Genomic DNA, 72,089 nt, shown 5'->3' on the forward strand with positions numbered 1-72,089 from the left:
TTATTTAAACTAGCTAAACAAGCCGAACCATAACGAGTGGAGCCAGCTCGTTATCCAGTCCTACTCCTATTGATCCACTTATGACAGTACACGTTAGGCTACTCCTGTCGATCCACTGATGACAGTACACGTTACCTTGGTGATAATGGCCTGCACAGAGCCTACACTCGAAACTCGAAGGTAATGTATGAATGAATCATGGGTTGGGCCAATCTTCACAGAGTGATAAGTCGTTGAGGCTTACCATCAAACCCCACTTAATAGAATGATTTGACTTTTGACGCATCCTTCATACCTGCAGTGCAGGGACGACGACAATAATGCTAGGGCGAGATTCCCCTTCCTTCATGCCTCCCACGCTTTTTGGCGCTAGGATATGTTATGCGCAGGAATTATGGTTCACACGTATTGTTCACAGCAACCGATGAACTGTACCACGATATCAGATTGGTTGGAGGTAAGATTAGTTAGATTAGTTTGAATTAGATTTAGTTAAAATAAGATTAAAGATATATTAGTTTAAATCAGATAAAAGTTAAAGATAAGCTATAGTTAAAATTGAATTAGAAATTTGTAGGCCAATTAGGTTATCTCTTGGTCTGCTATATATACACGGCAACAACTATAATTAGATACCAATCAAACAAGAAAAATCAAACTAATTCATCCTTCCCTTCTCTTACACCTTACATATAGTTCCAAGTCTTTCCTGCCCTTAGTTTTAAAAGAAAAGGTCTCCAACACGTCTAGGTTTGCCAAACAATTTTGCCTTCTTCATGACGCGGCGAATCATAATTCATGCATACATGACTGGCTATGAGTATGTCACCATAATTCTTTGGCGATATTTCGCCAGGCTTTGGCTCGGTGGCAACATCACTCCAGCCTGTGTCTGACCCAAGCAGGAGCATGCAATCAGGCATCTATTTCTGCATCAACCGGTCACTTTCATGACTCAGACTCGACTCCTGTCTTTAGCAACCGTATCATCCTCGTTTCTTTTGGTCATCAAATTGGTTGGTGCAGGCACACGTCAAAATGTGCAGGATCAAACACGGCTTGCGAAGAAAGCAGGGCCTTTCCAACAGATTATATCATCAGCTCCATTACCTTGGACCAAAAAGATGAGTCTATGATTCAGATATGAAAGCTATAGACCAAATTGACTGATGCCCAATGACACAGGCACGGGTGCAAACCACTGCAAAAATGTCTGCCAATGGGACAGATGCACCTAGAATAAGAAAAAAGTTCGAACATACTAATAAATGAAACCGATGTCCCGGTTTATAGCTCAAAGATACTGCATTCCAACTTACGAAAGACAGTCTTTGATCAGCACACCAAAAAATAGCAAGCGTGATAGAATTCGAATCGGCAGACATGGCATATATCAAAAGCAAACTGCATCTTTGCCAGCTATATCAAAAGACAACTCTCGCTTTTTATCAGACCCAAATTTGAAGGTTGGGTCTGTTCCATCTGCACCAACAGAACCGCTAGTGGAGTCAAAGGAGAAAACAGGGTTGTTGGTCGTACTGGATGAGTCGAAGGAGAAAACAAGGTTGTTGGTCATACTGGATGAGCCGAAGGTAAACATGGGAAACTCTTCGGTATCAACTGGCAGGCTCCTTGCTGGTGGTGAAGCCAAAGTTGGTGTGGGTGGCGGTTCAAGGAGAGAACTTGGAGCTTTAGCAACAGGAAATGTGAAGGTAAAACCTTTGCTAGTATTTTTATCCAAGACCTCAGCAGCTGATGTGGATGGCAAGTCTGATTTCAAAGGATAATGAGAAGTTTGTGTTTCAGGAACTTCTGAGTTAGCTCCACAGCCCTGAATCTTTTGACTTGATTCTGGAGCATTGGGACTGCTTGGAGGTACCTGAACCTACAGAAAGTAAAACACAACTAACTGATTAGTGGAGTAGCTATAGCTTGATGCAACCAGGCGTTTCTAAATTGATTAACAAATCCAGACCGCTGTGAACAACTGACATATCAGGAGAAAACGTCAACAAAAGAGAACATTGTTTTCAATTGCACTACCAATTCAAAGTGATTCAGTATAATTGCATACAACAAATTTCCAGTGATTCAGTAGTGTTCAAACAAGATTCAGAGTAGCTATTCACCGGAGATAACATGTACATTTAGCAAACAGTAGTTGCAGCAGATTATGCTAGAAAAAACAAACGGGAGCATACCTTCTTTGCATCTGCGATCTCCAGGTAAGCATTACCACTCGCTTTAACACTGCTCTGCCTATAACCATTGCTAATATTGGAATCGGACCCTTTAAACTGGTTATTGGTGACAACAGAAGAAGCATTTCTCTTTGCTAAAGTCTGTCTTAGCTCCAGTGGCTTTGATGTAGGGGAAGGAATGGTTTTCTCAAGATGCTGAAGTATTTTGTAAGCTGTTTCACTTGACTTGGGATGAACAGATACTGAACCACCTCTGGAGATATTGTCTATTGCTGAAATGCATCCAGGTGTTGAGCTGCTTTCTACGGTGCCTTTGCCATGGGGCCCTAGGAGGTTGAATGTAATATTCTTCATAGCAGAAGAACCTTCTATTGGAAAGAAGGAAGTAGTAGGACCAAAAGTATCTCTCTGTCCTCTAGAAGATGATGATGGTTGCACTCTACCACCACTGGTCGACACCAGTTTATCCTCTGGTATTGTCTACAGATTGAATAAGGAGATTAGAACAAAGGACATAGATGGACGTACAACATCAACATCTTCAATTCTTTCAAAACAACATCAACATCTTCAAATTGTTAGAAAAAAGTTCACATGACAGCACTTTAGGCTCTAAATATAGCAACAATGTTATAACTCATTTTCAGTTGCGGATCAGTGTTCAAAGTTTTTGGCGAAGCAGTTCATGAATTACAGGAATTATTTATATCAAAACGGACTCAGGTTTCACAACCTTTCAAAACGGAGGACAATATCATCCAATCCCATACAACGACAGAATTTGATTAGCAATTATAATACAGCTATGTGGGTTTCAATCTGCCCAGGCTTATTGATTTCATGAAGCAAAAGAGACAAGTGTGTTTCATCGTAACAGTGAAATACATCAAGCTTCAGTAAGCGATACCTTACTTCCAACGGAAAAAGGAGTTGAAAGTTGTGACTGTCCAGATGGGTTATTGTAGGTATCACCATGCCTGCTGTTCTGTAGTAACAGACCAAATAAACATTAAATATTATAGCCCCCAAAGATGAAATTTGACTGCTCGTACTTAGTGATAGACACATAGCAGAGCCTCGTGTAGAAATTAAAATAAGAAAGTCAATATACAACCTTAATAGATCTCCGAAAAACTGAGCCACTGTAAGGTGTCCGGGAGAAGGGCTGAGGCAGAGTCCTTCCTTTAGTACTTTGTGGTGTAAGATAATTCGGATAATCTTGGACAACTGAACCAGGCCAGCATACAGAAGAATCAGTAGCTATTTTAGGGAAAAAATTTGACGTGGAATTCTCAATCTCAACTCCATGACTCAAAGCTCTGAATTTTCGCTTTTGATACTCATGTACAGATGCCGCGGTCTGTGCTTCCATAAAAGCTTTTGCAATTTCAATTGGCGAAGAACCAACCTCATGCACCTGGAACGCCAATAAAAAGCATAGGATCAAATAAAACAACAAATCAAGCAGGATAGGAAGGAATAAATTGGTATTTCTTAAGCAGTGTGCATAAATTATGCTCCTGCGCACTCTTGCAATCTGTTACGCAGAAGAAGAAATTAAAATGTTTGTATCACAATGATTTTTGCGATAGCAGCATAATTCAGAAAACCTTTACTCAGCTACCAACATATTTGAAGTTCAAAAGCATATAGCCAGAATTCGTATCGCATAGAAATAATGAAGGCAATAACATCAGTATGTGTCTCCAAACATTCTGTACAGATATATAATCAAGAGTTGATATTGCACAGGTGTGACATTCTTACATTTGATGGTGGAAAGATATCAGTCCCCAAGGATGACTGAGGATCAATCAGTTTTGCAGGTGTTGAAAATGGTGTGGCTTCAAAACCTTTTGCAGTACACCCTGGAGCTCTCTGGTCTTCAACACTAAGATCAGGAGTCCTTGACCACATGATCTCTATTAGACGTTCTGTCTCATCCCTGTGGGGCAAAAAGGATAATAGACATCTGAAATTCCTAACTTAAATGAACAATACACTCTCAAGATAAAAACCAGACACCAAACTGTTATCTGCTACGGGCCAGCACACAGCTCCAGAGATAAGTACTTCTTCAAATGACGTGTGATCACTACAGTTAAGGAAGTCAATGGAAAGGAAAAAGTAATATGAAAAGGCAATGGCAAGATGTAGCACTCACACAGAACATAAAATTCATTGTTGCAACATCCTTTGCCAACACTTTCCGTATCAAGTATCTTTTTTTTCTTAATCGCTAAATTCAGATCCCACTTACCCACTACATCCTCCTTTTTTCCCCAGAAATTTTCCTCTTCAAAAAGGTAAGCACTGCTACCAAAATATGTGGATGATCGATTAAGCAAACAACTCGTGTAGTGAAGCAGTCCAAAAATATGGCGTATTTCTTTTTTGGATGATAATAACCCCACCCTCCACTCCCCAAAAAATGTGTAAGCAACCCACTCATAGGCATGGACCTGATTCCAGTTTCTAATGCTTCTCCATCTTACAAATATAGAGGCACTCACTGTTACACAAAGAAAAATTATAAAGTTTGCTACTTTACCTTCCAAAATTTAGAATCATTTCAGCTAACTCAGAAAAGTATTACACAAAGGTCAAAATTCAGAAGGTACAAAAAAACTTGCCTAGAAAAATGCCTCTGGTTGATTATCTTCTCAATTTCAGCAAGCTCATTGCCATCACTTTGATTTCTGTAATCACCTTCCAGAAGCAGGTTGAATTTATTGCTCACAGATGTTGGTTGTCCAATGGCTGCAGCAGTGGTGTTAGGTTCTGCGGAGTGTCTCTGCAGTTTAAGTTACACACTAAGAAACCAAAGGCAAGATTCAACCAACAGATATCTCTTGATGGGAAATGAAATGGAAAATATGTAGCCAAACATAACCTTGGATCAAAAACTGAACTACTGAAGTCAACACGGTGATGTAATTAACTGATAACTGATCTTCCAGTTCTCAAGTTATGCACGAAACTCAAAAAAGAGCATGGCCATCAATCATTATCCTTCTAGCTCCACCAGTATATGAACTTGAAAAGATTAAAGCACTGAGGATCTGAGGTGATGAAATCAAAAGTGCAGCATGTGGAGTAGCAAACTTAGGCACCATTGCAACTACATCTAAAGTACGCTTTCTAAGCACTCAGCCAATATAGATCGGAAATATGATCTAGTTTTTCAACGTCCAGATAAAGGAGGGAGTTTAATAGGGTATCTTCTTGTTGTGCTACCTGTTTTTAAGTTCCAAAAGCCGCAAAATAACTGACCATGAACTAAATGAACAGAAGTTATAAGGTACACGATAGCATAATACACCGAACTCTGTGACCTTTCATTATCTTGGACCAATGGTCAGTGGGTCGCACAAGCTAAACGATAGAATACTTACAAGTTTGTTGATTTTTGAAACATAAGTGCAGGGTCAACAGTTTTTTTTCCCTAGCATTCCCCATAACAGGACATATAGTCAAGAAAAACCATACTTTTACAAGTACATAACAGTAAATAGCAAAACCATACTTTTACAAGTCAAGAAAAAGCAACAAATATTCTCAAGAAAAGGAACTTTGCTTACTTCAGGAATAACTTCCAGTGATTCACGATGAACCTCTTGATTATTGTCTGCAAACATCGAACACCAATAAGAGATCCACATGAAAGATTGTGAATGTTTACAGGCTAAATGGAACTGGTTTTGCACTAACTCATCCCCATGGATAGTTGTATATGCTAACTGACAAGCATATCACATGATCAGAACTACATAGTTGCATCAAAAATTATAACAAGGGTACAGATATGAGTGCTAGTAAACAAACAACTGAAACATCGAATGAGTTCATATATAAATATAATACTATAATAGTAGTTAATCATTAAAACTACTCCTCTTACTCCAACGATCCTACAATAACAGTTGGACATCAGTACGGCCTTACACCTACAACGAGGATTGGGAACCCCAAATTGACTAGACATCAACCATTATGACCATTCCAAAGAGCAAAACCGATAAACCACACAATCCCAAGCCACCTCAAGCAACCCGAAATCCAAATCAATAGTAGCTATCAGGAACAACAATTTGTCACACTTGATCATGAGTCCGATAGAGGATTCATCAAAGCAGGCATTAGGTAACTTGTCACTACAAGCCCACCACAGTAAACCCTAGGTTGGAGCATTGTTACGAGGCGACAGAGGAATTGGTATGATTCGCAAGGGAGCATAACCCTAAACCCTAGATAGATTAACGCCAATCTCAGAAACAAAGCGCGAGCCACGGTGATCCCACTCCACTAATGGAGACAAACTAGCCAACAAAACGGGCAAAAAAAAATCGTAGATTTCCTCTTCTACAAACGGGCATCAGCCACTAGCAGCGACGCCAGACAACGGGGGTGGCGAGGGGGAATCACCGGAGGCGTCGCGGTCGCGGGGCATGGAGGGGAAGATCCTGGAAGCCACAGGGAGCTTGGGGAGCCACCGGCGGGGCCCCAGCCCGTAGGGTGACGCGCGGTGCAGCCCGCGGCGTGGGGGCCGCCTCGAAGGGCCCCCGGCACCGGTCTCCTCCACAGCCTCCGCGGCAGCAGCAGCAGCAGCCGCCGGTGATTGCCACCGCCCCGCCTCCATCATCCTCGCCTCCCGCTTCGGCGAAGCAGCAGTCTGCTCCCCTCTTTGGTCTCGCTCTCGCTGGGGTTTTGTGCGGCGACGGAGGTATTTTTAATAATATTATTTTATTGTAAAATTGCAAAAATAATAATTGTATTCATAAAGATGTAAAAATAGGTACTGTCGGTATGTATAATATCGACAAGTGACTTTTTACGTGCTATTGGGTCCAAAGACTTATCGGCATGCGGGTACTGAGTCTGGGAATTGTCAGTATTTCGCGTGGTGATATATCATATTTAAAGAAAAATTCATAATTTTTTATATAATCTTGGATGGATATGATCGTTATATGAATTATAGCTCTTAACGAGATTTACAACTTTCTACTTGACCAATTTTCTATTTGAATATGTTTAGATGAAAAAAATGATTATAAATTTTAATCTGAAAAACTAGATCTAAAACTTCTGCCCACCTTTTAGACATCTAAATAGATTCAAATAGAAAAATGATTGAGGGGAAGATTAGGTAGATGAGTACCGAGCGGAAGAAGAAACCGGATTGATCCATCTCGAGTAATTTGTATCAATACCTATTTGATAGATCCACACTCTTGACTTGAAGGCTTATAGCCATCACCCGTTGCATAAACTAAAAAATTGTAGATTTCGTTGAGAGTATAATTTTTATATAAGATTATTTTCATCCGAGATAATATCAAAAAGTTATGAATTTTTCTTTAAATATTTTCTGTGGGACATACCGCGTAGGATGTTGGCACGTGGAGTGCAGACAGGTCTTAGTCGGCATTTCGCGTGTGACATATACCTATTCTTGTAATTTTGTAATTTGACTATTATTTTTGTAATTTTCCAAAAATACTATTATTGAAAAAAAAGTACGACGACCGAGATTAGAGTGACAACGGCGCAATAGGTCTACTAGTCTAGCAGAGTAGCAGAGCTCTTATTGCTCTTTTTTCTTACAAACAAAAATAAACAAACTAGTGAAAAACATATTACTGAAAACACATCGAAAAATGTGTAATGTGGATCATGAACCACTCACGTATAATTTTAGGATTTTAGTTGGATTTGTATATGCATCTAGATTTATGGGCAAGGATATGTGCTTGGGAGACTTATTTTTGCGTTGCTCTATAGATTAAGTATCATTTGTGGTTGTTGCATAGATCTCAATTTTTAATGTTGCCTTTCATCACATATTAAGAATTCTTTTGTGGTTGTTGTGGTATATTATACTTTATTTCTCAAATATTGTGTGTAACATTAGCTTTGGAGAAGCTACAATATGGACTTTGCAAATAGGATCTTTCAGGTAACCGCGACCAAAGGAAGATGCAACATACCTCATCACCAATCGCACTGCTTTTTTGTCTATGTGTGAGGCCACTTATGCCGGTTTAGAAGTTCTCACCTGTTATTCGAAGCCATGCAACAATCGAGGGTGTAGTGGCTATAAGAGCGGTCTTGAAAACACAACTCATGTAACTTTGTTTCTCTTTTGGACTAGTGGTGGGACCGAGAGCATGATGAACACAATAAGGCATGATGAACACAACAAGGTACAAATGTAAAGCTGGGCTAAAGCTCAAATAGGCGTTGCGACAGAGCCAAGGGGCATGGTGTAGGCCAAGATCAATGAATGTGAATTAATATGAAGGGGGAATGATACTTTTATACTTAGAAAGGTATCAACATTTAGCTTGTATTTGCTAAATATACATAAAGTTGCAAGAAAAAAATTTGCGGCTTGCGAGACATCATCAATTATGATGATGTTATAACATGTGGCAAAATCTTTCTCTAAATCGTAGTTTTCAACGCCTCCCAACTTTCTACGGGTTTATAGTGGTAAGAGGTGAGCTATTAAATTCTCAACCTGTTACACCGAATTTCTAATCCACTAACCAAATTATGTGCAATAGCAAATTGTGGAATTTTGTCTTTGGGATTATGGTGTATTTTGTCTAGGAAAGAGTAAGGACGCTTAAACTTTGGCGCGTATTGGTTGCGGTAAATTGATTTTAATTCATATACCCCATATTAAACTTGCTTCGCTTCAAAGTTGGTACTTCACCTCCAAACTTACAAATTGGGCAAATAAAAATTAACGTGGTTTCTTTAAAGGTATCCACTATGGTGGTGTTATGTTGATGATGATGAGATATATTTCAAAATAGCTTTTACAGTCTTAGTTGAAATAGAAAGAAAGAGTAAAGAAAATGTTGAATTCATCAATAAGGTGTCCTAGGTTATCTATCCTTGGCAATGAAAACTGAAGACGTGGATAGATACTAAAAGCCATTATGAGTTGATCCTCGTAGACAAAAACTACTATTTCAACCTACTCTTAAGGCGTAAGTTGATTCAATTTCAAGGTTCATTAATCACTATACCTAATTTTGGATTTCATGAATTAGGCAAGATGCTATGCATAATTGATTTGGAGGAGCGAGAGAGTGTGTTGATAAATTGAAAAACAAAATATATTCTTTGTTGGTTTTCCTTGGAGCTTATTGATTACGCAGAACACATTGATGCCTTGTATTGTTTATATAGGTTATACAATTTAAGAAAATAAAATAACCTTGTCAAAAGAAAAAAGTGGATTTTATGAGAATTCATCCTCAAAAATGTTTTTTCTTTTAAACTAACATCCTCAAAAATATTCGTGAAACTAAGAAAAACATGCAAAAATGAACCAATACAACTTTAAACAACTTAATACATAACTTCTTTCTCACAGGAGCTATCGCAGCTAGACGTAAATTTAACATCCTTGCTACCAAAACTTGCATCACAATAGATTTGTGCTAAATGGCTCTCCCTCACGCTCACACTTGCACTCTCGCTCTCGCGACTACCCTTGTCCTCCACATCATGATCCCCTCCACCTTCCTCCTCCTCCTCTGCACTCTCCCCCATGCCACTCACTTCCCCTATTAGGTCTACTAAGCTCGAGTGTTGCTATGATGGAAGGAGATCAGCCTCCTTCCTCGTCGGACTGGGATTTGGAGCCCGTAAGGCGCTTTCAAGAAGAGGTGTTGGATCGCTTCAACTCATTGGTACATCATCCCTCCTCCTCGGTCTGTGGCATTTTCTTCCTACTTGTAGTGTTCAATTGCTTTACTATTCTTCTTTCTGAGGGTTATATGAGTCTCGCGTTGCATTCAGTTCTTGGTGGCTCTCTGGCTGGGTTTCATGTTCATTCTTGAGTCTGAAAGGCATTTCAGATTCTTGGTTGCTCCTAAGAAAGTGGGTTTTCTATTTGAGGAGAGTCGTCACTTAGCATTTTGACGTGTACTTTCATCTCTGGAGGGATGAGGGTGCTAATTGGAAGAGAGAATAACATCTTTGGTTGGCTGAAGAACAACAACAATGGACTCAGGTCTCTCATGTCAAAAGGAGGAGGAATCCCTCTTCTACAACCAAAAGAGTGTCTTTCGCCAGTCGTTTGATCTTGCCTTCTCCGATCAAGAAGTTTGCTCCTTTAATTTCTCCTTCTTCTATTAGGATTGTAACCTTCTCCTCACCTATTCCTTCGCATGCAAGCTCGGTCCTCGGTTCTTGGTCCAGGCCTGGCAACAAATTTTTTTCAAATCCTCAAAAGTTGTTGCCTTGGGACAACACTCCTCTCCATGGTCCTATTCCATCGCCAAAAGGCCTTTCTGGCTTACGGCATGACCTAGGACATAGCTTGCGACGGGGTTTCCATCAGGTTGGTAAACCATGCCTCGTCAAATCACCAAATCCTTCCCTCTCTCGGTTGGGTCTGTATCTCCACCAAATTTGTTGGCTTACCTGAGGAAGCCCGTGGAGGACATTGGGGAGGAAAGAACCATTGTTGGTGCCTTTCCACAGCGAGGGGATCAGGAGGTCAGCTTACCATGGGCTTTTCTTTCTTCAAACTGGTGTTTCAGATGCCTAGGGTGGGGCCACCATGTCAGAGACTGCCGAGAGGACATCATGTGCAAGTTTTATTTTTCCTATGGACATTTTGCTAAGAATTGTCCTAAAAAAATGTGTGATGAATGATTTTGATGGGTCCCCAAGAGAAGTTGTGCCCTAGCGGTTTCTGATCAAGGCGATTTTAGGACTCACTCCTCCTCACCTCCTTCCTACGCCCCTCACTCAACTGTGCAAGAAAAGAAAACCTCACTCCATCTCGCCTTGGAACCTCCTCCTACAACACCCCGTCGGCGTATTGTTCGCATTGCCTCCCCGCCCTTTGATGATCCTTCCGAAGCTTTGCAGTGGACCCGTTGCGGTTCATACCACTTGAAATGGTGGTCTAGGAAGGAGGTCCAGACAGACTGGCCAGGGCTTTTGTCTCTCTCACTGGTAACCCCTGCATAAACATGAGGAGTTCATGATTGTTGTTGCCTTGGATGATGATATAGATGTAGATGACTACAACGTGTTCATGCATCAAATCAAGCAATATCTTGTTGATCGGGACTTTCATTTTCAATTTTGTTGCCCCCACCCTCATGGAGTAGGCCTGTTTCATATGAGGGATGTGTTTTAGAGGGAGCACGTGATCATTGAGATTTTCCATGTGATAGATGGTTTCAGGATCAAGTTTATCAAGCATGATGTGGCTAGAAATTTCAGAAATTTGTCGTATGCTAGATTGGATTGGTTTCTTCTTTTGGGATTTCCCTTAGACTACATGAACCTCAATTTCCTTGATCAAGCATGTGCGGTGTTCGGCAAGCTGATCCACTAGCATTCCAACACCAGGAACAATGCCTAAGTTCTAGTGAAATGTTTGCTTGACTCTATTTACAGTATCCCAAGAAGTTTGGTGGTCATACAGGGCTTTGAGTGGGGTGGAACTGGGTGCTCCTGGACAATGCCAGTTTATGTTCTCAATAATGAGTTTACTGATCTCCAACAATAGGACGGGGATGAGGTCCCTCCTGAGAATGGCAATCCACACCCTTTCCACAACTCGATGCCCCCTGACGAACAGTAGGCGGTGGAGAACCAAGTGGACCAGCTGGTAGCCTCTTCAGGGGAACCCTATTTGGGATAATCATGCTCTGCAGACTAGCCAGAATGCCGGAGGTCCTATTTGGAAGGCTAACCCGGTGATTGTGCAGGCTCTTCAAGCCCCTTAACCTCACATGCAGCAGCATTCTCAGTCCCTGAGTTTTGGGGCTAAGAGTAATGAGATTGATTCCTCGTCTTCTTCAGTCAATCAAGTGATACAACAAGGCTTAGGCCCAGAAAAAGAAGTTGTTTCTTACCAGTTTGATTATGGTGTTGGCTTCACTTTGGAGCAAATGAATCAGTTCCAAAACTTGATGCTCCCCTTCATGAATGAGTCCTTTAAAAGAATCCTTGAGGTAGCCAGGCAGAACTACCCGTCTCAGGTATCTGAGGAGAAGATGCCTCAATCCATCCTTTTCGGCCAACATGGCTAGATAAGAGTGCATTTGGACCAGTTGACGGATCATGCTGTCATTTGCAGAAACTTTGCCTCCATGATGCAGCAAAACTGGCTTTCTGGTTTCTAGTGAAGCTTCTCTGTGCAGAACTTGGGCCAACCCTCTAAAGTTGTTCCCCCTCTGCCAAAAATTTCACTGACTGGTTCCTTTCCCCTCTAGGATATGGCCTCTAATAAGGTTCATGACTCTCTACCCATTATTTCCTTGCCAGATGATGACCATGTGGCCACGCTAGGTGAAGAGATGTCAAACCTGCCCACCAAAATGGATGTCAATATTGAGAATAGGCTGGCAGTTAACAGGGACATCACCATCACCTATGAGAGAAAGAAGAAATGACTAAAAGCTCCAGCTGTTTCCAAGGAAAACCCTTGCCTCAAGTTCTCCAAAAGGATGAGGGTGGACACCCTCATTGTGAACAGAGAGCTGAGAAGGAGTCAGAGAGCTAACAAGGGTGTGTCAGGTTTCAAGCCCTCTATGAAGTCCAAATTGGGCAAGTTTATCAAGAGGATCTTTCACCTTGACAGGAACCTCAATGATCTTGCGAAGATAGCGGGTAATGTCCCTCCTCTTAATGAATTCCATGGTCTCTCCAAATCCCCTTGCATAGATGACATTGAACTTTGCTAATCACATCCTGGCTATTTCTATCTCTGTGATCAAGAAGGTAGCAGTGGAGGAATGCAGTCTACCCCTAAGGAGGTGACTAAGGAGAAGTTGTTGTAAGCAAGAACATAATTGACTAATGAAGACCAACTTCTTCTTTCTTTGGTTTAAGTGTTTTATTATGGACAATGTTTGTAAGATAAGGGGGTTCAGCGAGGCGCTTGTGGCACCAAAAACTATGTGCTATGGACTTCTTTTGGTCTGACTGGTTTATGTACTTTGTTAGTATGTGATTTTATTATCTGTGTTTACTTTTCACTGAGTGGGATGATCGTTTATGTCTGGCTTTGGTTTGTTCTACTCCTCTTTGGGTTTTCTCCACTCTATCATGACTTGAATGCCCTGTGTTGGTCCCCTGATGTTCCTTCCTAGGTCAGATCTTTTGTTCATGTTTTTTAGGATCATGGTTCCTTTGGTTTGGCTTGCAGTAAAATTGAGTTTTGCTCAACCAGTCCTCTCCTCAATGAATAGCCATAGAAGGAATCGGAACTTCTTAAACTGGAACATCAGATGTTTGAATGCTGAATCAAAATGGCTTGCTCTTAGGTCCAAAATTGAGGAAAGCGCTAGCTTAATCTTCTGCATCTAGGAGACCAAAATGGAAATGATTGGTAACTCCACCCTAAGAAAATTTGCACCTAAAAGGTTCAATAAATTCACCTTTGTCCCCTTAGCTGGTGCTTCTGGGGGCATCCTTGTGGCTTGGATTGGTGCTCAGTTTATTGGAAACATTGTCTTCTCGGCCGCTTTTGCCCTGATAGTTGCTCTCACCTCAAACCTTAATGGTGATAATTGTTATCTCATGATGGTCTATGGTCTTTGCCATAGGCCTGAGCGTTTGGAATTTCTAACCTGTCTGAATGATCTGACCATTGAGGAAGAGTATAGTTGGCTTCTGATTGGGGACTTCAACTTTTGTAGATCATTGGAGGATACGAACAGGCCGAGAGGCAATCTTAATGACATAGAAATGTTCAATGAAGTGATTGGTAACCAAGGTATCCTAGAAATACCCTTGAAAGGAAGAAAGTTTACTTATAGCAACATGCAGCAGGAACTGAAAATAATCTGATGTCGTCTAGAGGGGGTGAATAGGCGAAACCTGAAAATTTTACAAACTAAACGCAGCAGATCAGCAAAATGTAGACTCTCCTCGGATTTTTTGGAACCTCCGCAAATATACGGAGTTTTCGCAAAAATCTGCGGATACTCTGGATATTTCTGGGAGAACTCAAATTGATGTCTATGCAACAATAACGTGAATCAAATCCATGAATTACCAAGCACTAGAGGATGTATTTCAACCTATTTCTCTAAGTACCTACAGCTCAAACCTCACAAAGAGATAGATCGGGTCGAAACCTTAAAATCAACGGGAACAAGAATATGCAACAAAACACAAGAGATTGGCAAATGAGACACAAGAACTTGTTCACCAAAGTTTGGCCACTCCACAAAGAAGTGCCTATGTCTCCGTTGAGGTACTCATAAAGAGTTGGGTTTCTTTCAACCCTTTCCTTACCCAAGTGACCACAAAGATCGAGTTAGGATTGCTTACTCAAATTTACAGGGGTGATACAAACGTCCCGGAGCTCACCACAAGATTGGGAACTCAACAGACGACGCCTAGCCATCTAGGTGGACAAACCACTAATAATAACAAACACGAAATCACCGACTTGACAAAGAAAACGAGTGCTCAAAGGATGGATTTGATTCTTACTAGCACTACTCTTTGCTCTCACTTAATCCTACACAAGATTTCACCTAGAATCACAAAGGGAGTGGAGAGAGGAGATTTGAATGCTCTTGAGCTGCTTGTCTCAAGTTAGGTCAAAATGAATGAGTTAGGTTGCTATTGGAGAGAGAGGGTATGGGGTATAAATACTCTACACTTAAAAACTAGCTATTACACCTATAAAAATACGGACACATCGCAAAAGTGTGGACCTTCTAAACATCCTTAGTTAACCCAAACTCTGCTAAAGTGTGTAATATCTGCAAAAATGCGAACACTCTGCATTTGCACATTTTAAAGATTAGGGCTAAGCTAGGTGCAAGTGTTGTGTTCGATGTGTCTTTTATAGGTTTGTTAGCTCTTTTGAGTACTGTTTCTATGCAAACAAGTAAATTTCGTATACCTCTTAATAGTACAGCATCCTAAACTCAATTTCAAAAGATAAATGAATTTAAAACTATAAGATCCATGTGCCGCTTTTCTTTTTTCTTTTTAGGGGGTCACTATGCATTAAATTCTCACTTGATCGAATTATACCTATCCATACTTCATAAAACTCATTAGTTCTTTAACTGTTTTATCATTATCATCAAAACCCACTTAGGTGTCTAGATGCACTTTCAATCTCCCCTTTTTGGTGATTGATGACAACCCAATTAAAGCTTACAAAAGATGTATATAATTAAAACTTTTGAATCCTTATGATACAGAGAGCTCCCACTAAAAATGTGCTTTTGAATGAACTTCAATTTTTTTTGCCTTAAATGTCAATTGCACAATTTTAGGATAGTGTGGAGACTCCCCCTATATCGTAGCATCCGTGGAGTGCAAAAACAACAGCTGTGTAAGATCATAAATAAACGTGATGCGCATGACATGATAAGCACGACAATAACCTAGATTTCTGTCCAAGTATGAACCCTCCGTAAAAATGTGCGGACACTACACAAAAATACGAATTCTCCAGACATTTTTGCAGACTCTCCGCACTCGACAGATTCTAAACTAAAAAACGCATTACAGCACAAGAACACATGATCTCACACTAGCATAATAAACTTAGTACTAACAAGAGTTAGCAGTTTAAGCACATCGCAATCATACAAGTTCATGTCTACCACCACACACAAAAGATAGAAAGAGTTATTAAAAAAATAAGTACATGAAAGATAAACTTTCACTCTCCCTTTGACTTCAAGCGCCAAAAAAGGAGAAAAGGAAAGATTATGAAGATCAGCATCTACTCGTCATCACCCTCATTCTCATCCTCGTCGCCATCATCATCATCATCATCTTCTTGATACTCACCCTCTTGTTCGCTTTCTTCTTCTTCTACCTCACCATAAGCAGAGTGAGTACGATGAGAGTGGGGAGACGGAGGAGGAACCTCTTCTTCTTCTTCTCGATCCGCTGTCTCCCACTCAGCAACGGATCACCAAATCAGGTACTTCTTGATGAGGGGAAGTAGGAAGATCTAAATGCCCTTTGATATCTTTTTCTTCTCTTCTTAGCTTATTTACTTCTGTGGCATTATACTTGCACATAGTGAAGATTGATTGAAGCACATTTTTTATGTACTTGCCATGACCATGAGAGCCACCACCATGAGATTTCGAAGAGGAGGGTGCACGAGATAGAGGTGGGACTGCACGGGATGAGCTTGCGCCACGAGATAGCCTAGAGGATGCCTTCTTTTTCACATGGTAGGACTCGTGATTGCAATACTTTGGAAAAGAGATCTTTGTAACCTTCTCGATGATATACATGATGTACGAAGTATATTAAAGACTTTTTCTTGCATCATCTATGGCGTCACAAAGCTCGACCCAAATGAAATCACCAACACTAAGGTGTCTTCCACCGGGTGCCAAGAAGAATGTTTTTCGATATGCCATTGAGCTTAGTCCCATCTCCCTTTTTTGAATTGGTGGTTTGGAAAAAAAAGATTTAGATAGTGATAATACGACTTCAAACCGCCTAGATTTAGATATGCTTAGATGCTTATCTTACTGCTCTAGTGACCGCCTAATGCTACCCGCGTAATACTCACAGAATTCAAGGAGATTGGCATTGCCTTCAATCGCGATCGAGTCACGTACTGGTTCTTCGTTCACTAAACAAGAACGTGTGTAATTATAAGCATGAATGAAGTGCAACAAAGTATGCCTCAATATGCATATGATGAAATATCATAAACTATGCTTTATAATGCAAGAAAACATCTTTCCTAGATGGCACTAATCATAACATGAATTGTTCAAGAGGTTTCATAATTTTAGGATATGATATTAATTAACTTTGATCTAATCGAGCTGAAACACATTTAATTAATTAATTAATTAATTATCAAAATTATTTTCTTGAGTTCCAACATTTTTAACAAATAGTTCATACTCATACGAAGCTAACGCAACTTGTTTCATAATTTTTGGAGTTCGTAAAAACTAATTGTGAAATTTACAAGCTATCAACACAAAAGAAAAGGACTGATGAACAGTTACTCCGGAGTCTCCGGATTTTTCTTTGGACTTTCCGGACTATGGAGTCTTTGAAAAATTCTCTGAGCACTCCGGATTTATTCAGACTCTTCGGATTTTTATCCGGGCTTTTCAGATTTATGCAAAAAGCAGTTCTTCGCGGGGAAAAAATGTCGATTTTATTTGCGAGCCTCTCCCAACCAAAGGGGAACATGTTTGAGAGAGTTTATAGAGTCTAGAACTCATTCAATAACCTATCAACTCGATTCCTAACTCAAATTTCACCTGAATCCTCTAAATTGCTTCAAAGTTCAAGAATTGAAGAACTTCACAAGCCTAGCTCAAAATTCAAAATCCAACCATCCAAACTGCGGATTCTTGCCATGGATGCCTAGGGAACTTACCCTAGGGTCCTTGCCGAGGTTGGTGTTCGCCGGATGACAACGATAATGGAGGAAATCGCTCGGGGAAAAGGAAGAACGTCGGTGCTCCTCGTTCTTCAACCAAGAACACCAAAAGACATCAAAATCAGCTCAAATCCTTCGGAAAAATGAAAATGAATTGGATAGATGTGAAGCTCATGAGCTAGGGAACGCATGGATAGCACATGCATACCTCAGCTTCGATTCTTGAGGGAGAAATTCGAGGGAGAAGAGAGAGCTTGAGAGTGGAGTGAGAGGGGGAGCTGCTCTCCTTATCTTGGACGATTGAGGGAGAGAGGGAGCACGGGAGTGGAGTGAGAGAGAGAGAGAGAGGGAGTGGGCTGCTGCCCAAGTGGAGGGAAAGAGAGAGTGGTTGGCCCACTCCAGTGGGGCCCACGTGCTAGAGAAAGAGTCTATCTTAATTGCGAATTATATTCTTTTCTCTCTCAAATTTCTTTCTCTTATCTAATTGACTCAAATCGGATGTGCCAAAATAAATTGCCCCAAAATTAATCATAACCCTAATGACGCATAATTAGACTTAATTACGTGATTATGGTTTCGGGATGTGACAAACCTCCTCCCTTAAAAGAATCTCATCTTGAGATTCGGTACGAGTCGGGGAGAAAATGGTAACTCTTGGAACCTCATGGTTTGCGCAGTAACAAAAGGATGCGGACAATATCAAATATGCCACACCGTGAGGAATAATACTAAAGTAACACTCACGGGTGGGAGAAGAAATTAGGATAATCAGCATGAAGCTGATCTTCAGACTCCCACGTCGTTTCATCTTTGGAGTGATTACTCCATTGAACCTTAAGATACTTAATAGACCTGCGCCGCGTCTTCCATTCTGTTTCGCCAAGAATGCGGACTGGATGATTGTAATAAGAAAGATCCAGCTGTAACTCTTGGTTTGCAACTTCGATCACTTTGGTTGGAACTCGAAGATATTTCTTTAACTGTGAGACGTGGAACTCATTATGAATGGCGGATAGGGACGGAGGCAAATCCAACTGATAAGCCACCCCTTCACGCTGGGCAACAATTTGTAATGGTCCCACATAACAAGGTGCTAGCTTCCCTCTGACTTGAAAGCGTTGAACTCCTTTGAGTGGGGACACCTTGAGATACGTAAAATCTCCAATATCGAACACAAGTTCTCTTCAGCGGCGATTCACATAACTCTTCTGTCGACACTGAGCTGTGAGTAGATTCTGGTGAATGGTTAAGACATGTTCTTCTGCCTCTTTGACCAAATTCGGACCTAAAAAAGCTCTTTCGCCGGACTCGGACCAATTCAATGACATTCAATATCTTCTGTCGTATAGAGCTTCAAATGGTGACATCTTAATGCTCGACTGATAACTATTATTATAGGAGAATTCTGCAAATGGCAAGTAGATCTCCCACTTTTTCCCATATGTGAGAACACAAGCCCGCATCATATCTTCGATGATTTGATTTACTCTCGAGGATTTTATCTCTCAATTTGACTGTCAGTTTGGGGGTGCTATGGAAGAGCTTGGTTCTCATAACTTCATGAAGGCTCCTCCAGAAATGAGAAGTGAACTAAGTGCCTCGATTAGAGATGATCTTCTTCGGAATCCTATGGAGGCAAATAATCCTAGTGAGGTACAACTTCGCATATTGCTTGACTGAGTATGTGGTCTTGATTGGTAAGAAATGAGCTGACTTGGTCAACTGGTCCACAATGATCCATATTGAGTCATAGCCTTTAGAAGTCTTCGGCAATCTGGTAATGAAATCCATACCAATTTCCTCCTATTTTCAAGAGGGAATAGGTAAAGGCTGGAGTGTATCGTCCTGCTTAAGGTTGTTGGCCTTCACCCTTCGGCAAACATCACACTCAGCAACATATCAAGCGATTTCTTACTTCATGCGAGTCCACTAGAACCTGGGCTTGAGGTCTTGGTACATTTTTATGCTTTGAGGATGAATGGATAGAAAGGAATCATGAGCTTCATCTAGAATCTTCTTCCTCAGCTCTGGGACTTTAGGGACCACTAGCCTCTTCTCGAACCACAAGACACCTTCATCATCTGGGGCAAAGCATTTGGCTTACCCTTCCTTGATCTTGTCACAGATCTTCTCCATGCCCTTGTCTGTCTTCTGAGCGTCCTTAATTTGGTTGAAGAGGGTGGATTTGATCTCCAAGTTGACAAGAAATCCCTCCGAAGACATCTCAAGCCTAAGCCTTTTGAAATTGTCACAAAGTGTGATAGTTCCAGGAGAAACCTTAAGACAATTGCACCGAGCCTTTCGGCTTAAGGCATTGGTGTGAACATTTGCCTTGCTCGGGTGATAGTGGACCTCCAATCATAGTCCTTGATCAACTCGAGTCATCTCCTTTGCCTTATGTTGAGGTCGGCTTGAGTGAAAATATACTTGATGATCTTATGGTCAGTATAAATGTTGCACACATTTCTGAGGAGATGGTGACGTCAAATCTTCAAGGCATGCACTATTGCTGCAAGTTCTAGATCATGTGTGGGATAATCTTTCTCATGTGGCTTCAATTGGCGTGAACCGTAGGCGACCACACATCCTTCTTGCATGAGAACACAACCGAGTCCAAAACAAGAGGCATCACAATAGACATCAAAGCTCTTGTGAACATTCGGTTATGCTAGAACTGGCGCTGTGGTGAGATGAGACTTCAATGTCTGGAAAGCCGCTTCACACTCCTTGGACCATTCAAACTTGATATTCTTCTTCACAATTTGATCATGGGCTTGGCGATCTTAGAGAAGTTCTCGATGAACCTTCGGTAATAACCCGCAAGTCTGAGAAAAATCCAGATGTCAGTGACACTTCTGGGCTGCACCCAAATGAGCACATCTTGTACCTTTCCCGGGTCAACGGGGACACCATTCTCTAACAAGACATGACCTAGAAAAATAGCCTCCTTGAGCGAGAACTCATACTTGCTAAACTTGGCATAGAGTTTATGGTCCCGAAGGTGGCAAACAACAACGCGGAGGTGCTCAGAATGCTCTTCTTCAGTCTTGGAGTAGATGAGAATATCATCAATGAACACCACGACAAACTTGTCGAGTTCCTCCATGAAGATTGTGCTCATCAAATACATGAAGAATGCTGCTGTATTTGTCAAGCCAAAAGACATGACGGTGAACTCATAAAGCCCGTAACGGATCGAGAAAGCTGTCTTTGGAATATCCTCCGGTCGGATCTTGATTTGGTGGTAACCCAGCCTCAAGTCAATCTTAGAGAAAACCCGGGCACCGATCAATTGATCGAACAAAATATCAATCTGAGGGAGTGGATACTTGTTCTTGATCGTGACAGCATTGAGCGAACGATAATCAACATATACCCACAAGGTGTCATCCTTCTTCTTCACAAAGAGTGTCGGGCATCCCCAAGGCGAGGATCTCAGATGAATGAAACCCTTCGCAGGCAATTCTTGAATTTGTTTCTTCAATTCCGCTAACTCATTTGGCGGCATCTGGCAAGACCTCTTTGAAATCGGGGTCGTACTGGGCAATAACTCAATGGAGAACTCCACGTTTCGGTTGGGTGACATCCTGACAATTCTTCTAGGAAGACATCAGGAAATTCACATACGACTAGGATATCTAGGAGATCAGTAGCTGCAACCACTTTAAGAGCACACAAATGGAGACCACCCTCTCCAAGGTGAAGAGAAACCTGATTGCCCTAAGGACCTTTGAGAGAAATGACTCTCTTGGCACAATCAAGCCGAAAACCATATTTGGTCAGCCAATTCATCCCTAAGATAAAATCTACTCCTCTAGTGTCAAGGAAAATTAGGTTTAGTAAACTGAACTCCCTCAATAAGAACTTTGGCCTTCAAAACAACTCGATCGATCCTTAACTTAGTTCTGGGTCCATCAATGATATAGACATAAGGCAGGGTCTCGACAGCTAACTTATGACTCAAAACATAACTATTCCTGATGAAACAGTGAGATGCCCCAAATAAAAAAAAACAACTGCGATGTGAGAATTCACAAATAGCGTACCGATGAGCACATTGTTTTCCTCTCGAGCACCCTCAGCGGTGGTGTAGCGCACTTGGGCATGCTTAGGGACGTGTGTAGCCTATGAGGACTGTGGAGTGGATTGAGCGGGTGGTGGCTTTGGAGCAGTCACCATGGCTCCTGACTTCAGGTAAGGGCAATCATGGGCGAAGTGCTCGACATACCCACAGTTGTAACACGGGCCGCCAGAGCCACCCACACACTCACTTGAGAACCGATGGGTCTTGTAGGTTGTCCTTGAGGAGCGAAGAAGGACAGGCATCTCACTATCCACATCGGTTGTGGAGCAGTCAAGGCCAACATGTGGGATGGAGGAGGTTGACTATCCATCCATGTGCATTGAGAGCTCCCGTCTACGGAATTCGACGAGACCCTCTTGCACTTCTTCTCCTCCTGGTGGGTTTTCAACTTTAACTGCAAATTCTACTTTTCTCTCCTGAATTTATTTCTATCATCTGATTGACTCAAATCGAAGTGCCTTGATGTGCCAAAATAAATTGCCCCGAAATTAATCATGACCCTAATGATACATCATTAGACTTAATTACGTGATTACAATTTTGGGGCGTGACAATCTGGATGCTCTATCACCACGGAAAGATAAAGAGGTTGCATAAGCTATGGAAGAGGTTGGAACAAGATTCAAGAATGATATCATGGTTTAAACTTTGTTCTGCAGATCGCGGAGTCTCTGTAAAAATTTGCGGGCTCTCCGCAGATCATAGGCCAAACCCTAAATCATGATTTTGAAAGATTTTCCCAATGGATGCAAATGCCACTAGAGATATATAATCATAGACACCTAAGAAGGATATCTACCAAAGGAATATCACTCTAGGGCATCCAATGAAGAGATTAGACAAAAACTTATTTTGTACCTAGAGAGAGAGAAGAGAGGTGAACCTGAGGTCGATTTGCTGAACTTCATAGAGAATCTGCACTCAAAGGGGTGGTCTTAATGCAAATGCGGAGTCTCCAAAGATTAGGCCTCCAAATCACCAGAGATTGAGATTTGAGTGGAAGAACTTGTGAAGAGAGTGAGAGCTCGAGAGAGCTCGAGAGAGAGAGAGAGAGAGAGAGAGAGAGAGGCGCCATTGTAAAAGACCGAATGACTGTTGGAGAGAGAAGTTTTAACCCAACGGGTAGGTTAAAAGGAGTAAAAAAAATTATCCATTGCGCCGTCTCCGTAGAATTATACGGAGTCTCGATAAATATGCGGACTCTCCGCACTTCGTTCAACAAGAGGTAAAAGATAGATTCGAGATAGATTACGAGGAGAAAATTAGAGAGATGTGTTTCGATTGACATGAGAGATCATATCACTTGTGATTAGCCAGCAATCAACCAATCAAAACTATAACCACAAGTGACATGACGTGATCAAAGATCCAAATTTTTATAAAAAACACACAACTCTAAACCTATCTTTTAGAAAACTCCTATATAAAAAGCTAGAAATCTACAATAATTAATTGTATGAAATAAGCCAAGCCACGTTGCAAGAATCTAGGATATTTAGTTCACTTCTCAACTCACAAAACCTTTTCTCTTCTAATGGCTTGGTGAGGATATCGGCTAGTTATTTTTTGGTTCTCACATGCCAAATATCAATATCCCCTTTTGTTGAGTGGTCTCTCAAAAAATAGTATCAGATGTCTATATGTTTGGTTCTTGAGTGTTGCATGAGATTGTTGGCTATTTTTATGGCATTCTAATTGTCACACAAAAATAGAACTTTGATCATGTTATAGCCATAGTCTCTCAATATTTGCTTCATCAAAAGTAGTTGAGCACAACAAGCACCCGTAGCAAAATACTCGGTCTCGGCGGTGGATAGGGCTACAAAATTTTGTTTCTTTGAGCACCAAGAGACCAAGGACCTACCCAAGAATTGGTAAGTACCCGAGGTATTCTTCCTATCCACTTTGCAACCAGCATAATCAAAATCAAAATAGCTGATGAAGTCAAAGGTTGAACTTTTAGGATACCATAAGCAAAAGTAAGGTGTATGAACCAAATATCTAAGAGTTCCCTTAACGGTCATTAAATGATACTCGTTTGGAGCGGCTTGAAATCTTGCACATATGCACACATTGAGTATTATATCGGGCATAGATGCACAAAGATAAAGTAAAGATCCAATCATGGAGCGATATACCTTTTGATCCACGGTCTTGTCTTCTTCATTGAGACCGAGATGCCCATTTGCTTGCATGGGAGTCTTGATTAGCTTAACATTCTCCGTGTCAAATTTGTTGAGCATATCCTTGATATACTTGGTTTGATATATGAATGTTCCTTTCTTGAGTTGTTTGATTTGAAATACTAGGAAGAACTTCAATTCCCCCATCACAAAACTTTTTATTTGTAAAACTAAATATAATGTCATTGACATATATTTGGCAAACAAATAAATCATTATCAACATTTTTAGTGAAGAAAGTGGAATCAACTTTGCCTATTTCAAAGCCCCTTTTGATAAAAAAATCCCTAAGGCATTCATACCATGCTCTAGAAATATTTAAAATCACTCTTCACATCTATTTGGTATAGCTTAAAATCATGGTGAGTAGCATAGGCAAACAATATACGAATTAACTAAAGCCTAGCTACGGGAGCATAAGTCTCACAAAAATCCAAACATTCTATTTGTGTGAAGCCTTGAGCAACCAATCGTGTCTTATTTCTTGTCACAATTCTGTTCTCATCTTGTTTGTTGCGAAAGACCCACTTGGTTCCTATAACATTTTGCTTAGGTCTTTCCACTATGGACTATACTTTATTTCTTTTGAAGTTATTTAATTCTTCTTGCATGGTCATCACCCAATCTGGATCTTCAAGTACGTCTTGTACCTTTAAAGGTTACAAGGAAGAAACAAAGGAGTAATATTCACAAAAAATTGTAATTCTTGAACGAGTAGTTACCCCTTTTGTATATCACCAAGAATGTTGTCAACGGGGTGATCTCTTTGTATGTTTTGGTGAACTCTTGGATGTGGCGCATGAGATTGAGCTTGAATATCTCGTTCTTCATCATCAAAGAAGTTGTTGGAGTTATCATGAACTTGATCTTGTACATTTACATTTGTCTTCCCACCCTTTTGGTAATGTGCGGACTCTTTGCATATTTCTGTGGATTCTCCGTAGATATGTCTAAAGTCTCCACAGATTCTTACGGAACCTCCGCACTTTGCCGCAGTTGAGGATATTTCACAATTTTCTTCAGCCTCCTTTTGATCTTGAGATTCCTTGGGCCTTACTTCACCAATGGCTAGCTTCTTAATTGCTTTACATGGAAGTTCTTCGTTACCTACAATATTTTGATCAACTTGCTCCACTTGAGAGCCATTAGTTTCATCAAATGTCACATTATATGCAATTTCAACATAACCAGTGATTTCATTGAAAACATGGTATGCATAGGCATTTGATTCATATCCAAGCAAGAAGTTTTCATCAACCTTTGTTGTAAATTTAGAATTTTTAGGTTTCTTGTTTAGAATAAAACACTTACTACCAAAAACTCTAAAGTAAGATATATTTGGCTTGTTACCGATTAAAAGCTCGTAGGTGGTCTTCTTCAAGATCTTCTGGAGATATAACCGGTTGATGGTATGTCATACGGTGTTGATGGCCTCCACCTAAAATTGATCTGATATCTTATACTCATCAAGCATGGTTCTTGCCGACTCTATAAGAGTCATATTCTTCCTCTCGATAACCCTATTTTATTGATGAGAGTAGGGTGCCAAGAATTCATGCTTGATTCATTTTTCATCAAGAAATTCTTCAACTTGTGTGTTCTTGAATTCACTTTCATTGTCTCTTATCGCCCTTTTGATCTTCACATCAAATTTATTTTGGACTCTTCTCACAAATTTCTTGAATATGGCTATTGTTTCACTCTTATCATGCAAAAAAACACCCAAGTAAAACGAGAAAAATTATCAACAATAACTAAGGCATACTTGTTACCACCAATGCTTATGTAAGCGATTGGTCCAAATAAATCCATATGAAGAAGTTCCAATGGCCTTGTGGTCGTCATCACATTCTTGACAGAGTGAGGAGCTCCAACTTGTTTTTCTACTCGACATGCACTACAAATTCTATCTCGCTCATGTCAACATGGGATAGTCAGCGATGTCATAGCTAACCCGTATTAAACTTAGCAATCAAACAAGTCTTAGGCATCACTTCATCTGTTGAAAAATCAACAAGATAAAGTTTGTCCTTCAAACGACCGATGAAAGCTATTGAGGAGTCTTCCCTTCTAGAGATGGTCACACCCTTATTACAAAAAGATAATTGTATCCTATTTCACAAAGTTGTGATAAGAACAACAAATTGTAGCTAAGAGATTTGACTAACAATATATTTGAGATAGAATGATCATTTGATATAGCAATTTTACCTAAATCAATTATATCTTCTTTCCCATCATCACAAAAATAATATTTTCATGAGATCCTCCATTGTCTTCAAATAATGAGAATATGCTCTTCTCTCCGGTCCTATGATTTGTGCATCCACTATCAAACACCCAACTTGATCCACCGGAGGAGTATGCCTACAAAACAAGTTAAGCTTTTATTTTAGGTATCCAAATTTATTTGTATCCTTTCATGCTAGCCACAAGCACTTTTGGCACTCATACACTCCCTTTGACAACCTGATCGTTTGTGCATGCACCAATATATAGAGTAATCACTTTACTACGGTGGTTTCTCTTCAAAATATAAGATGCATAAAAAGTTGATTGAGGTGCATGACCATTGGGTTGCTTGACTTGTGTGATGGGATCAACTTGCTTGCCTCTTTTGATGACTTGAGCCACTCCTTATCATTTATCATCACACGTTCACTTAACTTGCTTGTATACATATCAAACACAAGGCCTCTCTTTCGCTTGTTATCATTGGTTTTAATAATCTTGTATAGTGCATTCTTGAATTTGTATGTCTTGATGCATCCATACTTAACCAAGATATTTAGCCTCTCATTCTCCTTTTGTAATGCTTGCATGATTAAACATTAGTAGCACAAGCATTTATATTAATATTATAGCAACGAGAGCAACCTTGATTCGTGGAAGCATTAGAGAGTAAGGTTGCATCATTAGAGGTGAAAGTGCTATTCTTAAGGGCATCAATTTGCACTTCAAGAGTTTTATGAGTTTCATCCAAACATAACTCTCTTAAGTGTGATGTTACTACCCTCAAGACTAACAATAGAGATATCAGACAAATCAAGATATTTGGTCAATTTCTCAACTTTCTCCTTTTCTTTAGCAAGGAGCTCCTCGAGTTCAAGGTTTCTCTCATTTTCAAGGATGAGCAAGTCTTTTTGCTTCTCGAGAATCTTCTCTTGGCTCTCTATTGTTTCCATTAGCTCTTTTATCTTATACATGATATTTTTACTAAAACCTTTAAGCAAAGATTCACAACCACTATCACTATCGCTGTCGTTATCTAGGAGGTTGGGTTGTGATTTTACCTTGCGCCCTTTTTTCATGAGATGCTTGGTAGTATCATCGTCACTCATATCACCAAAAAATGACTATGTCCGTATAGAAGTGTGGATGGCGATGGTGGCGATTCCTTCATCATCAGAGTCAGAGTTGGAGTTGGAGTCCCACTCCTCGCCAAATGTGAGCTTGACCCGAATATTTCTTCTTGTGTGTCTTGTACTTTTCCTTCTTGACAAGGCTTGTTCTTTTTTTTTTCTTATCCTTGCTCTTCTTGTTAGGACACTTGGCGCTGAAGTAGCCAACTTCGCCACACTCATAGCAAGCTCTCTTGGATGTTCTTTGTTTGAGTCTGTCTCTCTTGTACTTGTTATAGCCACCATTCTTCATTAATTTCTTGAATTTTCTCACAAAAAAAACAATCTCTTCATCATCGGAGCTCTCATCTTCACTTGAGCTCAATTCTTCAACTTGCTTGCTATTGCTTGCCTTGAATGCTACTTCTTTGTTCTTGGATGTTGAGCTTTGCTTAACAAGGTTCTTAACTTCATTAGCTTTCTCCTCCATGAGCTCATGAGTAAGAATTCTACCAAACACATCACTTAGTGTGAGCCTCTTGTAGTCTCTTCTTTCCCGGATGAGAGTGACCAATGTGAGATTTCTTGGTGGAAAAGCTCTTAGCAATCTTCTCACCACTTTGTGGTCATCTAGCTCTTCACTTCCAAGATACTCCGGATATTTCTGGGAGAACTCAAATTGATGCCTATGAAACAACAACATGGATCAAATCAACAAATTACCAAGAACCAAAGGATGTGTTTCAACCTATTTCTCCAAGTACCTACATCTCAAACCTCACAAAGAGATTGATCGGGTCGAAACCCTAAAAATCAATGGGAACAAGAATATGCAACAAAACACAAGAGATTGACAAATAAGACATAAGGACTTGTTCACTGAAGTTTGGCCACTCCACAAAGAAGTGCCTACATCTCCGTTGAAATGCCCACAAAGAGCCGGATTTCTTTCAACCCTTTCCTCACCCAGGCGACCACAAAGATTGAGCTAGGGTTGCTTATTCAAATTTGCAGGGGTGATACAAATGTCCCGAGGCTCACCACAAGATTGGGAGCTCAACGGGACAAACCACCAAGAGTAACAAATGCGAAATCATCACCTTGACGAAGAAAACGAGTGCTCAAAGGATGGATTTGAATCTTACTAGCACTACTCCTTGCTCTCACTCAATCCTACACAAGATTTCACATAGAATCGCAAAGGGGAGTGAAGAGAGTAGTTTTGAATACTCTTGAGCTTCTTGTCTCAAGTTAGGTTGAAATGAATGAGCTAGGTTGCTATTGGAGAGAGAGGGTGTGTGGTATAAATACTCCACACTCAAAAAAACTTGTCGTTAGACCTGTGAAAATACGGACTCTCCACAAAAATGCAGACACTTCGCAAAAGTGCAGACCTTCTGCATGCCCTTAGTTAACCCAAACTCCGCTAAAGTGTGGAATATCCGCAAAAATGCGAACGATCCACATTTGCACATTTTTAAAAGATTAGAGCCAACCTAGGTGCAAGTGTTGTTTTCAATATGTCTCACGTATGTTTGTTAGATCTTTTGAGCATTGTTTCTATGCAAACAAGTAAATTGTGTATCTCTCTTCATAGTACGGCATCCTAAACTCAATTTCAAAAGATAAATGAATTTAAAACTATAAGATCCATGTGTCGCTTTCCTTTTTCCTTTTTGGGGGGATCAGCATGCGTCAAATTCTCACTTGATCAAATTACACATATCCATACTTCATAACACTCATTAGTTCTTTAATTGTTTTGTCATTATCACCAAAACTCACTTATGGGCCTAGATGCACTTTCAAGAACCTCTTCTGGAAGAGCTTGACTAGTGCTGCATTTCAACAAATTGGACTACGGACTATCCCAACACCCTCTTCCTTCCTCTTGCTAAACCTACTTCAGATCATACCCCTTGTTTTGTCCAAATTGGCACCAAAATCCCAAAAGCTCAAATTTTCAGGTTTGAGAAGTTCTGGGTAGATAAACCTATCTTTTTGGACATTGTTGAAGGTGCTTTGAGGGCTTCTACCAGATAAACTTCCAGTGCCAAGGTTATCTCTACGAAATTTAAATTTCTTAGAAGGGTGTTAAAGAGGTGGAGCAAAGTCCTATCTCACCTAAGTAATTTAATCAACACATGCAATGAGGTCCTCAAAGTGTTGGAGTTGATTGAAGAAAGGAGACAACTTTTCATCTAGGAGAACAATTTTAGAACTGAAAGAGTATGAGAGTTGGTTAATATGGTCGATGTATTGTATTGAGCCACGATATAATCTAATCTTATCTTTAGATATCAAGCAACCATAGAGATAAGATGGAATCTAATCCCATCATACCATAACATCTGGATCATTGTATATCATATACTCTAACATCTCCCGTAGTCGCAGCGGGAGCATCACAGACGATGAGACTAGAGAGGAAGACGAATGACATCCCCTCATAGTCGAAACAACGCGATACAGATGATGTAACTAGAGAAACCGACAAGTTGCTCATGAAGATGGTATCCCTTTTTACCAAAGTTGAGGTAGCCGAGAACGAGGCAAGTAGCCGTGGAGACGGACGCAAGGAGGCCTGAGGGAAGAAGACGGTGACGGGGACGGGGCGATCATTGAGAAGAGGTTGATGCCGAAGTCGACGCCATCAAGGACGAGGCGTGCATCAGGTTTGCCAAGCCTAGGAATACGTCGGGGACGAAGGCACACACTGGTGTTGCCAATACCGGGCGTGCAAAGATAGGGAGCCCAATCATGTGCTAGTGTCTAAGGCACCAGTAGAGAAAGCCTTGACGGCCATGGTGCACAGATCAGTGAGGAGGAGGGTGCTGATGTAGCCTGCAGTTCCTCGAGTAGACGAATTAGTCAGGGAAGAGATTGCGACGTTGGCGACGAAGTTGTGCTGGACGAAGATGGTAGAGGGAGGTGGAACTAGCAGCCTAGAGCGGTGACACTGGTGTCTGAGAGAGCGTGGCGGCGGTGTTCTAAGAAGTCGATGAGGAACACCTGAATAGCGTGATGAAAACCAAGTGCGCCAACAACTAAGGCGTTGACGCGCTAAGAGAGGCAGCATCGATCAACTGGAGTGTCATGGCACATGGGGACGACGATGTAGGGTGACGACGAGAGCCTCTGGTCGGCTAGACCACGCCTAGGAGGGTGTGGCAGTGCTGCGGAGGCACAAATCACGGCCCGAAGGCAACGCAATGGCAGCCACGATACTCGAGTTGAGACACACGTACTCGTGGAGGACGGGAGCCACACCCGATCGGCCTAAAGGAACCGCGCGTTATTGGCTGACCAGACCAAGGGCGCACGAGGTGGTCCTGGCGAAGGCATCCCGATTGGTGAAGGCGTGTCGACGGGTGGGGCAGATGGGAACAGTTTTGTGACACTGTAGCGGTAGCGACACTGCAACAGCTATGAATAGGTTGTGTTATTGTAGCGACGTTGATAGAGGTGCGAGGTCATCGGGCGACGAGTGGCACAAACCGATATTGGGTCAAAAAATCAAAGAGAAACATCGGTCAACAATCGATGAAAGAGAAAAACCTGATCAAGAGATATGAAAAAGACTCTCTAGAACGGCCGATCAATATGATCGATGGTGCAAACCCTAGGTACGGGCGGTGCTGCCCCTACAGAGATCATGTAGATCGATCTCCCTGTGGGTGTGTGGTGCGAAAGTTGGTGGTGGCTAGGGTTTGTGACTTTGGATTAGAACATAAACTCATGATACCATGAAAGAGTATGAAAGTTAGTTAATATGGTCGATGTATTACATTGAGCCTCGAGGGTTGAATATATAGAGTACATATGGCTTAGATATCATCACCTTTTTGGAGTCTCAAAAAGGTAGGCTTATAAGAACTCATGAAGAGAAGGCGGCTATTCTGTTTAAAGCCTTCAAAGATAGAATGGGTACTTCTAGCAATGTGGAGACGTTGTTTGATCTGGATAGTCTGGTTCAACATTTTGATCCCTTGGAAGATCTCTCTGAGCCTTCTCCTACGAAGAAATTGATAATGATGTCGAGGATACGCCTTCACACAAATCGTTCGGCCCAGACGATTTCAATGGCCTTTTCTTCAAGATGTGCTACCCTATCATCAGGGTGACTTTTATAATCTCTATGAGGATTTCTACAATGAGGCAATTGATCTGCAGGCTATTGATAGTTTCTTCATCACTCTAATTCCAAATAATAATAATTTGAAGGACTATAGACATATCTCTTTGCTCAATATGGGGATCAAGCTGATCTCCAAGATACTGGGCAACAAATTACAAAAGTATCATCCCTATTATACACAAGAACCAGTATGGCTTTATCAAGTCTAGAACTTTACATGATTGATTGGCATCGGCCTATTAATACCTCCATCAATGCCATAATTCCAGGGGAGGTGGTCATCTTAAAGCTAGATTTCAAGAAGGCCTTTGATACAATAGAGCACAGTGCCATTCTCTGTATGCTCAAGTAGCTTGGGTTTAGCCAGAAATGGTCTCACTGGATGGAATGCATTTTTAGCTCAGGTTTTTCCTCAATCTTGCTCAATGGTGTCCCTGGCAAATTCTTCACATGCAGGAGGGGTGTGCAGCAGGGAGACCCCCTGTCCCCCCTCCTCTTCGCTATTGCTGCCGACCTACTTCAGCATTGTAAACAAGACACACTTAAATGGAATCCTTGCCAAACCGCTGCATGACTCCTCTGACCATGACTTTCCTATCATTCAATATGCAGATGACACTCTTATTTTCACAAATGGTTCCCAGAATGATTTATTCTGTTTGAAAGGAATTCTCTACTCCTTCTTATCCTCTACAGGTCTCAAAGTGAATTTTGATAAATCTTGTTTGGTTCCCATTAACATTCCATAAGAAAATGATGCTCAGTTGGCTGGTGTCTTTGGTTGCTCCATTGGCAAATTCCCTTTCACTTACCTTGGCTTACCCCTGGGTACCACCAAACCAAGAATTGAAGATCACACACCTCTGATGAATAGTGTGGAAAGAGGGTTCTCTGCAATCTCAAACTTCTTGACCATAGCAGGGCGTCTTGAAATGGTGAACTCTATGCTCTCAGGCTTACCTAACTATGCCATGTGCTCTCTCAAACTCCCTTCAAAGGTAATTGTCGGAGGATAAACTCCTGTCGCAGGGATCCCGAGAGACCCCTTTTTAAAGATTCGGCCGGGGGGATGATCCTGAACGAGCTCGTCGGGGAAATAAATGGAAACGGAAAGAAATGCAACGGCCGGTGGTGGGGGATGATCGACCTAGTGCAAAAAAGAGATAAATGCACCGGGGTTTAGACAGGTTCGGGCCGCACGGGGGCGTAATACCCTACTCCTGTGTGAGTGCAATATCTTTCCTTGAAGGGAATTCTTCAAGGATGTGTCTGGTTACAAGGGTGTATTGTCTACAGAGAGCTTGAGGCCCCCGTGCTCTAGCTCTGCTCGAGCTTGCTTGTGATGTTTTTCGTCTCTTGTGGTCTCTTCTCTTGATCTCGTTTTGTCTGGCTTAATTGTTTCTTGGCTTCGCTGCTTTCATGTGTTCTCCATCCTTTCCATTTATACACACGCCGACCTCGGCTTACCCCAATTGGGAAAGAGGGGGCGCGAGTGCCAAGGCGCCACGGAGAAAGGCGTCATCATTCCGTCTCGGCGAAGTGACAGGGGCGGTGGAAAAATGCGGCGCGCATCCGACCACCCGCCACTGCGGACGTCCTCCGGCGCCGTTGAGAGGGCCCACCGGGCGGCCACAGAGGCGCCTGATGCGCCCACCCTGTCTTGTTCTTCTGTCAGGGCAGGGTGGCAGGCGGAACACTTTGATCCTGACAACGTTATCCCGAGGTACCCCGGATGATACGAGACGGGACCCGTGCAATTAATGGACCCACGCCCCCCTGCCAAAGCATGGTAGGGACTGACACCATGGCATGGGCAGCTGAGAATGTCAGGATGTCAGGATGTCAGGCCGCGCGTGCCCATTAAATGCGGCATTGGACCTTTGACTGGCTGACACCCCGCCGACGGGTTCCTTCGGGTCGTCGGGGCGTCAGGCGATCTTGCGCGAACCTTCGGGGAACCGAGTGCTCGGGGGCTGCCACGTGCAGCCCCGAGCACTCTCTCCCGAGCACTCCTGTAGGACCCTTCGGGGAACCGAGTGCTCGGGGGCTGCCACGTGCAGCCCCGAGTACTCTCTCCCGAGCACTTCTGTAGGACCTCTCGGGGAACCGAGTCCTCGGGGGCTGCCACGTGCAGCCCCGAGCACTCTCTCCCGAGCACTCCTTTAGACCCTTCGGGGAACCGAGTCCTCGGGGACTGCCACGTACAGCCCTGAGCACTCTCTCCCGAGCACTTGGTTGTTCGGCCCATCGGGGGACTATGGTACTTGGGGGCGAGGGGGAACCCTTCCAAGCACTTTCTTCCCGGTACTTGGACTCTGTGGGTCATCGGGGAACTGGGGTGCTTGGGAACCAGAGGCTGTGGCCCCGAGCACCTTCTCCCGGAACTTAGATTTTCCTCATTCTGCAGGGAGGGGCTCGCGGGATGGTGACACGTGGCGGACGGCCGGCCTGGTCTCGGGACTCAGGGACCCCTGGTTCCCGATACACCGACAGTAATCCAATGCATTGATAGAGCATGAAGGCAATGTATTTGGCAAGGGTCTAACATCAATGCCTCCAAGAAGCCATGATTACTTGGGAAAAAGTTTGTAGGCCTAAGAGGAAGGGTGGTTTAGGGGTTATCAACTTAAAGTTGCAGAATGAGGCTCTATTGCTGAAACATCTCCATAAATTTTATAACAGATAGTTTCTACCATGTGTTCACCTAATCTGGGATTCATACTACTCAAATGGTCTTTGTCGGAGGATTAACTCCTGTCGCAGGGATCCCGAGAGACCCCTTTTTAGAGATTCGGCCGGGGGGATGATCCTGAATAAGTTCGTCGGAGAAATAAATGGAAGTGGATGTAAATGCAACGGCCGGTGGTTGGAGGATGATCTACCTAGTGCAAAGGGAAGTAAATGCACCGGAGTTTAGACAGGTTCGGGCCGCACAGAGGCGTAATACCCTACTCATGTATGGATGTAATAACTGTCTTTGAGGAAATCTCTCAAGGATGTTGCTGGTTACAAGAATATTTCTCTAACTAAGAGCGTGAGGCTCCTTATTCTTGGGCAGGGACTGTGCCTTGGGTAGATCTATGGTTCGGTTCTTGGGGCTTCTGTGTTCGATGCTTGCGGTCTCTTCGATCCTTCGTCTTCCTTCGGTCGGGCCGCCCCTTTCCCTCCTGTGTGCCGACTCTTTTATGCACTCGCCGGCCGTGACATGCCCCAAACGGGAAGGAGGGGGGCACAAGTTCCAAGACGCCATGACTGGGAAAGGCGTCATCATTTCTTCTGGGTGAAGTGTCCGGGAGGTGGAAAACGCGGCGCACGCCCAGTCACCTGTCACCATAAACGCCCTGGCAACGGGCGCCGTAGGGAGGGCCCACCAAGCAGCCGCAGAGCAACCCGGCGTGCCCGCCCTGTCTTGTTCCTCTGCCACAGCAGGGCAGCAGACGGAACGCCTTGATCCTGGCGATGTTATCCAGAGATACGCCGGATGATATGGGACGGGACCCGTGCAATTAATAGCCCCACGCCTCTCTGCCAAAACATGGTAGGAACTGACACTGCGGCGGGAGCAGTTGGGGATGTCAGGCCAGGCACGCTCATTAAATACGGCTTCGGACCTCTGACTGATTGACACCTCATCGGTGGGCCACTTGGGGGCCTTTCTGGGTCGTCGGGGCATCGAGTGCTCGGGGGGTACTGTTCACGTCCCCGAGCACTCTCTCCCTAGAATGCCTATCCTTGTTCTCGGGGTACCGAGTGCACGGGGGTACTGTTCACCTCCCCGAGCACTCCCTCTCGAGCACTCTTATACGAACCTTCGGGGAACCGGGTGCTCGGGGGCTGCCACGCGCAGCCCCGAGCGCTCTCTCCCGAGCACTCTTTGTGTGTATCCTCGAGGAACCAAGTGCTCGAGGACTACTGCCCGCAACCCCGAGCACTCTCTCCTGGAACTTTTAGCTCTTCTGACCATCGGGGGACTAGGGTGCTCGGGGATGACCAGGCACCGGCCCGAGCACTTTCTTCCCGGTACTTAGACTCCATGAGTCATCGGGGAACTGGGGTGCCCGGGGACCAGTGACTATGGCCCCGAGCACCTTCTCCCGGAACTTGGACTTTCCTCACCCCGCAGGAAGGACCTCGCGGGATGGTGACACGTGGCGGACGGCTGGCCTGGCCTCGGGACTCAGGGACCCCCGGTTCCTGATACACCGACAGTCTTGTTCCCCACATATCCAATGATAAGAGGTCATTCAGTTGGAGAGATATTCTGAAATGATAATGGTGTCGCCTAGTGGGAATGAATAGACATTTTTGCAAAATTTCATCCCTTTTTTCAATTTGACCTAAACTTGCTGGCTCAACTAACGGATTTTTCACAAGTGAAATACCTAAAAAAAGCTAGGCTCAACTAGTGCACAATCACGCTAAACAAATGTGAAGGTTACAATCCTAGGGTGGCAAAAATTATTTAAATCTAGCAAGATATACAAGAAACTCTAATCGGATGTTCTGATTTTACTGTTCATCGGAAGGTTTGATATTGTTCATCAGAATATCCGATCAGTTCAAAATATAGATTTGGAATTCATGAAATTAACTCAATGCACATACATATAATAAGCATACAAGCATGAATGTCATAATGCACAAGAGTAAGGAAATACGAAGACAAATGATTTTTCACCGAAGTTCGAATATCCATCAATATCCTATGTCTCCATTGAGGAAGCTCGGTCACACTTGAGTTGGGTATTTTTCAACCCTTTTCCTCACTATGGTCAACTCTTCCTCCACTCCGGAGATGGTGAGTTCCGCTACCACTTCCGTGCCTCCTCACAATCTTCACATGAGGAGATTGCTGGTAATCCACCACCGTCTAGGAGGCGATGGTCTCCAAGAGTAGCAAACTCCTGAACTCGCACACGATCAATACCGAGTACTCAAACACACGCAACTAATATGACACATACGAGCAACCCAAGCTCCACACACCTCACTATATCCACACTAAGCCACAAAAGCTTGATTCTCACCAAATCTTGATAGAGAGGGAACGTGAGCACTCAAAGTTGGAACACCAAGTTCTAACACCTCTTCTCAGCACCACAAGGGTAGCCAAAAACCCCCGACACGCTAGGAGGACAAGAGGTATAAGTACCCCACTCTAAAAAACTAGTCGTTGGAAAGATTCTATACTGATCGGAACTTCTGATCCCCAAATCGGAACATCCGATCCTTCAAATCTCAACAGGCGAATCTGAGCAAAACTCACTCCTAGATCTGCTAAAAACAACATATTGGAACATCTGATACTATGATCGGAACTTCCGATTAAATCAAAATTGGAACTTGAGAACCCCAAGTTTTTGAAAATCGGAGGTTTTGACCCATTGGAACTTCCGATCTACCCATCGTAACTTCCAACACATCTGAACTTGGATTGAAACTTCCAACATCAACACAACTGACACTCTGAAAAACAGCAATAACTTTTAATCCCGTTATCCGATTTCGGTGATTTTAGACTCTACGAAAAGTTTATTCAAAGGGCTACACATCCCTACTAAATTTATGATCTCAACCATATTGGATCAAAACTAGGAACACTACGAAAGCTGATTCAGATACTTTCACTCATTACAAAGCTTAATCCCCTAAGATTAAACTAGGTACCATATGGAACATACAAACATTACTAAGACAAGGTAACAACCACTTTTCGCCACTAAGGCCGATAGCAACAAGGGGTTAAATCTAAAACACCTTTTAGATACTCCAGACTCATAAATCGAACTCTCAACACAAACTCATCCCGCACTAAGCATATGGCTTGAGCACTCAACATAATAATCGTGCAACGCTTTCGACAACCCCTCTTGATAGTACAACTAATGATCCTATAAACCGGTCTCCCACTAAAGTCCTTGAGACCAGTAAAACTAGAAAACTTATTCTAGTTATACCTTTGCCTCGAGCAATCCTATTGGACTTGATGAACACATCATCTAAGCCCCGACGCTTCTCATAGCTCTTCAAGTCTCATCATCAACTCATTTTCTCTTGATGACGATAATCATCCTCTCTTCCATCTTTATCTTCATTTGATCTCCAAAAGCTTAATGAAGCTCTCTTAATAGCTTTCCACACACCAAGCATTGGAGACTTCACTCTTTGTGTCATCTTTATCTGGTTCACTATCAAGATATGAACCGTAAGCATCAAGCACACAAGTTTTCCATTAAAGTTATCTTGATCTTGTTCTTCCAACTTGAATGTCTTCTTATGAAACCTAACCCCAACTCGCTCTCAAGCACAAAGAAAATGAGTTAGTCTATAAAATATAATTGACAACTGTATACCTTAAATCACTTAATCTTCACAAGTAACTTTGCATTTATACTTATTGTCAATCTTATTGAGACCATCTTCAACCTCTGATATCTCTTCCACTCTAGGTTCTCCTTTATCACATGAGCATCACCTAGAGCTCATTGATCTCGATGCATCTCTCTTGATCTTCATGATATTACTTAATGAACGCATGCTCAATCCTCCATGCATCACCTATGGAATAACCTACTAACAATTCTCAATACAATTGTTACCACATAGGTATTATCAAAACCACACTTAGGGGCTAGATAAACTTTCATATTCTCAAGTTAGTTGATCATTATAGAGGGATCACACATTGCAAGGTGGGAAGAGGTAATTCTGTTTTACTCTAACATGATGATTGGGACGACTCTTTGCTTTTAGATTAGTTCTCTAGACTTTTTTCCTTTGCCAAGTAGAAGAACACCTCGGTGACTGCGTTTCGGGAAGACATATCAATTCATAGGAACTTTCATATCCCTCTCTCTCTGAATAAGCATTTTAGGAATTAACTATGTTTTATTCAAAGCTAGAGGCCCTCTAGAATATGTCCAACCAAGAGGATCGTTGGCACTACATTTGGGGTTTTAATGTTTACACAACCAAGAAATTTTACAACACTCCCTTTGAGGGGATTCAATGACCCAGTCCTCTTTCCTAGATCTGGAAATCGAAGAGTAGCAGAAAACTCAATTTTTGCCTATCTACTCCTAATGGACTAGCTAAACACCAGGAATATCCTAAGAAGAAAACGACCACAAATTGTGGGAAATGACTACAACTGTATTCTTTGCATTGAAACACTGAGGAATTGGCCCTCCACATCTTCTTGGATTGCCCCTTTGCAACATCCCGTTGGAACTTCATTGGTGTGCATTGGGACCAAACACTCTAGTTCTTCCCAAGAAAGCAAAGTTGGAGTTTCATGCACCCTTCTTCATGGATACTTTCATCATCACAGCTTGGTGCATCTAGAAACAAAGGAATGACTTCATCTTTAGAAATATTTCTCCTTCTTTCCATGTATGGAGAGAGAGCTTTCTAAAAGAAGTTGACTTACAGTGCCTTACGATGAGTGTGTCATTGAGATTTCTGGTCTCTTCCTAGCTTTCTTTATGTGTATAAGCCTCCCCCCTCTTCTTTTCACTCTCTTGTACAATTCTTGCCTTTTTATGTTTATATATATACCACAGTAAGGGATTCCCCTACTGTTTCTCCTCGAAAACATATTTGCGCTAAATCCTTGTTGTATGCAAGGATTTCAATTTTGTTTTACAATTTTTTTCATTCACCGACGAAAAAACCAAAATTTGTGAAATTTTGCCAAAATTTTGGCCATTTTTCATTCTCTACTATGTGAGTCCCACATGTAAGTGAAAGAAAATTATGGAATTAGATATTTTGTTCCCCTACAAAATTTCTGAAATTTATGAAATTTTGATGAAATTTTAATCCTTGGTTGTATATATGTTTGAATAGAGGGATTGAGATCCAATTTCTTGGAGCTTAATTCAAAATTGAACAACTTCTCCAAATTTTCAGTCAAATTTAGCAAGATTTAGGGCCTGTTTGGTTGATGGCTATACATTACCACACTTTTGTGCCACAAGTGTGGCATGCCATAGTTTTGTGGCGAACAAAACGCACCATAACTATAGCAAATTTTGGTAGCAAAACTAGTCTATGACAAATAGGTCCCGCTAGAGAGAAAGTTTGGTATGCCATAATTGTGGCAGCTAAGCAAACACTTACCCTAATCAGTGAAGTTTAGCTGCATAAGGTGTGGCCAACCGCAGCAATTAAGGGTGTGTTTGGTTCATAGGATATGTATGGATGGGAGATGGTCATCCTAGTTTTTAAGGTGTTTGGTTGAATGGATGGGGTGGTCAGTAATATGGAATATTCCTTGAGATGCTGGATAGGGAGATTCGGGTGAAAAGAGTCAGACTGAGCCATCCAAGTTCTACTCGTCCGTGCTTTCATGCTTATGTGTGTTGTGTGTGTTCATGTTTTTCATTTAACACTTAATTTTATCTGGGAATATAAGAGTGATCTAAAAATTCTAAATATTTTCATGAGCATACTAGAGCTCCCCGTTTTAATTGGTTCCTCAGCCAATATTTAATTGAAATTCTCCAAACAAACCTACTTTTATAACTTTTAACAATTTTAATGCCTCAAATAAATTCCCAAAAAGCTATGAAAATTTATTAATATTCTTCCCATTGATGTACTAATTTATAAAAATATTTCTAACTCTAGGTTATTTGGTGAAAAAGTGAGTTACTTTATAATGCTCTATTTTTATGCATTTTTATCATTTCATGATATTATCTTCTAATTCAATTTGAATTCAAATAAATTCAACACATGCAAAAATTCATCTAAATGATGCACAGTCAAGAGGTAAGTTCACCAAAAGATCATCATAACCAAGTCAGCTCATCCAATTCATCTAACCAAACAGAAAACTAGCTCATCATATTCACTATAATCTCATCAACCAAATAGAAAACGACTAATCACATCTATTCAAGCTAAACTGAAAATTGGATTATCCTATCTAAAAAATTGTATTGAACCTATCCCATTCAACCTTGCACTCCAATCAAATACACTCTAAGCAAACATGCCCTCAAGATCTACCGCCGCCAAGTCTATAAAAACAAACAATAAGCAACATGAACAAACAAAAAACCATATCACAAGACGAAACGAGACATTGGATCCAGGGCTCACAAATACGACGGGGGGGGGGGGGTTTCAAAATGTGACCCTCTCGCATTAGCGAAATTTGAGCGGAAATTCAAAAAATTCGTGCGGTCAAACTCGGTTGACCAAGACAAAAAACGCTTGAATCGGACTCTCGAAATGCGATCGGTTTTCTCAATATTAGAACGAATTCTACTGATATGCGATCATATTCTTCGCATTTGGATTAATGTCAAAAACTTCTCAAATTCTTCAAAAAACGTTCGGTTTTCTCGATTTACCGACAATATTTCTTGAATTTCAGTGAAGTTCAACCCAAAAAAAAGCTTAACATTGTAAAATCAATAACTAATTCATCTGCTTTTCAAATTAAGTGAAACAAAATTTGTTGATTTCCTTGTAACATGATCTACATTATAAAAATATTTATACTCATGAAAAAATTGAATATTTTATGTGAGAAAATGTATTTGCTAAACCTAGTTAAATGCATAGTTAATTCTTTGCTAATCCAAAAATCATGAAACTAATTTTGTTAGTCCTTTTACATGTTCCTATATTGTTTAAAAATACACAAACTCATAAAATAGTTATTGTAACATGTTGGATTGTGTAAATATATTACAGCTAGATTAATTCATAACTAACCCATCACACTCCAAAATTAGTGAAACCACTTTTTATTTTTATTTATACTATACTTTAGGTAGAAAATATAATGTTAGACATGAAAAGTTAATTACAATGCTGTTTTTTAACGTGTTCACTTTATGCTTGTGAATATTGTAAAAATTATGAAGAAATTAATAAAACTCTAAATAAAGTGAAACAAATTTTAAAGATCATCTTAAGATACGTTCTACGCAAAAAAAATAGTTTGTATGTTTACCTTTTTCTTAACGTGATATGACAAATCATCATATTCATACAGCTCATTTTTAGTATTTTTTTCAAACTTCCTTCATATAAAATATGATGCAAACGATATTATTTTTGATTTTTTTACAGAAGATTCTAGAATTATCTCTAGTATTTTTAGAATTTTTTAATTTTTATTTATTTATTTTATTTATTTGATTTGATATTCGATCGGTTGAATGCGATGCGGCTCGCACAGGTCGAATATCACGAATATCAGTTGCATTAAGTCGAATCGGTGAACCCTCGGGATCCGGATGCAATAAATAGAAGAAGAAATAAATTGAAAGCAGAAAGTTTGCTTTAGAGGAACGCAGAAAGTTTCAAGTAGAAATTCGAAACCACCACCCGGAAACCCAGACACTGCACGAACCACGCACGCCCCCGCTGTCCCACTCGCCGCCTCGCCCACCGCCGCCGTCGCCAGAGTCATCCACCGCCGCCTCTCTTCTGCGTTCGCCGTTCCCAGCTTCCCAATCGCGCGCCTCTCCTGGTCCTGGCCCAGTCGCTCTCCCGGAGAGGTAAAGCCGCTACCTTTCCTCTTCTTCACCATTTCTTGTGCTGACGAGCACGCTCGATCCAGATCCAGGTGTCCTTGGACCGCGACCGCGTCTCTCTGCCCCATCCCGTCGGCGTCCTCGTCCCCCCTCGACGCCGCTGGCTTGGAGTGGAGATCCGATCGGCCCGGATGAGAAGTTGATTACTTATTTCGCTGGTGAGGACGCCCTTGCTTGCTTGGGCGGATTGCTTGTTTTGTTCCGCGGAATCTTTTCTTTGCTGTGAGCACTGAAATCAATATGTTATTTTTTCTGCATTATATCCAGTTGGTTTGCGGATTTGTTTGCTGACTGGTAGAGCATGATCCTGCGGTGAGTGAGGATAGCTCGTCAAGCTGCTGGGCTGGGATTTTTCTTGGTAAACTGGTTAAGAGACTATTCCTGAGGCGATAGCGCGAGATGGATGCGAGCGCAGAGGTTTCTGATGCTATTGGTGCAATGGGCATTGACAATGGGGCGAACGGGAAGTTGCTGCCCAATGATAGTGTAGGGGCGCGTGAGGATCAAGAACAAGATGCGCTAGCTGATGGGGCGCATTCAGGCGAGAGTGAGGTGATCAACCCATCTGAAGAGGTGGAAGGGGAGGCCACCTCACATTCACAGGATGTCAAGCCCCGTGTTTCGGAGGTAAGAGTTTGTGATATTGACACATTGTGTTTACTGATGTCTTCTATTGATGGTGTGTTGGCAGTTCCTTATTTTTGGCATTTTCATCTGTTGTAGGGTAGTCAAAGCCATTCACCAAAGGTTGTTAAATCTCCGCGACAAAGCCCACAAAGCGGAGATAAGAGTCAAGCTAGGAAAAGCTCTCCCAATCCTTCTTATCCTAAGGCGCCCATTGCACGAGTTTCTGATCCGGATCTAGTTGATAGCTCTTCAAGCAACGGTGATGTTGATGCCAATAGGAAAGTAAGTCCATATTTCTTTACGACTTATGATATGCCTATATTTAATAGTGCTTAAATGCATGACTGCTGCTATATACAGTATTAGTACTGTAGTACACATGTTTTTGTGTAATGCATTTTGGTCTTATACTAATTTGTTGGCAATGTTTTGATTCGGAAGGCTGAAAAGAGTAGTTTTCGCCCAGTTGCTAAGGAGGGTTCATCGCTTGAGGACTCAAAGTATGCTGTTTGTTTCTTCCTGGTTCACTTTGTATTGCTTTGTTGTATCTGTTTTCTCAAGCTGGATTCAGTACATATATGATCTAAGCATCCAATTAAGCCAGCTGTATTAATTAAAAATACACAGATTACCTTGAGTAAGAGAAGGCTATGTGTTATTGGTACAGTTGTGGTCGGTAGGATTTTGGTAGCGTAAGAGGAGTTCATGATTTGATGCATTTCTTGGATTATCTGTTCCTTCAAATTATGCAAAGGTTTTATTTGGCTCCTCTTATTTCTTTGGACATTTCCTGTTGTTTGTACCACAAACATGTTTAGCTGTAGATATTATTTTAAGTTTATTCACATCATGGCACTCATTGGAATCAACTGTTTGCTTACAGTTCTCGCCTTGGGACGGTTGAAACACAGTTCTAGAGTGTCAAGTGTTCACTTTAGTTTTTGCACAAGTCTACATATATTCTTTTCGAACTAAAAGACTCATCTTAAAGACTTTTTTCTATGTAAATTTATCCTTTTACTTTGTGCACTTAGATATCAAAGGAGTTCCTTACAATGGCATATGCTTCTTTCCAACCCAGGGAGAAGAAGAAAACTCAGAAGGCATCAAACCAACATTCTGTCAAAAAGGATGAAGAAGAATCAAATGAAACAATAAAACCTCAAAGGGTTGGCAGCACTCCTGCTTATGGCTTTAGTTTCAAATGTGACGAGAGAGCTGAAAAAAGAAGAGAGGTAACTCATTGCTAGATTATTTTGCACCGGTTTTAGTTTCAAAACAAATGGATATCATTCCTTTACTTACCCAGCTCTGCAATGGTATAGTTCTACTCAAAGCTTGAGGAGAAGATCCATGCACAAGAATTGGAGAAAAGCAACTTGCAGGCAAAATCAAAGGTTCATGTTTCGAGTCTATTTTCATGGAAGTCATATTGCTCAATGCTACATTGCATATAATGTTGCCTTATCTGCTTGTTATTACTGTACAGGAAACTGAAGAAGCTGAACTCAAAATGCTGAGGAAGAGTTTAAATTTTAAGGCAACACCGATGCCCAGCTTTTATAAGGAACCATCACCTCCCAAGGTTGAATTGAAGAAGGTAATCGCATTAACCCATACTCATGGATAACTTTCTTCTTCCTATTTTCCTTCTAGTGAATTCCTGGCCCCAGAGATATGCTATCTCTAAATCACAAAATATTTTAGTTATCTCTAAAGCAGAAAACATTCTTAGAATATTATAAATTCATCCGGAAAGGATTCTATCAATCAAATAATCATCTTCGAAGTTAATGCTTGTTAACATATGTATTTTTTCTTTTAGATAAGGGAGGTTACCACCTTCTGATTTCCATTAGTAGAAACCCAAATCCTTACAGTCTTGAAAGCAAGCAACAAACAAAACTAGCGTAAAAAATAAGTAGCAAAAAGGAGAAGATATGGCACTGAACACAGCCGCCCACCCTATCATCATGCCCGTTAACTTATGTATAATGTTTCATGCCACAGTGAATCGAAAACATTGATCTTGGAATAATAGTCTTTAACATGTTATTAAAGGAACCTCTTTTGTCGTTGCAACAAAATTTTACTCTGATTAGTGCAACAAAAGAGCTTTTGCATTCTTGTACTCAAATCTGACATATCATTATATCTTACAGTCTTGCCTATACATTGTTTAAAGAATTTGAGAACTTAGCAAGCCCTTTGCACACCTGAATAACTATTTTCTGTTGCTTCTACAGTTGTAATAAAGATTCTTATTTGATAGCTCAATAGATAAAATGATTATCTCCAGAATCGCATCATTCTTGTCTTGTTTTGGGCCATCTGCCATTATCAGTTTATACCCTAATTTACAGTTTCTTTTCTGAATTCATTGCAAGTTCATGATCCATAGTTAGTCAAGCAGTTAACAGCCATTTGAAGAAGAGAAAGCAAAACATTACAAGGCTCCGAAAGCGTACTCTGGACATGTTTCCACTAGATAGTTGGTTCTGGATTTCCAATAACTGCTATGTTACTCTTACACTTTTACTAGTCGGTATGTTACTATAAGGTTACAGTGGTATCCTTGATTCTGAAGGATGCTACTTATTTGCTGTTATTCATCTTAGATCCCTACCACCAGAGCTAGATCTCCAAAGCTTGGCCGCTCCAAGAACACAACCTCAACATGCACAGAAGGAAATACAAATCCTCCAACCCGTCCAGCTCGTATGAGCCTTGACGAAAGGGCCTCCCAAAACGGTGTCAAGAAAGCACCCACTGCAAATGCAGTGAAGAAGCCCCAACGGAAATCTCTCCCTAAATTGCTATCGGAGCAAACAGCTTCTTTTGCCATCACAGCGTCTCTATCACCCACACAAGAGATTGAAAACAGCAAGTCATCAACAGATCTCGTTCAGGAGCCAATCCGTGCACAATTTACCTCCGATGAACCTGGACTAAGTGGGTAGGGATCTATCAAGCCGACTCATATGTAATGCGAGAGTTGGGCCGCAATTTCCTTTGTCACATTTTGCTATTTCTGTAGTAAACTGCTGGCTGGTATTATGTACTAGGATTAGTCTCATCACCAGGAGTTTGAAGAATGGCAAGTAACCATGTATTGTTATCCTGTCAATTTTCCTTCACAATTCAAGGGAAGGGGGCACATGATATTTGTAGTTGGCAACGATTGCACATGACTATCCTTTTTCCAGGGCTAGAATCTGCTTCTTCCATATCAATTTCCGTGCTTTTATTTTCCAGTGAAATGTGAGCTTTGCGACCCGTCCATTAATTCTGTGGGATGTTGATTTCTGTTCTGCTTGGAAGATGATCTGCTTTGATGAGCGAGCTGGAACAAACGATTCTGACGTTTATTTCACAGGTGATACTGATACTGATACACAACTGATCAAGAACATTTTGCATGTACAAGCTCTGCAGTCACAAGCTGTATATGAATCTATCACATAGACCTGCAGATTAATTCTACCCATGGCAACCTTAGACACTTGGTGCTCTTCCAGATTCAGTAAGTTTTACATGTGGCCGGATTTAGTTCACAAGCGGCAGCGAGCCGGCGGTGACTCGTCGGAGAGGCCTGGCTTGCCGTGACTCCTCGCATGTTGCTCTTCACAAAGTTCCAGATCCAGCTTGCTCGTGGTGAGATCTCCGGTTCACCTAAGAGGCCGCTGTGACGGATGGAGGGTGAGCTGCACCCAAGAACGGTGAAGGCGGTGGCAGCGGCCCGGTGTTGTCGTTCTCCTCATCGTCCTCCTCGGCGTCCCACAAGAACCCGGCGTAGGAGCCCAGGACATAGCTGCAGCAGAGGCAAGAGCACCGTTGTCAGTGTGATCTGAACGTGGAACAGTACATATACGCGGGGCTGGAAGGTGACGACACTCACCAGTCGTCAGGCGCGGCCTGGACGGCGCGGTTGTAGTAGGCATCGGTGCGGTCTGCGTCGCGGCTGGTCTCCCAGACGAGCCCCGCGTAGAACGCCAGCGCCTCGGCGTCGCCGGGGTTCGCGAGGATGGCGCGCTCGCAGTACTCCTGTGCCCTCGCCGCGTCCCCCTCCACCTCCTTGAGGAACCTGGCGTAGTTGCCGAGCAGCAGCGAGTTGCCCGGGTCGGCCTCGATCATCCGTCTGTAGTGCGCGTCGGTGGCCGCGCGGCTGTCCCCACCGTCGCCGCCCTGGCCGCCGCCGCCGCATGCCTTCCCGCCGCCGCCACCTCCCCCGACGCCCTCCTCGACGAGCGCCAGCGCGGCGGCCTCCCGCGCTGCGGACGCGGCCACGTCCAGCCCCGTGCTCGTGAGCAGCCGGCGCAGCGGCGCGCCCGCGACCGCGACCTCCTTCTCGACGGCGATGGAAGAGGACGAGGACACCGACAGCGGCGGCCTCGGCGCCGTGCTGTGTCCCTCGTTCTTCCTACCCCTCACGGCGGGTACTCGCGGCGCCGCGAGGTCCCCCTCGGACATCGCCCGGTCCAGCGCTGCCCCCTGCCTCGGCGACACCACAGCGACGTGCCCCACGCCGCCGTGCTCCGCCGGCGCGCGCGCGTAGTTGAGCAGCGGCGAGGACGCGCTCCGTAGTAGCATCTCGCTCATCCCTCTCCCCTCCCGCAAATATCGCGAGCGTCGGCGTGCGTGCCCGCCACACCGCGGGGCCGCGAATATTTATAGGCCCGCCCGCCCGATTGGAAACGCACCTGACGCCGTCCGCCGTGGCGGTCTCGCAGTGCTGACGCTGGTTCGCTGTGCGGGCCCTCCGGCCCCACCGGGGCGGTTGTCGCCGGAGAGCGGCGGACGGACGGACCATATGCGCTGCGCGCTACGCGACAGGGCGCGGGGGTGGGCGAGCGCGACGGCGGTCAGACTGCCTACTGCCGATTGGCCGCTGCCTTTGCTACAGTGTACCTGGCTGCAATGCGTGGGCAGACAGCAACCGGGGGGCTGTGTATGTGGAGCACGCTGTGAACAAGTTGTGTGTGCAAATGGAACTGTTTGGAGAAAGACATGGAGACGCCTCACGATCACGCAGCCCGGTTGGACAATTCCCGCCTTCTAGATTCTGAAGCCCATATTCACTGACAGCAATGGGTGGCACGCCGGAGGCGATCGAGAGCACTGGGAGGCTAAGGGTCTGTTTGGTTGGGAGACAAAGTGGGATATGATAGGATCGTCTTTATTTTTAGAGATGAGATGATTTTTTTTTTTTTGTTTGGTTGGATGTGATGAGTCTTTTTTTTTTTAGTTTGGAGAGACGAGGACGGATGGGGACGAGAATCATCAACTAATTATATTTTTTAATTTTAAATAATAATTATTAATAATACACTAATCAATATGCACCAATATGTATTAATGTTATTTTTGCCATAGTCATTACTAATTAACAATAAGATATACTAATTAATCATAATCATACTCTAATTAGCTCATTAATTAGCAATAATTAGTACATTAACCCTTACCAATTCTAATCTCATAGTAATATATACTAATAAGTAATACAAGCATACTAATATCATTAATCATTTTACTAATATGCATGATTAACAAAGATGGATGATTTCATCTCACCAATTTTGAGAGATATATTCATCCAGCATATTGAGAGAATATTCTTTAAGAGGGATCATCCTATCCCTGCTGCCCCTGAACCAAACAACATAAAAACAGAGATCGTCCTATCCTATTCCATCTCATCCCTTCAACCAAACGGACCCTAATGCGGCGGGCCTTGGTCTGGATGGAACCGGCAGAAGGGAGGAGGGCAGGGGGATCGGCGAGGTCGCGTGGGGGATTTTTGCCGTCCGGTGCTGCAGTCCAACCGCCGTGTTTGAAGCCAAGATTTTTGCCGTCCCATTCACGTCATCGACCTCACGCGCGAGGAAGATATTAGCAGAGGCAACGGCGACAGAGGGGCCTGAGCCTGACAACTTCTGTCGTCGCGGCACGACTTGTGAGGGACTCCTCCACATGACGCACGCGAGGAGGGAGTACAGTACGGACTGCACGCGGGAAGAAAAATCTCCCCCGGGATATGTGAAGCCAGCTGCCTTGAATAATGTGTGCGCCTCCAACTCGATAGTCGAAGGGATCTTCGTTCCTTCTTGCTATGCGTGCTCCTCGTGACGAATGCGATCGCCCTCCTCGGCGTCCTGTGTTCCCTTGTGGACTATCCGTAAGCATCCAGACTTTTAATTTGGGTCATCGAGACTAAGGTATTTGATGTAGGACTATTAAAAGTTAGATTATGATGATAATTTTTGGGTATTATCAATCTTTATATTGAGATTTTTAGTGATTGTTAAATGATACGTGCGAAAATTAAAAACTATTTAGTTTCAAGTGTCATAAGAAATTAGGTTGACACTTAGAGTATATAAGGTTCTTTTTTTTTTGACTATACTATAAATGTGTTGATGATAGTAGCTAGATCTAATTTGGTACACTAGTCGATTTTAGCACGAGATAGCTCACAAGTAGCCTAAGAAAACAAAGATAGAAGACAGATCAAAGTTTGGATTGAACCAAAGAAGCTCATATTTTCAGTGTTTATCAGATGATTCGATGTTAACACCGAATAATTGCACCGGAACAATTACATAAGAGAAAATTTCAAATAAGTTCTAGAACCATGACCATCGGAAGTTCGTATCGGATGATTTATACAGAGAATAATTTTGGTGATCTACAGAAGCTTTACACACCAAATGATCGGTGTATGCATCAAATAATAGTCAACGGATTATCCGATGATCAACAGAGAAAATAACCAGAGTAATTATACTGAACCACTGTTAGCAATGGATCAAATGATACATGCATCCGATGTTCCGGTGCTAGCATTCAAACCTCGCTAGATCATCCAATGAGTGTTGCAATACAATATCAGCTAGTTTCTGAATATTCAATCCTTGTACTCGAACCTGGGTCGTGGAGAGGTTCCGTCGTTGTTAAACTGCAGCTTGGCAGATAAGTACCTTAGGCTGGCAATAGATCACACGAACCCCAGGAGCGTCGAAAAAGAAAGAAAATTACACAACCCCTCACGAGTGCCTAAAAGAATAGAAAATCACACGAACCTGGATGGACTGAGAGATTTTTTTTAAAAGATGAAAAGAGAAATTGTTTAATAGCTTGGTACGGTGGGGAAGTGCTTTGACAGGCAGTAAACCAATACTGCTAATATGCTTTTTTTAGAAGAAGGCGGGAGTTCTATCCATTCTAACAGACTTTTACATGTACACTGATAATACATGGAGGATCATGGACCCAAACATTGCATCCGGTAGTTGAAGTACATGCATACTTTTCTACTGTATGAACATCTGAATTGGATTCCTGGTCTTCGTGGCGAAAAATTACATTCGCAAAAGATTTCTAACGGGCTTCAATCTCCCTACAGAATGGCATAATACCTGCACTTTGGTAGCTCTTGTGTAATCTAATTGCTAACTTAAGCTAAGAATCATTGACCCTAGAGCATGAACACCTACTAAAAGCGGAAACATGTTCACTGGTCCGTGTTAGGAGAACCCATCCCTTGGGGAAGAGCCGTGATAGGGTACTGTTTGGTTGAGGATGTGCACTGAATCTCATGGGTGATGATGTGGTCGCTGCTAGCGTGGTGGTGTGATCGGTGTAGTCATGGCGGCGGCCTTCGCTCTGATCCTGTGCCCTTAGTGATTGATTAGGGTTTTGGTGCATATATGGGGCAAGGGAAAATCTCATGAGAACCGTAAGCCCGTGAAATGCTGGCTCTCCCTATTTATTTGACGTAGCACGAAACGGACCGTAACGAATTTCGGATTCGGCTAGAGGATCATGCCCTCCTACAGTTTCGGATTTGGTTAACCGTTAGCCACCGAGATCAATCCTAACAGTTCTATGATGTTCTTCACCACTTCTAAGCAGTCTGAAGCCACACAAAAATTGCTTATATTGCAATCTGCAGCAAGGCATAGAGCTTCATTGCCGCCCATAGCTTCCAGCGTGGTTGGGTCATACAACTCGTCCCATACGACTGCGCTTGCTGCAACCAGCCTGCCTGTATCATCTCTGCAAATAGCAGCTACACTTCCTCTATTTCCCGAGCGAGAAATGGCTGCGCCAACATTCACCTTCAGGCTGCCGAGTTGGAGGAGGGATCCGTCGAAGGGCTCGTCGCCGACCACCGGGATTACTTGTTCCTTTATCCTGCATGCGATGCAAAACTGAATTTTCAGCTACGTATGACTGAATAAAACCGAAGGTGAACAGAGGGCTCTGAAGTTGTTCGTCAAAAATAGCTTTGCTCCGTGCATGCCAAATTGCACAACATTGACACCTGCTGCTGGTACCAGCTTTGCAGTTTGCCTTAAAAACAAAGGAAGAAGACCATTTAACCTCCTCAATTCTTGCCCCAGATCGATTTTCCTCTCTCAACAGCAAAAGTAAACTATCTCAACTATTCAAATCGGATGTTTTTCCTCCTCGTACAGTTTCGACTCGGGTTTTGCCCGAGCTAGACACATGTCAGCTCATCCAGGTGGCAACTTTTTTTCTTCTCCCTTTTTTCTTCCGCTCCTCTTCCTCTTGTATGTTCGTGCTTGTCTTCCCCAACCTGCTCCGGCTCCCCACATCAACCAGCAGCGGTAGTACTTGCCGTTAGAAATTGCTCAGACTCCCCCACATACGCAGCCGCTATAGCTTCTGACGAAGTCTGAATCTTTTCAGGTGGGCTACAGTGACTGATGAAACCGAACAAACACACGCTGAGATTCAGAGATCAATTTTGCGCTGCTTGAAGCTGCAACCTTTTTGGTTGTTTTTCTCATCTACTTATTGGCTGATTACACCACCAACTAGCCGACATTCGCGCCTTGACCAGGGCCAGATTTGCGCCAACCCCCACGCCATTTTCGCCACTGACCAGCGTGTCTGACGGAGACTCTGAACTGAACTGAGGACTCGGCATGAACACGCATGCTTCGGTCCACAACGACGCGCACGGCAACAGATTGATTGTGCTCTTGATCAAAATGAGACACTAGACTCTAGCTAAACCCGAGCACACGTTAACTTAACATTTCACCCCCTAAACCTTGTGCCCTTCACTGACATGTGTGACCCCAAGTCAAGTACGCTCTTTCTGAAAATCCACGCGCCCTAGTGGTTTGGTCTGACAATTTGCAAGCTGCTCTTTGCTCTCCACATAATCAACTTCAACTTTCCCCTCCTCAATGCATCGCCGAATGTAATGAAATCTTGTCTCAATATGCTTGTTTCGGTCATGAAAAACATGATTTTTGCTGAGGGCAATAGCAGGCTTGCTGTCGATCTTCAGAGTGAAAGCACTGAGCTTCTCGTTCTTCAATTCAGCGAGCAACTGGGCCAACCAAACACTTTGACATACTGCTGTTGTGGTCGCAGTGTACTCCGCTTCACATGATGACAAAGCTACAACCTTTTGCTTCTGAGATTGCCCACTCATTGAATTTGTGCCGAGGAGGAACAACATGCCACTTGTGCTCTTGCGCGTATCAACATTTCTTGCCAAATCGCTGTCACTGTAGCCGGTCAGAATCATTCCGGCCACATATCTGAGGATCCTTTTGACTACCGCCAAATGTTCAAAAGTGGGATTCTCCATAAACCTATTGACATAGCTGACTGAGAAAGTGAGATCGTGGAGTGTGTGCATCAGGTACCTCAAGCTTATGACAATGCTCATGTACTCAGTTGCATCCATTGCCAGCACCGAGCTCGCCTTACTTAGCTTGAATCGTGGTTCCATCGCTGTGTGACACGGATTGCAGTCCTGCATCCCAGCCTTGTCTAGAATCCGTTGAGCATATGCTGATTGGTTCAACATAATTTCCCCTTTGCTTTGCTTCACTTCAATTCCAAGATAGAAACTAAGCAAGCCAAGATCACTCATCTTGATCATCTTCTTCATCACTTGCTTGAATCGGGTAATCTCCATGTGGTTGCTGCCTGTGATGATAAGGTGGTCCACATAGGATCCAACTAGCAGCCGTGATTCTTCGCGTCCACGTGCACACACAACATGTTTAGATGAGCTACGCTGAAACCCAAGTGTGCATAGACTCTGATCGAGTTTGGCGTTCCATGCCTGTGGCGCTTGGAGTAGTCTATACAACACCTTGTCGAGGCGTAGCACCTTTCGCTTCCTAGCCAGTAACAACAAACCCTTGTGGATGGCTGACGTAGACCTCCTCAATGAGCTCTTCGTTGAGAAACGTGGACTTAACGTCCATGTGGTGCACCGGCCACTCCTCCTGAGTGGTGAGTGCCAGTAGCAGCCACACTGAGTCGAGTCGGGCCACTGGAGCAAACACTTCATCAAAGTTGACTCTCTATTGCTGAATGTAGCCTTTTTCCACCAACTGTGCCTTGTGCTTCACTACAACGCCATTGTTATCCTTCTTCAGCTTGTAGACCCACTTCAATTCGATTAGGCAATACCCGACAGGCAAATCAACCAGACGCCATGTCTGATTTTCCTCGATCGATCCTATCTCCTCAATCATGGCTTGACGTCAAGCTTGGTGCTGCTCGGCCTCGATGAATGTTGCCAGCTCTTTTGCGACCTAGATGTGTAGCTCAACTACCTCAAGTTGTTGTTGTGCCAAGCCTAGTGGCATGGCAACCTTGAGCACATTGTCGATTGTCCAAAAACGCTCATGGCAATCGTCTTGATCCACGTCGCAGTGGTCGGAGAGGCTCGATGGTGGGGATGTAAACTCTGGAGCCGGGTCCAGAGCGGAGCTTGTCTCTTCCACTTGCTCAGTGCGGGCCGCCGAAGCCTAAGCTACCATCATGGGCAACTCGTCTTGACTTGTCTCGGCCCCCCATGAGCTGTCAGGGAGCACATCGTTGTGTGTCACCGTGTACTCCACCATGAAGTCGGAAAATGTGCTGAAGTCATTCCCACCTTTCTTGCTCCAATCCCACCTTGTGCTTTCATCGAACACGACGTCGCGTGTCACGAGTACACATCTAGAGAGAGGATCAAACACCCTGTATGCTTTGGAGCCGGCCTCATAGCCGATGAACATTGCCAGTTTGCTCCGATCTTCAAGCTTGCTTAGATGTGGACGTGTATTCTTGACATGAACCACACACCCAAATGTCCATAAAAAGTGCACCGCTAGCTTACACCCGTGCCAGGTCTCGTAGGGCATCATGCCTTCGACGCTCTTCGTCGGTGACCAATTGAGGAGAAACACAGCCACAACGACTGCCTCTCCCCAAAATTCATCTGGCACGCTTCGGGCCTTCAACATGCTTCATACCGTGGCTACCACTATTTGCTTTCTTCTCTCGACGATGCCATTCTACTGCGGAGTATATGATGTTGAGTGCTGCCACTGCATGCCAAGATCTGCATAGTATTCAATGAAGTATACAGAGGTGAATTCCCCACTATGATCAGTTCAAAGCGCGTGAAATTTTTGACTGATCTCTACTTACACAACAACCTTGAACCTTTTAATTGCCATCAATGCTTCACTCTTCGCAGTGAATAGCATCACCTACATGTACCAGCTCCGGTCATCAACAAGACGGAGGATGTATCAGCGTCCACTAGGGGTGATAGGCCTGATAGGGCCACACAAATCCCCATGGACGAGGTCTAGGAGTCCTTCTGCGCGATAGTTGGCCTTCATGGGAAAGGGAGCTCGACATTGTTTGGCGATGATGCAGCATTCACAGAGTTGTCCCATATGGCCTATTTGGGACAGATTTCGTACCATGCCATGGTGTGCCAGCTTGCAGAGGCTGTTGAAGTGCAGGTTCCCGAAGCGCTCATGCCACAACCACACCTGATCATTGTTGTGAACTGACAGGTACACCGACCGTGTGATTATGAGCCGTAGCATGTACAACTGATTGGATGATCGCTGCATCCTAGCGACGAGTCGGCATTGTTGGTCACGGACGCACATAACTCCACTGTCGATGAGGATCTCACATCCTCCTTCATCAAGCTCATCAAGACACAATGTTTTTGTGAGCCTCAGGGTGTAATACACCCCCGTGAGCGTGTGGTGTTCGCCGTCCTTCCCCTCGAAGAGGATTGTGCCACATCCCTCAATGTCGACCACTGACCTGTCACCGAATCTAACAATTCCATGAACTCTCGAATCCAGTTCGGTGAAGGTGCGTCGAGATCCCGTCATGTAGTCTGTCGCGCCTGTGTCGAGGTACCAAATGACGATGTCACGCTCCTCCATGTTGTTTAGGTGTGCGAACACCTTGGTCTCCACCCATCTTGAGTGGAGCCTGTGGCGGTGATGGCGCGCCAGTGATGGTTGGGGTCGATGTATTGTTGATTATGATTGAGGCCGCCTTTGCTAATAGAAGTGTTGGTTCCACATCGTCCCCTTGCACGAGGTGAGCCTCTGCCTTCTTAGTTTTGCTTCGGCAATCTCTTGCCCAGTGGTTGATCTTCCCACAATTGTGACACTTATTCTTCGAAGTGTCCTGCATGACACCGGTGACCAAATTGCTGTCATTGTTCCCAGCTGCTTTCCTCCGAGGAGGCTTACGGCTTCCCAATGTTCCTTTTCCCTGCTGTCGCTCCTGCATCCGCGTGACCCACTCCTTCTTCGGTGAGCAAGAGTTTGTCGCTGGTGTCGACAGTCGGTGGTGGTTCAAATCGGTCCTCAATTGCTTTCAGTTGACCAGTCACCTCCTCCACTGTCATTTCCGACAAATCAAGCAAGGTTTCAATTAACAATGCGAGTTGGGAGAACCTGGATGGCACGACGTGCCGATACTTCTCAACGATCTTGTGTTGGGGGCTCCAGATCCCCCAATATCTCCAGCTGATTGACAACGTCGGTGAGCCGCATGGGGAAATCATCCACTAACTCACCATCCCGTAAAGTAATGCTCTCGAATTCCTTGCAGAGCTTCTGAGCACTTGCCTTGCGCACTCGATCTGAGCCGATGCGCATTGACTTCAGTGTGTTCCAAGCTTCCTTCTCATTCCTCTTCGCGGCTAGCATCGGAAGCATCTCCCGCAGGACCACACGAAGAATCGCTTCAAGCGCCATGTGATCCTCCTGCAGCTCAGCCTCGCCGTGCTCCACTGCATCCCACAAACCATGCGCCTGGAGCATGACCTTCATCATCAATGCCTAGTGGCTGTAGTTCATCTTTGTGAGTGGATAAGATGCAGACCTACCGACTTCCTTGATGATGTGTTGGACAACGACCTCCCACCCTTCGCCATTTTGGTGACACGATAGGTGCGGGGACAGAGATCGTTGGCATTGTTGGTGCGGGGGAGTGCGAGACCTGGCACCTGCTAGAGCCCACAAGGAGGACATCACGTCGGTTGGGTTGTGGATGGACAGGCTCTAAGATCAATTGTTGGAAATCGCTTAGACTCCCTCACACGCGCAGCCACGATTGGTTCTGAAAAAAGTTTGAATCTTTTCATGTGGGCTACAGTAACTGATGAAACTGAAAAACACACACTGAGATTCAGAGATCGATTTTGCGCTGCTTGAAGCTGCAGCCTTTTCAGTTGCTTTTCTCGTATATTTATTGACTGATTACACTACCAACTAGCTGACATTCGTGCCATGACTAGGGCCAGATGTGCGTCATCCCCCATGCCATTTTCACCATTGACCAGCGCATCTGACGAAGACTCTGAACTGAACTAAAGACTCGGTATGAACGTGCATGCCTCGGTCTACAATGACTTGTATGATCAGGCAACAGATTGATCGCGCTCTTGATCAAAATGAGACACTAGACTCTAGGTAAAACCCGAGCACAAGTTTACTTAACACTTGCAAGCACTCCACACTGATCTTGAGGGCGACTTGGGCATGTTGAGCAAGAGCGAGGGCGAGTAGTAGAGTAGAGCAGCTGCCTGGGATCAGAGCCGATCCATGCCGAGCTAGAGCCCTGACAGGTTGCAACATATTCTTTATGCAGTTTGCAAAAAGCCATGGCACCGCTGCTCATGGTGGCACCAGCAGCATTTGCATGTCTATTCCCTTCTGTGCTTGATATAATTGATCGCAAGGCTGCAACAAAATTTTAGAATATGGGATAAAAACATCCCAACCACTGCATCCGGAGATGTACAATTATTAATTGTTTTCGCTACTATGTAGACTCGGTCTACCATATAGCCATAGTCACTAGCTAAGATATAAAATTTAATAAATAGATAATATACACCATCAAACACATATTCTATTGCTAAATCTCCACCATGTTTAACAAAGATATCCATAATAGATGTCTACGGAAGATGACATGCATTATGCATTGCGCCTGCTACTCCTCATTTTGTAGCAGTGCCTAGGGTGCAACAAAATATGTTTTTGATTGAATTGCTCTGGTTCTGTGCTTGATTTGTGCATTGCTGTGGGTAGCGGCCATGGTTTCTAGGAGGTTGCGAGCACCGCTGACTAGCCTGCACGTCAGGAGGTGGTTGTAAGATGGGGAAGAGGCGATGCAACTCGCCCGTTGATGCCTTCTTCGGCAGGATCTTGGCTTGCGTGACCCTCAAACCGGTAGCTGGAAATGGCGTTAACGACCTCACGGAGCACAACACCCGAGAGAGAGAGAGAGAGAGAGAGAGAGAGAGAGAGAGAGGCAAAGCTACGACGAGCCTATCGCCCACACGAGTCACGAAGCTTGGCATAGAGAGAGATCTGGAGAAGGATTTGGGGATTTTGGTGTGGGAGTAGAGCTTCACATGCTATTCATGGAGATGGCCTCGTCGACCTCCCCAGCTGAACTGCTTGATGGGTCTCGGATATCCCGTTGGAGCGCCGCCACCATGGACGCTGAGCTCGGGGCACACCTCATCCCTTGCGTTGAGGAGCTCTGCATCCAAGTGTCGTCAAAGACCACGCCTCTCCCACATGGCCATGACAGTCGATCTGCACCATCTTGACATCTTCTTTCTCTAGCATCGGCGACGAGAATTTGGCGCATGGTGGTCGTGACCGGTGGTCGGGTGGAGCTATCCCTGACATGCGGGCCCGATATAATTTTGACATGTGAGCTCATATTTTTTCATTTTCATTTGATTATTTGCTGAGAAGTTGCCAAGTAATGCCCATGTCAATGTCAACACGTCAAAACCACCAACACATCAACTATTTGCGGGCGCAATGTTTTAATAATGAGTGTATATAGCTAAAAAATTTATGTTGTCATACTCGCGTCGTCGTGGTAGCGCTCTGCCACACTGGCACATCCCCTCCCTACTGTGCTCGTGCTTGCGTCACCATGGTAGTGCCTTGCCGTGCTCACGTCATCCCTCCCCGTTGCGCTCGTGCCTCCACTAGGCTCGGTGCCATTGCCCTCCATCTCGTGCGTGCATTTTGGTTTTTGGGCCACCAGGATGTCATCACACATTTGGGTAATTAGGGATTGGCAGATTGGACGTTGACGATTTGCCGCATTGTGCTTGAGCTGTTGCGTGTCGCGTTGGGCTTAGACCATTGCGTGTCGTGTTAGGCTTGGCCGCTTGGGCCACCAGGAGCTACACCTGTTGTAGTGAGAAAAAGGCAAAGTCTTATTAGATTAAGGAAAATATTGTTAATGCAACTGACTCAGTACTAGGTGGTGCTTCCTAGGTCTTTCGGCATGTCATCAACCACTGCATGCCTCATCGACTGCATGCCTCATCGAGACATCCGATTCATCCTCAACTACTACATGTGTTTCACCGACTCATCATGCACGTCATCAACCGACTATGTGATCACGTTCACCACTGCACTGAGTCTCCAGGCGTTCACTTCTATTGTAAGGTGTGTCACAACCACCGCATGCAATGAATCACGTACAAACTATGCCTATCGCAATGTTTGACTGTAGCATATAAATACATGTACTGCTCCAATCAATAATTAATATACTCATTGATTATTCTTAAAACAAATATGATATATACTTAATTTTTTTAAAAAAAATTGGGTGTACATATGTACACCCATGTCCTCACGTGTGCACTCCCATGACATCAGCGCCACCTTATAACAAAACCACTTTTGGATGGGACGGAGGGGACAACATTCCATTTGGATATTTGAAGGATTCGTAATATTTGCTTTTGCAATTGAGGGAGGAAAATTAAACTTGGATGAGAGAGATATTTAAAGGACTTTTTTCAAAAACCAAGCTTAGCGAGCTAGCCCATAGGATCATGTTTGACATAGCTCTAGTTTACAGAATTATTAGAGCAGGATATACCTAGCTCTAGAAATTTATGTAGCTAGAACTGAGGGTACACTGGAATTATTTAAGTGAGTCATCTTATTTATATTCAAAATTAAAAATAGATATTTAAATCACTTTATATTAATTTTTAAATGCTAGATCTGAGGTGCGACTAGAGCTAAAGTTATGCCAAATAAAGTCTTATATTGCGCCAAGTATTGGGCTTTTTGTACCGGCTACAGAAATGGCTGCCTGGGAGTTGGGCCCTGCTCCACCCCCGCCGTTACCTAGCCCGGACGGTCCATGAGTTGGCAACTTGGATTGCACGCAAAGCAGTTGAAGCATCATCTCTGTAAAAAAAAAAAAAAAAAGTTGAAGCATCAGAATATCAGATAGACAGAGAAAGTATAGTAGTGGAAAGCTACCTGTCGTAATGAAAAGACACGACAACTTAGTTTCTTTGACATCACCTCGCAATCACGCTTACAATAAGATTATACCACATGCTAATACAAAAGATCTTATCTTGACAATGCACGTACGCACGTACATAAAGTCCTTTTGTTTTGTCACATCATACAAAGGCCTCACATGCTAGTATAAATTATGAAAAGTCTCTCTCACACACAAATAAAACTCACTATTAGGCTTGCTGACTCACTAGACATCCATTTAAACCCAATATTGTCGCGTTGCTTTACTTGGAAGACGGCTACACTGCTGTAAAAAGTTGATCACTATCGATTTCAAAACTATATTAGTGCCAATTTTATAATCAATAGTATTTATTCGGTATTAAAAGTAAATATTTATTATCATCGGTTCTAGAAACAACAATAATAGATATTCTGAGAGAGATTGAGAGAGAAAAAATGGATCGAGCTGGCTCGATCCCGCACCCGCCATCGCTTCCATCGGGCATCGGTCCTGTCGTCATCGAACTCCTGCACAACAATATAAGCTGTCATTCTTCGGTCAAGAAGCGGTTATAAAATCAAAAGAAGAGATGAGGTGATTGTAGCGAATATGTTTTTAGAGGGATTATAGTGGAACATCATTAGGGTAATTATGTGATTTTGGTTATTAAGGATAACATAGTTAATATAACTAACATATTTATCAAGTATATATTTTAGTATATCTCATGAATGCAATACATAAAGAATCCACAGTAGAGACAAAGTTTGATTGAATTAGAGGAGTCCTAAGAGAAAAGCCCTCACCGGATAGTCTGGTGTAGAAGAAAGTGTACACACCATAGCCTTATCTACAAAAAAACACAAAACAAATGAAGCCACCGGATAGTCTGGTGTTGATGAAAAAGATACACACCGGAGTATTCTTAGGGAATGTTCATAAGCTGTGCACTGATCAGATAGTCCGGTGATGAAGAGTATAATGCACCGAACCAATTCTTGCAGAGGCGATTTCAAGTGCTGAAAAATGGAGATCATGTTACCGGATGGTACGATGAATGTATTGTGTACATCGGAGCATCATCACCGGAGCATTTCTTGCAAAGAATGTGTCAGAAGTTGAAAATTGAAGCTTAACTCATCGGATGTTACGGTGTGAAGAGGAAGTGCATCGAAGGATCACGTCGGACTAATTCTTGCATAAAAAAAATTCAAGCACATAAGAACGAAGATCAACTCATCAGAAGGTCTGGTGCCTGTGTTGTACACACCAGATACTTTACACCAGAGTATTTCCTGCAGAAGCGTTTTCAAGAGTTGAAGATTGGAGAATACCTCACCGGATGGTCCGATGATAGGTGTTGTGTACACCGGAGGCTTACATCGGAAAATTTTACACAGAGAGGTTGCAAAAGCTCGAATGACTCAAGATACCTCACTGGAAGGTCCAGTGTTGGATTTGAAGGTACGTCATATAGTACACTGTTCACAATAGATTTATGTGGGTTTCAACGGCTAGTTTGAGATTGTACTCAGTAGATGATCCGATGTTAGTATTACTATTGTCACCGGATCATCCGGCGTTAACAACTTTCCTGAGCTGTTGGGAAAATGGCTAGTTAGCGAGTTTGAGGCTATAAATACCCCTCCACTCAGTTATTTGAACGGGTGGTTGTCCAGAGAAACCCGTATACAATTTAGAACTTATTCAAGCCACCAAAATACTTAAAGTGATCATCCAAGAAAATTAAGCATAAGATTAGAGAGTATTTAGTGCTTATAGGCCTAGAATGAGTTGTAGCTAGGTGTTGTAGCTTAAAGAAGGGATCAAGGAGCGATCCTAGCTTGTACCACGTGGTACGTTGGTGCCTTAGAGTCTTGGTGACTCGTCGGTAACTTGAGTTGGAATTGCTCAAGCTTATTGACCCTCTGACTTGGTGTGAAGTGGCGGTAAGACATGTATACGGGGATGCAAAGACTCTTGCCTTGGTTGCTCAAGCTCCGAAGTGATCACGACGACAAACGACCAGAAGAGAGACTAGTAGTGAGGCCTTGCCATGGTGGCTTGGTCGCTCATTCGGTTAGAGGCATTGCCTTGGTGGTTTGGTGGCTCAAGAGTCATGACCGGGTGCCGATCGGAAGCATATCCTTGATGGATCTCTAACGTGGACTAGGGGTGGCATTCATATCATCGATACCATGGGATAAAAATTCTTTGTGCCGAGTTTGCTCTCTCTACCTTATTTACGCTTCAGTATTTACATTATTAAAATTTACCTTCCTAGATAGGTTGTAATATCTTTTGAACGGTAAAGTAGACACACTAGATAAACCTAGAACATATTTAGATAAAAAAAGTGAGATATGTTTATCTTATGAAGTTTTTGGAGCTAATTTGGTTAGTTTTCTTTGTGTTATAATCCATCCCTTCTTAAGACGTCACCGATTTGTATAATTGGTATCAGAGCATCGTGCTCTTGACTAGGTTTAACCACCTAGATTTATGACGTCCGGGGTTGGGATGGATACCCATAGTGCTCTATTTTTCGATAGCACAAACTTCTCCTGTTGAAAAATTTTAATGTCTTGTTATTTGCAAGCTCGATGTTTAGATATTTTGAGGGTCACCGAGAAAAAGATGAGACAACACATCATCAATAAAGAGAGATAATTAAATGTATTGATAAAGAATATCCTTTTATCATCTTTAAATATTGATGCATTTAATCGTGTTTATTCTCTCAACAATGCATATGATATTTGGACTAGTCTCATTAAAATATATGAAGACACAAAGGATGTGCGCAATGAGAAATATCATGTGCTTGTGACTAAGCTTAATGACATCTAACAACTATTCTATGAAAATGCTAATGATATATACTCATGTTTGAATATTCTTGTCAATGAGATCGATGGGTTAGGTTTGACATAAATTGATGATGATCAAGTGGTGAGAAGAATAGTTCAAACTTTTCTTCCAAAATATAAGTTGATAGTCTCCATCATCTACGATAACAACTATATTAAGAAGATGACTTCAAGTCAAGTGTTCGACAAAATCACCGCCCATGAGATGATCATGAAATAGGGGTAGAAGCTTCTTCTTCATCCGACGTCAAGAACCTTGCTCTCACAAGCAAGCAAGTACGAGGCTAATATATGAAGGCAAAGATGAGGAGGTAAGAGCAAGAGTCAAGCTCAAGCGAAGATGATGAAGATGGAAATGAAGGGAGTAATGAGGATGACAAGCAAAGCACATTAAGCTATGAAGAGATGGATCCCGAAGTTGCTAAGCTAATCTCTTAAGTGGAGAAAACATCAAGAAGATTGATCACCGAATCTCCATGAAAGACTTAGTCAAAACAATTGATCACATCGAGAAAGAAAATAAGACTAAGAGCACGAGGGAGACAAGGGGAAGGACCAAAGCATTTGCAAGTATGAGAAGATGGGTGAGCAAAAATGAAGATTTAAGCTCAAGTGATGAGAGTTTCACCATCCACTCCTCCAAGAGAAGCTCTTCCTCAAAGTCGTCATCACGCAAGTCATCATCTCATAAGTGTCTTATGGCCAAATGTATGGATATCGATGTAAGTGATGATGAATCCGATAAGAATTCCTCTTCTCAAGAAGAATTCCTTCAATTGATCAATGAGAAACAAATGACCCTTAAGAAACAATCAAAATATCTTAAGAAATTCAATGCACTTAATGACATTCATGCTACCTTTGTTTCTAATTATTAACAATTATTGATCAAATTCGATTTGCTAAACAACGAGCATGATGAGCTTAAGAATAAATGTAAGCACACTGAATCTCAAACTAAGGTCCCTTTGAAGTAATCTACTTGAGCTTCTACTTCTTGCGATGATTTAATTGATATATCATGCTCTCACCCCATTGCAATGTGAAATACACTAAGAATGTTTTTGTAGAACCATCTAATGACCTCATTGCACAAGAAAATAATGAGCTCAAGCAAGAAGTAGAGAAGCTCAAGTAGGACTTAACAAAAATGAAGGGCAAGAATCATGTCCAACCTGCTCAAGATAACCGTGCAATCATAGTAAACAAGCTTATGGTGGGATCTACCGTGATATGTTTTAAGTGCCTTCAAGAAGGCCATAAGTCCTTTCAATGCAAGTAAGTCAAAAAGGAGACCAAGGAGAAGAAGAAAGTAATGAACCTCTCCAATAAGATCTCCAAAATCTACAGCAAGCCTAATTAAAATACCATGACCAAGAGCAACCACTATAAACTCACGAAGAAAAACGATGGTAAGGTGGCTGTACACAAGGTTGGGAGAAATGAGCGGGGGTGAAACCAACCTATTTGGGTGCCTAAACAAGTCATAACTAATGTGAAGGGACTCCAATATGTTTGGATTCAAAAGAAGACTTGAAGCCCAAGGGCTGGCTCGGGGGAGTTGGAGACTTGGCACACAAAATGAGGTGAAGATTCAAGCAAAGAAACCAAATATATAAGTTTGGGCGCATTAATGAAGATTATAATCATCATATGCCCAATATCCCCCATCCAAAGATATAAGAGATAATTGTAGCTAGATTCTTGTTCATGTATTTTGTGTTGCATTTAGTTATTTTGCCTTGTCTAAAATTGCATATGCTTATTTCAATTTATTACAATGTCTAGTGTAGGTTTTTCATATGGTAGGTTGCTTGTGCTTACCTCTAACCCATGAGCAACCTACATGGTTTATTGGTGGTAAATTCCTTTCTTGACACTAGTCTTATATTTGATATCATTTATTTGCCATGAGTATAATTTATAGGGTAAATTTCCTATTGATATCAATGACAAGTGCATATATCACACGTATTTAATACTTGTATACACGTATTTAGGGGAGCATATCTTATAGGTTGTGATTTTGAGACTAACATGTGTTTCAAGTAATATCTTTTGTAGTCTCATGGAGTGATCAACAAGTCCCCGGAGGTATACAATGCTTAAAGACTTCAATTGGTATCACTGTCAATTTATTTGTTCATTTAAACTACCTCTATGCATAATATGGTTTAAACTTCCATCTTGACATATTTTCTAGTTGTGCATATATCTCTCTTTTATCATATGTATGCATAAATATATTGGGAGTTTAAATCATATTATGTGAGTTTCATGATTTGTGATCCGTGTGCTTTCATTTTAATTGGTGTGATCCGTGTGCTTTCATTTTAATTGGTACCATATTCTTAGAATTTTATCCCTACAACTGCAAGCTCTCTCCTATATGCTCTAACGGGTTTCCTCGAGTCAACATATGTTTGTAGCTTTTTTTGAGATTATTGACAAATGGGGAGAAGTTTGATGACCAAATCAAGAAACAATATGATCAAGAGGCATGCCTAGTGGAGAAAGAAGATGTCTAGGGATACTAAAACTCACAAAGGGGGAGAAGCCCAAGATTGACAAATGGTGACTCATCTACATGGTATCAAGAGCATGCAAATGGAGAAGATCTTGCATGGATTATTTAAGGGAGATAGTGGCAATAGAGAAAGGAGAAACAACAACAAAGGGGGACTAAGTGGTAAGAACATGCATCCAAGCAATATAGTATAACCTTGTACTCTTTACAATTAGTATCATTTGTTATTTGTCACTTGTTTTGGTTGTGTTGTCATCAATAACCAAAAAGGGGGAAGATTGTAGCGAACATGCTCTTAGAGAGATTGTAGCGGAAAATCTTTAGGGCATGCATGTGCTTTTGGTGATTAATAACAATATAGTCATTGAGACTAATATGTTTGTCAAGTATATGCTTTAGTAGGTCTCATGGATGCAATACATAAAGAAGCAACTGCAGCCGGAACAAAATTTGATTGAATTGGAGAAGTCCCAAGAGAAAAGCCCTCATCAGATAGTCTAGTATAGAAGAAATTGTACACACCGGAGCTTTATCTGCAGAAAAGAGTAAAACAGATGAAGCCACCGGATAGTCTGGTGTTGATGAAAAAGATATACACTGGAGTATTCTTAGGAAAAGTTCACAAGCTGTGCACTGACCGGATAGTCCGGTGATGAAGGGTATAAAGCATCTGAGTAATTCTTACAGAGGCGATTCCAAGTGCTGCAGAATGGAGATCATGTGATCGGATGATCCGGTGAATGTATTGTGTACACCGGAGTATTTTTTGCAGAGAATGTGTCAAGAGTTGAAGATTTAAACTTAACTCACCGGATGTTACGGTGTGAAGAGGAAGTACACTGCAGGATCACACTGAATTAATTCTTGCAAAGAAGAATCGAAGCACAGAAGAACGAAGATCAACTCACCAGAAGGTCTGGTACCTGTGTTGTACACACCGGATGCTTCACACCGGAGTATTTTCAACATAAGCGTTTCCAAGAGTTGAAGATTTAAGAATACCTCAGCGAATGTTCTGGTGATATGTGCTATGTACACCGGAGGCTTACACCAGAACATTTTATATAGAGAGGTTGCAAAAGCTCGGATGGTTCAAGATAACTGACCGGAAGGTCCGGTGTTGGATTTGATGGTACGTCGGATAGTCCAGTATTCACAATAGATTTGAGTGGGTTCCAACGGCTAATTTCTGAGGTTGTACTCACAGGATGATCCAGTGTTAGTATTACTGTTGTCATCGGATCATCCGACGTTAACAACTTTTTTAGCCATTGGGAAGACGGCTAGTTGGTGAGTTTGAAGCTATAAATATTTCTCCACTCAGTTTATGGAATGGGTGACTGTCCAGAAAATTCATATACACTTTAGAAGATATCCAGGCCACCAAAATTCTTAAAGTGATCATCTAAGTTAATTAAGCACAAGATTAGAAAGTATTTAGTGCTTATAGGCATAGAGTGAGTTGTAGTTAGGTGCTGTAGCTTAAAGAAAGGATCAATGAGTGATCCTAGCTTGTAGCAAGTGGTATGCCGGCGTCTTGAAGTCTTGGTGACTCACTGGCAACTTGAGCTGGAGTTGCTCAATCTTATTGACTCTCTAACTTGGTGTGGAGCGGTGGCAAGATACGTGTATAGGGATACAGAGACACTTGCCTTGGTGACTCAAGCTCAGAAGTTATCACGGCGGTAAGCAACCGGGAGAGAGCCTAGTGGTGAGGTCTTACCTTAGTGGTTTGGTTGCTCATCCGGTTAGAGGCATTGTCTTGGTGGTTTGGTGGCTGAAGAATCATGATCAGGTGTCGATCGGGAGCATATCTTTGATGAAACTACAACGTGAATTAAGAGTGACATTCATACCATCGATACCACGAGATAAAAATCCTTTATACAAAGTTTGCTCTCTAACTTATTTACACTTATGTATTTATATTCTTACAATTTACCTTTCTAGATATGTTGTAATCTTTTTTAATGGTAGAGTAGATATATTAGATAAATTTAGAGTATATATAAATAAAAATTAAGATAAATTTATCTTATAAAGTAATTCACCTCTCTACTCTTTAAGATATCACCGATCTGCACAACGATACATTCTGGATTGCCATAATCTTTGTGCTTCAGCTCCTCGGCTGCACGTTCATGGCCATGGCCATAGAAGTTGGAGCCGGCCATGACCTCATGGTGTCCTTGTTCCTTCTAAAGACGCAAATCTGAAATTATCTAGATTTGTGGCGAGGCAGATTTATTAAGCAAAGAATTAGGCAGAGCATAGAAACAAAAAAAAGTAGTACTCTAATAAACCACAAAATTTAGTTGAGAGAGGAGTTATAGTAGTTTTGTTTGCCATGTCTCAAATAATCTAAGGATCTGTTTGGAACGCAACAACTTCGATGCAAGAATTTCGCAGCAAGTAATTCAGCTCCTACATTTTGAAACGGGCTAAGGGATGTGCTCGAGCTGCACTGTTTTGATATATATGGGTGGCAGACATCAGGACGGGCAAGAACGGTGGAGAAGGAAATGGGGATCCTTTTCAGCTTTGCTGCCTATGAGATGATATTCTTGTCCTCGTTGTGATATCCCCGGACCTCGACTTGCCACGCCGTGGCCAATCCAGAAACAACCGAAGCATGGGGGCAGCAGGTGGTGGAGGATATTGTTCAGGTGGAAAGTGAAATATAAACTTCATACTTTCCCATGTTTGCGCTCTCTTTATCTGAATGTTCCCATTTCTCGTGGTCATAGGTCATTCTCTTCTGACGATATAGAGAATTAGAGACAACACATCTTGTGGGACACAATGGAGAGGAAGATGCGAACTGATTTCGTTGATAGATTGTGATTTCACAAAATAGGATCGATCCTTTGCATGTATCAACTTTTGAAGGTAAAGAAGTACAAATTTGCTGCTGACGCTACCTTTTTATTTGAACGACACTCTCAATTTGGTACTACCTCCATTAATTCTTTTATTAATTATCATTTAATATATCGATATAGTCTCTAACAAACACGTTTAACTATTCTTTTTCATAACTAACTCTTGGTATACAGATGTAAAATTATTATTTTTAATAAATTCATCATTATTATTTTTATTTATCAAATCCTAATAATTTTGTGTATATTATAGATTAAATTTTATAAAGTTTGCATTATGTATTGTAAGAGGATATCTATTTTGAGAACAGATGTAATACAAATCTATATGACCGTGGCAAATTTGCACGTTTACTACTAGACACCACATCCAATATAATAATGTATTCAGCTCGCTGAGATAAAAGGTAGAGGAAAGTTCATAGTTTCCCTTCCTTTAAAGAATACACCTTAGCTAGGGACACATGCTTCTCATACGTATCGTTCTGCCGTCCCGACGCCACGTTGTGGTCTTGTGGATCCATTTCTCAATGCCGCTACATGATGCCGACAACACTGGAGTCTTGACCAAGGTGGACTCTGACCTTTCCAACACCTTCTCTCTTTGAGCCACTCCTAATACTCCATGGTATACAATGTCTTACATATTATTTAGGTAGCTACATAGGACAAAATATGATGTAGCATGAAAGTATTTTTTTTACATGAAAAAAGGATATATTAATCAAGGCCAGAAGAAATACAACCGTCATGAATTAGATGAGCTACAACACTCTCCTCATACCCTATCCAAGTCTCATTGGTACCATGGATAGAGGCATAATTCGCTAACTCATGGCTAACTATGTTATGGTTTCAGTTGACTTTTTTTATATCCGGTACCCTTTGTCCGGTGAATAGGCATTCACCTCCCTAACCACATGGACAAGGATTGAGCAGTCTTCTTCTCGAGATGTGCCTAGATCAATAACAATGGCATAGTCAGTTTCCACCGGCGTTGATGTATACTGAAACGCTAACTCGATGTTCTCTTTGCATGCAACTACTTCAGCCTCCAGAGCGTATGAACAATGCAATAGTGGCCTGCATAAAGTGACGATTCCTTTGTCGAGGCTATCCCGTAGCACAATACCAATACTTGCGCCTCCATCCTATAAGGCAAAGGATCAATCGATGTTTAGTTTGTGCCGATCAGGAGGGGGATGTGACCAACATTTGGGCACAACGGGTGTCAACATAGTGTCGCGTTGCTGCTTCCGAATCTCCTCCAATGAAAACCCGATGATTTGCTTGCCTTTTGCCAAGTCCAGATTGGGATATTGCTTGATCAAAAACATAGGGATTGAACGCAGCTTTCCAAGAAGCGCCAGAAGGGCTCCACTGGTGGCACCGGTTTATGGTGCACCACCTCATTCCGCACATGCCAAACACACCTTAACAACATAAGCTGCATCATACGGTATGTATGAGAGATGTTATATAATAAAATTAGCAATGATTGTGTACCTACAATTTGTAGCTCCTTGACCGAGGGCAAGCATCATATTTGGCGCATAGCATTCCAAAGAGCTCTAGGCAATGACACAGTGGATAGTAAACATATTTGTGTTCTGTTCCACATACACAACATGTGTCATCTATTTTGAGGCATCGACACCAACTATTACTGGCGGCCTTCCAAGCAAAGATGCATACCTTTTGCGGGACATGACACTTCCAAATATGATCCCATAAAGGATGGCAGCCATCCGGGCGTGAACTAGCACTTCGCACCCAGCTTCACGCCTCTGAAGATCTACATCCAACTTGTATGCACTTCACACTGTGAAAATACCATTTTTCTCTGGGTGCCACGGCAAAAAGTCCTCGTCACACTGCATTGAGGTTTTGGTTTTTACAATATCGTTCAGATCTATCGCCAAAAAAAGCCTGATTTAATTTTTGTATATCCCAGGCACCATTCACATCCAAAAGATCTGATACACATTTAATCCTACAGTTGCCCTGTAAGCTAATGACCCTGTGTGAGGTGCCTCTCGGGATCCACCTATCACTACCAGTTGGAGCCACGGACTGGCAGTGATTGAGACTTTCGGTGCTAGTTCCATAACCGACACTGATAGTCATTGACTATCAGTGCTAAGTAATCAGTTGCGGTTCAATACCCTCTACTGGTGGCGATTTTGAACCGTCACTAATGGCATGTTATGTAGTCGTGTAAGCTATCTAATTGCACGTTTATGCTATGCCCATATCTTGCATTGTGAGGCCAACTAATGTCTTATGGAAAACACTAGCTCATTATCTTCATTCCAACTGGTAGTGTGTCACATCCCAAAACTCGCAAATGTGTCATTAAGTATAATCGTGCATCATAAAAATCATGTTTAAATGTTGAGTGCTTGCTATTTCTAATGGTGGTTTAACCTTGACGAAGTGTTTGAAAACACCTGACCGTTGAGTTTTTTTTAGTTTTAGTTCCGCATAGGGGTTGTGGGTGAATTCACTTAAAATAGCATCATCTCATATTGTAATTATAGCATAAAAATTCCTAGAATTTTTGGAGCATTAGAGTACCTCGTTGTGGGTTAATAAAATGGGGAGAGAAATAATAGTTTTGGCAGCTGAAATTGACTTGTTTCTCTAGCATGTGGGCCTCACTTGGCCGGCCCACCACCTCACCCCTCCCTCTCCACTCGGCAACACCAGCAACCCCACCTTCCCCCTCACTCTCCCTCTCTCTCTCTCTCTCTCTCTCTCTCTCTCTCTCTCTCTCTCTCTCACACACACACACACACACACACACACTCACTCACTCTCTCTCTCCCCAAACCGACAGCACAAGAGCATGAGCTCTCCCGCTCCCTCAAACTCACTCTTTATCCCAAAAATCTTTCCTCAAGAAGCGGAATCAAGGTATGCATGTCACACCATTGTCTTCCCCACTTCCCTAGCTCTCCATCCATCCAAGTTTTAGTTGCATGAATGAAGATTTGGATGATTTCCAATCCATTTTCGTTAGCCCTTTTCTCTGAAATTTCAGCCACAACTTGTTCCTCTTCTCTAAGATCTTTTCTTCAGTTTCTTCCCCAACCGACGGTCACCAACATCAATAAGGATAGTGGGGTAAGTATCCTAGGTTTGCCATGGTGAGAATGCGCAAATTAGTTGGCGTTTGGATATGTTTTGCAGCTACGTTCTTGGAGCTGAAAAGCACCTTTCGTTCTTGTTGAATTGTAGCTCGTAGGGAAATGTTGAATGAGAGAGGTCTAATGAATCGTGCTTGTGGAGTGGGTAAATCAGGTCTAGAATTCATGCTTTAGTGTCAATACATGCTTATGTGGGTTGGGGTTTAGCATGCAAGTTGAATCAGTCGTCAAATCATTTAAAAACTCACCTCTACCAGAACCCAAAAGTTCCAATTCCTAGCCCAGAAGTTCTAGGTTAAACCAAGTTAAAACATCCCGAGAACCCCTACCTGGAAGTTCTGAATTCTAGCCCGAAAGTTCTGGGTTAATGCAAGTTAGCCAAACCAAGAGCCCCTGTTCGAAACCCCACTCGGACATTCCGAGCACGCGGAAGTTCTGAGCTCAATCTAGAACTTCCAGATTAAATAGAACTTGCCAACCCGAGAACACCTATTCAGAGGGTACAACCCGGAAGTTCCGACCACCTGGAAGTTCCGACCTCAACCCGGAACTTTCAAATTTCAGCCAGAATGTCAGATGATGCTTGGATCAGATGTTTCGTTGTTCTATCACATGTCTTTGTACACTTAGCTTATTGTACTACATCCTCATGCTTTATGCATCTTATAGCATACCTCATTGCACCTTATTCATGCTCATTGAATTGCATACGCTTTTCTTTAGAGAACAGAGGACTGGAGCATGACGCGGGTGTGATCGGGGGCAATCCGGAGTTTGTTGCTGTGAATTATGAAGCTGAGTACCAAGGCAAGCATCTATGCATATTTCCCCTTATAATTTGGATCATGTGGAGTCTAAATTGATAAATTATTGCTTTATGTATGTTGTGCATGATAGCGAGTAGAGGTCGGGTTATGTGGGTAGAACCTATGTTGTTGCATCACTCTTACCTTGAGTTATTGATGATCTCAATCCTTGTAGCCTGGGTATAACTATATTAATGTCTATCTTAAAACTATCCAAAATACTTAGCAATGCACAGGTCCTTGGTAGAAGTCGAGCGGTGGTTCGGCCATCGTTCTCGAGCTTATGGCTTATTTATTACTTCACAAAGATAATAATGATGTTGGGAAGTATGAGTTGTGAGGATGAGACGAGATATGGATGGTGCTAGGGGTAGGTCAAGAGAGGACTCGGATGGCATATACCACTTTTATCATTTAAGCATCATCCGTTATTGTAGTTGGCTTTAGCACTTGTCCGTACTAACACATCCGTATATGGGACAGATGAGCCAAGTACCTTATGTTCCAGTGACTTTTTGGCGTGCGAGTATGTGGTGTTGTGGGCATAATAGGCTTGTATAGGTATCTAGTTTTCTCGGGAAGTAGTTCTAGATGATCTCCACATATATAGATGCATGCTCAAACGATTGGGGTTTATTTGGGAAAGGTTATTACGTGAATCATCACTTGCAACTGACGAGTTGTACAGAGGGTAGTCTCATGCCGTGTAGGTAAAGA

At 42.6% G+C, this 72,089-nt stretch overlaps 3 protein-coding genes across 3 annotated transcripts; 1 reads left to right on the forward strand and 2 right to left on the reverse strand.

Moving 5' to 3' along the window:
- Positions 1-641: 641 nt before the first annotated feature.
- Positions 642-6,912, reverse strand: LOC133883447 (nuclear pore complex protein NUP1-like). The gene is made up of 8 exons (XM_062322778.1): positions 6,627-6,912; positions 5,783-5,829; positions 4,835-4,995; positions 3,969-4,146; positions 3,316-3,618; positions 3,109-3,186; positions 2,202-2,681; positions 642-1,885 (listed from the first exon to the last, which is right to left on the reverse strand). The coding sequence occupies exons 1-8, from the start codon at positions 6,841-6,843 to the stop codon at positions 1,394-1,396; spliced, it is 1,956 nt and encodes a 651-aa protein (XP_062178762.1). The 5' UTR covers positions 6,844-6,912; the 3' UTR covers positions 642-1,393.
- Positions 6,913-41,620: 34,708 nt separating this feature from the next.
- On the forward strand, positions 41,621-45,748 carry LOC133883449 (protein WVD2-like 5). The gene is made up of 9 exons (XM_062322779.1): positions 41,621-41,852; positions 41,915-42,046; positions 42,156-42,515; positions 42,612-42,797; positions 42,957-43,015; positions 43,597-43,750; positions 43,841-43,912; positions 44,005-44,115; positions 45,134-45,748. The coding sequence occupies exons 3-9, from the start codon at positions 42,288-42,290 to the stop codon at positions 45,473-45,475; spliced, it is 1,152 nt and encodes a 383-aa protein (XP_062178763.1). The 5' UTR covers positions 41,621-41,852; positions 41,915-42,046; positions 42,156-42,287; the 3' UTR covers positions 45,476-45,748.
- A 111-nt stretch (positions 45,749-45,859) lies between these two features.
- On the reverse strand, positions 45,860-47,173 carry LOC133883450 (uncharacterized). The gene is made up of 2 exons (XM_062322780.1): positions 46,414-47,173; positions 45,860-46,326 (listed from the first exon to the last, which is right to left on the reverse strand). The coding sequence occupies exons 1-2, from the start codon at positions 47,112-47,114 to the stop codon at positions 46,188-46,190; spliced, it is 840 nt and encodes a 279-aa protein (XP_062178764.1). The 5' UTR covers positions 47,115-47,173; the 3' UTR covers positions 45,860-46,187.
- Positions 47,174-72,089: the final 24,916 nt, after the last annotated feature.

This window comes from Phragmites australis, chromosome 10 (genome assembly GCF_958298935.1).
Source record: "Phragmites australis chromosome 10, lpPhrAust1.1, whole genome shotgun sequence".
Taxonomy (NCBI): Eukaryota; Viridiplantae; Streptophyta; class Magnoliopsida; order Poales; family Poaceae; genus Phragmites; species Phragmites australis.

Bases quoted from the DNA above. Each gene is read 5' to 3' on its own strand.
- LOC133883447 (XM_062322778.1), bottom strand. From the start codon at position 6,843: ATGATGGAGGCGGGGCGGTGGCAATCACCGGCGGCTGCTGCTGCTGCT. The intron at 3,187-3,315 runs GTTGTATATTGA...CTGTTACTACAG, and splicing joins TTTTTCGGAGATCTATTAAG to AACAGCAGGCATGGTGATAC. The intron at 2,682-3,108 runs GTATCGCTTACT...TTCAATCTGTAG, and splicing joins CTTTTTCCGTTGGAAGTAAG to ACAATACCAGAGGATAAACT.
- LOC133883450 (XM_062322780.1), bottom strand. From the start codon at position 47,114: ATGAGCGAGATGCTACTACGGAGCGCGTCCTCGCCGCTGCTCAACTAC. The intron at 46,327-46,413 runs GTGAGTGTCGTC...CCTCTGCTGCAG, and splicing joins CAGGCCGCGCCTGACGACTG to CTATGTCCTGGGCTCCTACG.
- LOC133883449 (XM_062322779.1), top strand. From the start codon at position 42,288: ATGGATGCGAGCGCAGAGGTTTCTGATGCTATTGGTGCAATGGGCATT. The intron at 42,516-42,611 runs GTAAGAGTTTGT...CATCTGTTGTAG, and splicing joins TCAAGCCCCGTGTTTCGGAG to GGTAGTCAAAGCCATTCACC. The intron at 43,016-43,596 runs GTATGCTGTTTG...TTTCCAACCCAG, and splicing joins TCATCGCTTGAGGACTCAAA to GGAGAAGAAGAAAACTCAGA.